This window comes from Spinacia oleracea, chromosome 4 (genome assembly GCF_020520425.1).
Source record: "Spinacia oleracea cultivar Varoflay chromosome 4, BTI_SOV_V1, whole genome shotgun sequence".
In the NCBI taxonomy this organism is placed as follows: domain Eukaryota; kingdom Viridiplantae; phylum Streptophyta; class Magnoliopsida; order Caryophyllales; family Amaranthaceae; genus Spinacia; species Spinacia oleracea.
Window position 1 is genome coordinate 167,409,779 of NC_079490.1, and position 56,085 is coordinate 167,465,863.

General features: G+C 35.3%; 3 protein-coding genes and 1 long non-coding RNA gene across 6 annotated transcripts; 3 read left to right on the forward strand and 1 right to left on the reverse strand.

Moving 5' to 3' along the window:
* The first annotated feature begins 269 nt into the window (after positions 1-269).
* On the forward strand, positions 270-12,393 carry LOC130459453 (replication protein A 70 kDa DNA-binding subunit B-like). Its single transcript, XM_056826828.1, has 12 exons — positions 270-1,347; positions 1,535-1,610; positions 1,806-1,881; positions 10,092-10,251; positions 10,331-10,604; positions 10,684-10,771; positions 10,867-10,988; positions 11,095-11,173; positions 11,247-11,376; positions 11,471-11,628; positions 11,718-11,838; positions 11,933-12,393. Exons 4-12 carry the CDS (start codon positions 10,093-10,095, stop codon positions 12,125-12,127), a joined length of 1,326 nt encoding a protein of 441 aa, XP_056682806.1. The 5' UTR covers positions 270-1,347; positions 1,535-1,610; positions 1,806-1,881; position 10,092; the 3' UTR covers positions 12,128-12,393.
* On the forward strand, positions 4,821-9,836 carry LOC130472140 (uncharacterized). Its single transcript, XM_056842591.1, has 4 exons — positions 4,821-5,124; positions 5,213-6,414; positions 6,505-6,688; positions 6,775-9,836. The coding sequence occupies exons 1-4, from the start codon at positions 4,821-4,823 to the stop codon at positions 9,834-9,836; spliced, it is 4,752 nt and encodes a 1,583-aa protein (XP_056698569.1).
* A 2,702-nt stretch (positions 12,394-15,095) lies between the features above and the next one.
* On the reverse strand, positions 15,096-22,631 carry LOC110778320 (probable LRR receptor-like serine/threonine-protein kinase At5g59680). The gene is made up of 9 exons (XM_056826829.1): positions 22,474-22,631; positions 20,471-21,059; positions 18,366-18,829; positions 17,540-17,678; positions 17,351-17,422; positions 16,345-16,413; positions 16,152-16,223; positions 15,801-15,872; positions 15,096-15,690 (listed from the first exon to the last, which is right to left on the reverse strand). Exons 1-9 carry the CDS (start codon positions 22,553-22,555, stop codon positions 15,684-15,686), a joined length of 1,566 nt encoding a protein of 521 aa, XP_056682807.1. The 5' UTR covers positions 22,556-22,631; the 3' UTR covers positions 15,096-15,683.
* A 791-nt stretch (positions 22,632-23,422) lies between these two features.
* On the forward strand, positions 23,423-45,128 carry LOC130472072 (uncharacterized). Of its 3 annotated transcripts, none has more exons than XR_008932241.1 (5): positions 23,423-23,688; positions 24,148-24,207; positions 24,472-24,583; positions 42,795-42,837; positions 43,379-45,128. It is a non-coding gene; the product is annotated as an uncharacterized lncRNA (long non-coding RNA). The 3 variants fall into 3 exon arrangements; XR_008932240.1 differs by having other exon boundaries at positions 24,498-24,583; XR_008932239.1 differs by lacking the exon at positions 24,148-24,207.
* Positions 45,129-56,085: the final 10,957 nt, after the last annotated feature.

Sequence of the window (56,085 nt, forward strand, 5' to 3'; positions counted from 1 at the left end):
CGAAAAAAAAAAGAAGTATACTCCATATGGATTTCATACAATTTTTTATATTGTTTTTTTTTTTTTTTTGTTTTTTGTTATGGGTATTAGAGGGAAGACAAGAAGATAAAAAGATTGAAATACGTGTGTATCATTTCTTCCAATAATGATACTACTTAATGCTCCTTAAAAGATAAAAACAAATTCTAGATAAAAATAATATAATTGGATAACTTATCACAATTAATATCTTTTTACAAACTGCTTTACAAAATTTATCTAATTAATGAATCTCTATTCTATAAAGGAACAGTTGAGGTCTATTTTGTAATTTGGCTTTTCGTGTCCCCCAGTTAAAAGACTAAAATACCCCAACGCAGTTCTACAGTTTAATTGCACCCCAGACCTTAAGTGACGCCCAAAATCAATCCTTTTTATCTCAATTACCAAAGCTGATGTTGATTGATTGATTAAATCAGGAAATAAATGAAAATAAGGAAAATAAAATATTACAACTACTGCAGTTACCAAATGAAACGAAAAACAAATAAGGAAAATAAAATATTACACTTTATGCAGTTACCAAATGAAACGAAAAATATTACAAATCTAAAAGAATAAAAATTTCTAATTAACTGCAGAAGCCCTGAAAACAAAAAACCTCCATAAACCAGATCCTAAACCAGAAATCAGAAGAAAAATTCCAGAAACCATAAAACAAGAAACCTCTCCCATAATGCAAATCTAATGCCGCGCTGATTCCCAGAAGAAATCCGTTCTCAAAAGAACCACATCACCATTGTTTCTTCTTGAAGTCGCTCCCACATGTAAGTACACTTTTCGTATGAATCCTCTGTAAAAAAAATACAAACAAAATTCAACCATTTTTCTATAATAATAAATCATAAACTTTAATTGTATGGGCATATTTAAATCTGTGTATATCATAAAAATACAAGGAATGTTGTACGCATAACAGTATCATTTTTATTTATACAAGACTATAAAAAATAAGAACAGAAATTAAATTTGTGACTGTATGCACAAAACAAATGTTCTTTTCTAATATTGTGGTGCTTATTTATTTTGCAGATTTCAAAATATAAGGTAGGTTATATTCTTGCTTCTATAGATTTTAATTAATTATTTTATATCTTAATTTATGCATTTGGTTAAATAATCTCTCATAATCTTTTTAATTTTTAATTGCAGATTTCAACAACGAAGGTTTGTGATAATATAATTTTTTGTTATTAGAATTATGATTTTAAATATAATTGACTTACATTTGTTTTAATGCAGAATTTAGTAGGGGTTTGAAGTTCATAACGAGGTGCAACGACCAACGAAGGATCGGCAGTACATACGGTAAATTCTTAATCTTTAAAATCTGGAAGGAAAACTAAACAAATCACATCTTTCAGATCTTTGTTTTCGATATCTAAGATTTTTTTCATTTTTTTGATAAATTTAAGGAAGTCTTGCCAGATGGGTTTGCATTTTTTTTTTGTTCATTAAGTAAATCAAAAATATGAAATCAATTGTTCTTTTGCAGGTTATAATTTCGGTTTTAAGTTTGATTCTGAGTTGGGTGTTAAGTTCATCAAGGCATACTATAACAACGGCATAAGGTATGTGGCGAACCAATCTCTTAAACATAATATTTATATGCATGCTTTTTATTGATTTTAATTACTTATTACAGATTACTTTTCATGCTTTTAATTTAATTGAATAAGTTGTTATACCCTTCTCATTTTTAATTATCAAGTAACTCAATTAAACATGTGTTCTATAAAAATCTGAAATAAATTGTTCTTTTGCAGGTTATAATTTCGGTTTTAAGTTTGATTTTGAGTTGGGTGTTAAGTTCATCAAGGCATACTATAACAACGGCATAAGGTATGTGGCCAACCAATCTCTTAAACATAATATTTGTATGCATGCTTTTTATTGATTTTAATTACTTACTACAGATTACTTTTCATGCTTTTATTTTAATTGAATAAGTTATTACAAATTTTAATTGAATAAGTTATTACAGATTTTAATTGAATAAGTTGTATACATGCGTTTACAAATTTTAATTAACTATTACAGATTTAAGATCATGCTTTTAATTACATGGAACGAAAAGAAAATCATCAAATTTCATTCTAACTAAATCAACAAATCTCACCATAACAACATACAGTCACATTTGATCCAATAAACACCCAATAGTCTCATGAAAAACAGCAAAATCAGATGAACAAATAAAACATCAATAAAATTCAAATTCAAATCAGAATATAACCCCATGCACTCAAGCTATGTTATTAAGTCCGTTAAAACATGTCTTAAACCCTAACTAACCCTAATATATTTCAAAACTAAATGAAACAAAAAAAACATCAGAATTCAAGCAGAAATCGGCATCAATTGTAAATCAAGAACAAAAAAGATAAGGCTGAAATAACCGAACCCTTCTGCAACGCCTTAGTTTTAAGGAGTTCATTCCTCTGTGTAGCGAGCATCCGTAAATGCAGCTCCATAAATGCACGTACGCGATGCGGATTCCATTGACTCGGCATTGTGAGCTATCAAAAAATAAGGAAATATCATTTTAAAAACTGATTCGTCATTGTGAGATATATCAAAATATGACGCCAAGGAAACAAATCAACTGAAAACAAAATCCACATAAAGAGCCACGTATATCCAAAAATACCCAAGTTCTTTTTTACTCAAATCTAACGCTAAACGCATTCACCTAAATCCAAACATTTGGTTAACTTATAAAATCAAAACACAGATAATACATCATCATCATAGAATTAATTAATACACGGCCATCCTAAGTACTTCAAATGTGTTCTGTAAGAAACCTAACAAACAAACAAACGAACAATCACACCACTGTTCTATGATCAACACTAAGAAAATTCGCATTTCATCAAACAGTGCAATTTTTAAATTCCTAAAATGAAATTCAGTCCAAACCTAACAATTTGATCATATCTGTCAACCATTTCAATAAATATTGAGTCAAATCTGATCTTAAATATTTAGTAAAATTTGATCATAAATAATTACTTAGAAAACTCGCAATTCACCAAATTAGCCGTATTTTTAAATTCCTAAAATGAAATTCAGTCCAAATCTATCAATGTGAAAATAATTGTCAAACACTTTCAATAAAGATCAGAGTTTCTATCCAAACACTTGGATTTCATCACAACACAAATAGTAAATAATAAGCCATGAATAGATGTGTGTCTGACCATACAAATAATTGACAAACATGTCACCAAATTAAAGACCCCAATACTTAACCTCACCAAATTAAAACATGTCAACAATCACATCACTATTCTATGATCAATACTTAGAAAATTCGCATTTCATCAAACAGTGCAATTTTTAAATTCCTAACATGAAAATTCAGTCCAAATCTAACAGAGACCTTATAACTAAAAATGACAAACATTCATCAAACAGTGCAATATGATTATGAGGTAAAATATGCCAAATTAAGACAAACGCAACATAACTAAAAAGGACAATGTTGGTTCCAATCAAAACATACAGATAATTGACCATACAAATAATTGACAAACATGCAAATCTCACCAAATTAAAGCAACGTCAAATTCAAGAAACATACAAATAATTGACAAACCCAGAATATTAACAACAAACCTCACTAAATTAAAGCAAATTTAAATTAAAAAGAATTTAAATCAAACAGAACCGGACCTTCGCATCGCATCGCCCAGCGCCTTGCGCGCCTCGCGCGCCTCGCCACCGCCTCGACACCGCCTCGACACCGCCTCGCCACCAGCACCTTCCTCTCCACATTAATAAGACATGCAACCAAAAATGCAAAAAAAAAAAAAAAAATATGTCAAGCAACAATTAATCAAACGAACACAAGCTTCAATTAGTTAAGCCTAATTTAAACCCTAAACACCCTATCTACAAGAAAATTTGCGCTTATATTACATAAAACCCTTAATCTGAGTTGAATTTGTTAGATTACATAAAACCCTATCTGAATTAGAGAAGAGGGGAGAGGGAAAGGGGAGAGATTTACCTTATATTTCTTGATCTGAATATCTTCGCAATATTTTGATCGGAATTTGAAAGGATAGGCACTTTGAGCGCCGTATTTTCGCCATATTTGAGGTTTATCGCCGCTTCTTTAAGGAGAGAGAGGAAGGTGATCCGGCGGATGCGCTCAACATAGAGAGAGAAAGGAGGAAACAAAATAAAAATAGGTTCCTAAATGAAATAAGCGGCGGATAGGCTACAAAATGAGATAGGGTTTAAGACATATTGAGTATAAAATGGCTTGGGCCTTGGGAATTAAATTGGCCAGCTTTCTTAACTTTACTAAAAACGAAAACGAAAATGAGAGTTTACTAATATAATGGAGTAACGTCGTGGTTTATAAAATACAGTGGTATAGAAAATAAACGGAACAAAATTATATGGAGTATCATCTAAAGTTCTTATAAGAATATTAATATGAAAATAAAAAATTAAAAATTAAAAATTGATAAGTTATGTTTGATTAAGGAAATAGACTTTCGTTTTAGTAGAAAAACATAGAATAAAAAATATTATAAAGTATTTAATTTAGTTTAAATTAAAACTTTCGTTTAAGTAGAAAAGAAAAGCGAAAAGAAACAAAATAAAATATTTAATTTATTTAACAATCTAAACGTTCGTTTTAGCAAAAAAGGAAAAAAAAAGGCATCAAAATAAAATATTTAATTTATCACTATATATATTGCAACAAAAAGACAATACAAACAACTTATAATAACCAAATTAATGTGTAGTTTTAGAGTTTCATAATGGACGAGAACGGAGATCAATGTATGCAAGATCAAAGGTCGGTATGGAGGGATAAAAAAAGACAACAGAGAAAATCACTCACTCCAGAACAAAGAGATCGTCAAAATGCCAAAAGACGACTCAGCTATGCATGTGAAAACCAATCAGATGTTATAGCTACTCCTGAAAGCCAACCTCAAACACCATGTTCGGAAGGGCCTATGATTGTTACCAATACTCCCAACATTTTGGGAGTTAGAAGGGCTATGGTAGACATCACTAATCGTGCCCATAATGTCACAACTGGATGTGAAAGGCGTGAACGTAAGAAATCTGAACATAATCAATTCATTTTAAGTATGTAAACATGACAACTTACCTAACCAATCAAAAACATGATTTGATAATGCAGTGCAACCTATTGATGAACTTCGTTTACTCGATACTCGGGCAAATCTAGAAAATCGGTTTTTTAGTGTCGGTGAAAGTAGTGCACCCACTGTGACCATCCCAGACCCAACATCAAACTCAAGCGGCATGCCCAATAGATTCTTTTGTGTTGGCGAGAGCAGTACAACCAATGCACGTATAACATACCCTACTTCAGACGATGGGGAATTGCCGCGTTTTGTTGAGGCGGAAAATGAAATACGCATGCCTGGCATATTATTCAATGTCGGTGAAAGTCGTGCAATCGACACCAACAACATATCAAACCCCATTTCTGATGATATAAGGGTCTGGAAAGTAGGGAGAACTGGTTATAGAAATTGTGCAAGAAATTACCAAGAGAGTCAAGGGGTTCCTATATTCAGTTTGCCACCCATGAAAACATGTCCGCATTGCCAAGCACGACTTTTCCATTGTGAATCTCCTGAACTATGTTGCTTAAGTGGGAAGGTCAACTTACCTGATTTTCCATTATCCTCTGATATGCTTGATTTATATTCTGATCAATCGGAATATGGGGCTCATTTTAGGCAAAACATTCGTAAGTACAACCATGTCTTTTCATTCACTTCAATGGGAGTTCATTTAGATGACGAACTAGCAAATGCACGTCAAGGCGTTTACACATTCCGTGCACAAGGTTCAATTTACCATCGTATTGGAGGTTTTTTACCTTTGAACGAAGGAGATCGTCCTCGATTTCTTCAACTCTACATTTATGATACTGAGCATGAAAATGAAAATCGTGCAGCAGAGAATTCATCATTACGCCTCGATGTCATCGACAGAATCAAGAATATTTTGAATGCTCACAATCCTTTTGTCCACAATCTCCGTCATCTTGCTCAGCGTAGTGACTTAAGTGATTGTAAATTTGTCATCAAAGAGCAACCTACAAATAAACATCAATACTCGATGCCGACAGCTTCACAAGTAGCAGCAGTTGTCGTTGGAGGTGATGACATTTCCAACTTGAAGGATAGGGACATCATGGTAGAGTCAGTAACTGGGCAACTAAGTTATATCAAAGACACTGCCGGTTATTATGACCCACTGCAGTATCCTCTATTGTTCCCTTATGGTTCTTACGGTTGGGATTTAAACAGTCGAAGTTCCACTGGTAAGAAGTTGACATGCCGGGAATTCTATGCATACATGTTTCAGGTGCATATTTCTAATAACTCTTTTTTAAGCCTTATCCTAAAAATCATATACTTAGACCTTTATGACCAAAACAAGTATTTTGTGTTATAGATGCGACAACATCTTGATTCTCTAATCTTAAGAGGCGGTCGTCTACTGCAACAATTTGTTGTCGATAACTGTGTCAAAATGCAAGCCAATAACTTGAGGTGGATTGCACTCAACCAAGATAAGATACGTGCTGATTTGTACAAGGGTTTAGAGGATTCTTTACATGCTGGAGAGCATAACACAGGTCCATATTGATTTAAGTTAATCAATTATATTACACTCAATAATTCATACATTGTTTCACATAATTCATATAATGTCTATTTGCAGAAAATGTTGGACGACGGACCATACTACCATCTTCATTCGTTGGAAGTCCAAGAGATATGCACCAGAGGTATCAAGATGCCATGGCATTGGTTCATAAGTTCGGCAAGCCCGATATATTTCTTACAATGACATGCAATCCATCTTGGCCAGAGATACAATCAGAATTGTTGGCCGGACAAGTTCCAAACGATCGTCCAGATCTGCTGACACGAGTTTTTCATGCTAAACTTGAAGAGTTGAAAAAGGATGTTCTCGAAAGGGGCGTCCTCGGAACGGTTGTTGCTTATGTATATGTGATTGAATTCCAAAAGAGGGGTCTTCCACATGTTCATATGTTATTAATTCTTGATCAAAATGACAAGCTAACCACTCCGGATGACTTTGATAAGATTGTGAGAGCAGTGATTCCTGATGAACAACAAGAACCAAAATTGTATAAGGCAGTTCTTAAACACATGATTCATGGCCCATGTGGTTTTCTCAACCACAAATCCCCGTGTATGAAACAAGGAAGTTGTAAGAAAGGATTCCCTAAGGAATTCTCCAATGATACAAAGCAAGGCAATGACTCATATCCTCTTTACCGTCGTCCACAAGATCGTCCAGTAGTACCGTTGCGTGAGAATTCACGAGTTCGTGTAGATAATCGGTGGGTAGTCCCATATAATCCTTTTTTGCTCTTAAAGTACGATTGTCACATCAATATTGAGATATGCAGCAGCATCAAGTGTGTCAAATATCTGTATAAGTACATCCATAAGGGTTCAGATAGAGTTTCAATGGAAGTTCATAACGGAGATGAGATTGCACAATATGTTGATGCACGGTGGATTTGTGCACCCGAAGCTATGTGGAAACTTTACAAATTCCCCATGACTAGAATATGTCCTGCCGTAGATCGTTTGCAGGTTCATTTGCCAAACATGCATCAAGTGAGGTTCGAAGGGAACCAGCAAATCTCAAGCGTGTTAGCGAACCCAAGAAACTCTAAGACGATGCTCACTGAATTTTTCAAGATGAATTCAGTCGATCCAAATGCAAGGAAATATCTTTATCGAGAATTTCCTGAGCATTACAGATGGTTAACGAGTTCACGTGAATGGCAGAAGAGAAAAAGTACACAACGAGTTATGGGTCGATTGTATGTAGCTTCACCATTGGAAGGAGAACGATTTTATTTGAGAATGTTACTCAATCATGTGAGGGAGCGTACATCGTTCGAACATTTAAGAACGATCAATGGCGTCACACACCCTACATTCAGGGCTGCAGCTGAAGCCCTCGGTCTAATCGAGAATGACGAAAGCATTCGTCAATGTCTTTTAGAAGCATGTTCAGTACGAATGCCATCTGCATTACGTCGGTTATTTGCAACCATATTGGTATATTGTCAACCAACTGGATTACGAGCACTCTGGGATGAGTTTTTCCCTTACATGGTTGAGGATTATCCAGCCTCAAACACAACAAGTAATTATGTTTTCCTCACTAACAAACTTTTGCAAGACATAGATAGGTTATTAAGACCACTTAGAAAAAGGATTTCTGACTACACAGAGTTGCCAAGCTTACCCGAATGTACTGATGACATTGACGAGCTTCCTTCTATCATGGAAGAGTACTTTTCTGTTCCAGTTCCAGATGAGGATTTGGCATGCGTTGGCACTCTCAATAGTGACCAACAAGTTGCATACGACACAATAATGAATGCTGTCATTTCAAAGGCTGGCTGTTCTTTCTTCGTCGATGGTCCTGGGGGCACCGGAAAAACATTTTTATACAAAGCCCTTCTTGCTACTGTAAAAAGTAGAGGCGAAATAGCTATCCCCACTGCAACATCTGGAATTGCAGCAACGTTGTTGCACCAGGGAAGAACATCACATTCGACTTTTCAGCTCCCACTTAATCCAGACAGCTCATCAACTTGCTCATTTACCAAACGTTCTAAAACTGCAATTCTCCTAAAAAATTCTGCTATTATCGTATGGGATGAGGCCCCAATGACACACAGATATCAATTTGAAGCTGTTGATCGATCACTCAAGGATTTAATGGGGAATGACTTGCCGTTTGGGGGGAAAATTATTGTGTTCGGTGGTGATTTCAGACAGGTTTTACCGGTGGTTCGAAATGGAACTAGAGCTCAAATGATTGACGCATCTTTTGTCAGGTCCCCTATGTGGAGACACATTCGTATTTTGCGTTTGAGAGAAAATATGAGATCAATTGATGATAACGGCTTTGCTAATTTCTTACTCTCTGTTGGGAACGGTAATGAACCTACTGTTTCAGATCAGATGATAAGGTTACCCACTGCCATGATTATACCAACAGTGGCAGATAGTTCGATCGAGGCTTTGATCGACCAGGTCTTTCCAAATTTAAGTGAGCACGTTGGTGATGGAAATTTTATAGTTGAAAGGGCGATCATCACACCCCTGAACGAAGACGCTGATAGAATAAATAATAAGGTTGTCGAAAAGTTTCTCGGAGAAGGAAAAACGTATTATTCGTTTGATTCTGTTCCTGAAGATAAGAGAAATTTGTATCAACAAGAGTTTTTGAATTCGATTTCTGCGTCGGGATTGCCTCCCCATGCTCTCACCCTGAAACCTGGGGTACCCTTAATGCTTTTGAGAAATATTGATCCTAAACATGGTCTTTGCAATGGAACACGGTTGCTTTGCCATTCATTAAAGGACAATTTCATTGATGCTGAGATTTTAACCGGACATTCTAGGGGGAACAGAGTGTTTTTGCCAAGAATTCCCTTGAAAACTGCTGAAGATATTAAATTGCCATTCGAGATGGTCAGAAAGCAATTTCCTGTGAAGTTGAGTTTTGCCTTGACTATCAACAAGTCTCAGGGACAAACTATTCCACATGTTGGGATATTCCTCCCTGATCATGTATTTAGCCACGGCCAGCTATATGTGGCATTATCACGAGGAATTTCAGAGAACACGACAAAGATCGTGGTAGAAAAGGGAAAGGTTCAAGGTTGTGAAGGCATATTCACTAAAAATATTGTGTACAAAGAAGTTTTGTTGTCTTATGATTAGAGATACGGAATTAAAGTATTATTTTTTATTTCCCATTTTTGTAATAAACGTTATTGTATTCTTGATATTGAGTAGTTTTTGTAATAATAATTGATTTACCATATAGCTACGGACGAATTGAGAGATGTGAATTTTATATATCGGAGTAATTAAATGTATTCATGTACATAACTTTCTTTTCATGTGATATACCTATTCATACGTTGTGAATTTCGGTTTATGTAATTCTAATTTTATTCTGAACTAACTTTACAGGATGACAGAGTACCATTATCCAACTTTTGAGCATTTATATCCTAGCGGGGTACAACGATATGATGTACGAGCCCGACTGATTCGCAATTATGATATTTTCAACTACAACCATAAAGGAACAACCAAGCAAACATGGAAAATGATTTTTGTCGATGTTGAGGTAAATGACCTTACGCTTCATTCAAATTTTCATTGAATCTGAACTATATCATAACTTTTTCATGTGTTTCCTTTTGTAGGGTCAGGCCATACAGTGCAATATTTTCGGCCCCGCGATTGAAAAGTTTATAGGACGGTTTCAAGAGGGATTCATTTATATACTCCTTGCTGTACAAGTGATATTTGCTGAAGGGAAAAACAAAATTGTCCCCAATTGGAAACAGATGATCATCAAAGAAGAAACAAATGTGATACGTGAAGAGGAGGATGACATTTCCATACCTTCATTCCACTATAATTTGGTTCAGTTGAACCGATTAAGTTGTCACATCGACTGTACTGATAGAGTTTATGGTACTTTTGTTTGCCTTTTTTCAATATTTAGTTATCATGCATATGTCGTTTATTAATTGAAACATTGATGATGTTTTAGATGCAATGGGATTGGTCCTATACGTTTCACCGGTTGAGAATATTGGTGTGGATTCATTTAAGCGAGACGTGGCAATAATGGATACAACGTAAGTCCTCTAAATTATTAAAATGTTAATTACAAATCGAATTTACCTTTATTTCGATAAATTTGTCTTAATATTGTTTTAATTTCTACTTGCAGCTGGACTGTTATTAAATTAACACTTTGGAATGATTTTGTGCACGTTCTTGATGAAAATCTTAATCATGTTGACGTGGCACCAATCATTGTAGCATGTGGTCTGCATGTCAAGAGCTTCTATGGTACATCATCCAAATTAAATTATATAGTAAATGCTGTCTTTTTAATATGTAGTTTAAAGTATAATATCCAGCTGTGATAATATTTCTAATTGATAAATACAAACAGGTACATATCTTTCCACGGGATACCACACTAGGGTTTATGTTAACCCGGTTAATGAAAAAACAACATCCTTATCTACATGGTACGCACAATCTCGCCAAATACATGTACAACATAACCTTAAGTATTATGCTCACAACTTTTTTCACGTATAGGTATAAATCGGAAAAATTGGCAAAGATAAGGAGAGATTGGTTTCGTTCGTCGACTTTTTCGTTAAAGTCGTCGATTGATATTTCTAACACTCCCCGTATCCGATTATCTCAATTTCCCAGCGCGAGAAAGGTATCGTTTTTAACCTTGAAGTTTGAGTGTTGTCAACAAATTAAATACGGTATTATGTACTTAATTGTCGGACTTTGCGTCTTTTTTTTGGTAGGTTCAATACTGTCGAGTTGTTGCATATGCATGTCGCGTTGATAGTGTTGATAACATCATATATGAGGCATGCAATCGTTGCCTAAAAAAGGTTGTCATTTTTCAAGGACTACAAAAATGTCAATCTTGCAATCTCACCAACACTGTAACTATCCCAAGGTAACTATCTAAATTTTTTTTATACTTAAACACACATTATATATTGGTAAATATCTATATTAATAAATTGATTTAATTTCGTTTTATAGGTTGCTTCTTCGACTTACCATATTTGATAAAAGTGGTAATTTGAAAGTCACAATATTACACGATCTTGCACAACACCTTTTAGGTTGTTTAGCTACTGAAATAAAATCAGTACTTCAACAGGTTTCAATCTAATACTCTAACAACATAATTGTTTTAAAAATATTAACTCATGTTGATTTTACATTTGAATATATATTTTTTAACGTTCATGCAGCCTAATGGACGTAATCGAGTGATGGAAAAAGTATTTGCATGTTTCGGAAACAGAGCTTTTTCATGGGTGCTACATCCACCAATTGGAGATTTTAATCCTGAACATTCGTATACGGTTGGATATGTGTTGCATGTCGATTGGGCGGAGGAGTGCATGTGGTTAAACAAATATATTGCGAGCAAAAAAAGAAAATGATATTTACTATTTTGTATGTACTTCAATTTTGATTTTTCAATAGGATATGTTAGTTGTATCAAAATAATGTTAATTTTTTTTAATAGCTTTAAATTCGTCATGTAAGGCTACGAGTATTGTATGACCTCAATGTCGCAAAATATGGACTTTGCGAATGATTATTAGTGTCTAAAATTTGTAAAATTTCGCAAGCATCGCGTGCATGAAATAATAGGCACAATAAAGTTTCTAAAATTCACGCACGCATCGCGTGCATAAAATACTAGTAAGTTATAGTGTAACAGAACCACCTCAAATATTTCATTCTTATATATTATTGTACCTATGAAACCATCCATAACAAACGTCGTTCACATTCACGCATATTGTGGTCTTTTTTTTCATGTCGATCAACATAGATTACGGTTAAATGACATCACTATTTCATGGGTAAATATAGTCTTCTCCAAACTATTTTACCTACAAATGATAAATATCAAATATATTTTGTTTATCACCATGTCTTATAACTTCTTATGGACGACGTTGTTATTTCTCTATCCTCCATTGCTTCTTCTTTGTTGTAGGTTTGTTTTGCAAATTGGTTATTTTTTTTTTTGCTCACCACCATATTTTCTTCCCCCAAATTCAAAGGGCCTGTAATAAGCTAAAGCTCTCTTAGATTGAATTCCCCAACCCATTTATCCTCCCAAACACTGATTTTCGAGTCACTCCCTATACCCACAAAATATTAGCTTGAAACAAGTCCCAAACTTTACCCATTGATTTCCAAAGATGAGAACCATAGGAGAAAGAACGAAAGAGATTATTAGACTTGGTGTATTTATCCTTAATAACTTTAACAGCCAGGTTCTGTTCTTGATGGATAATTCTCCACCACAACTTAAGGATATACAATAAGCTCTATTAAGGGATTTCACACACCTAAGACCCCAAACCCCCTTCTTTAGAAAGCGAGATATTATTCCAACTAAGAAGGTGGATTCCTCCTTGATCTACATCTTTGCCCCACAAAAACTTCGCAATCTTATTATTCCAACGAGATATTGGTTGTTTAAGACCTCAAAATGTTTACTTTCGATTAGTGTTGTTGATGGTACTTCGAACTAATTTGGTTAACTTCCCTCAAAAAAAAAAAACTAATTTGGTTAACTATATCGAGCGCATCTATTTTAAGTCATAAATCTATTTAATTTGAATAGATTAGTTATTGATTAGTGAACCAAACTTAAATTTCAAAAAGTATAATTATATTGAGTACTTCGTATGTTTCTAATTGTTAATTTTGCAAACGTATAATTAAATTGAATATGTTTTTACTTCATGTATGAGTATCTATCAAAACAGATTAATCAACAGATGTGAGTATGTGACTACAGTCACTAGAAGACAAGTGCAGTTCTTTTTTCGTTACTTTGGTTTAATTTGATTGTAAATTCATCCTTGCATTACTGAATTTATTGTAAATAGATGATTATCTTCCTGTTTGAATTTATAACTTCCTGTTTTCATTTATGCATTTAACTTTTTTCCATATAGGATTGAGTTTATCCTTTAAGTGTTTTATTGGATTTAATCTTCCATATCATTTTTATTTTTATTTGAGATGCATAATATTTCTTCATGAAAGGATTTACAATTTAAGAAATAAAATTTACATATTTAATCAATATTTTAATAAAATAGAAGAACATATATAGGTTATGTCATTTTCTTATAGTTGAAAGAAACCCGTGCATTGCACGGGCTTCAAATCTAGTACGAAATACTTTATAGTTCAAAATATTTAAATATGGAAAAGGTTCTTGCAATAATAATCTACAGTGAGGCATGGATTTGATTGTTTGGTTCTAGCAAAATCCATAATACAGCGAAATTCGAAAGCCATCCAAAAAACAAAATGGGTATATAACTTTATAGATGATGAGTTACCTTTAATGCTGCTTGTTATCTACGAAGAGTGAAAAAGTATGCCAGAGGTTTGCATCGGGCCGTCAATGTCAATGATAGAATAAGTTTACTCTCCCCTTTTATAAGGTGGGGTGGGAGATGGATTTTTTTTTTTTAAAAAAAACCCTAATACAACTAGTATTCTTGGATGTCAAAGGCTCTTGCATACGCAATTAAACAGCACAATAGTAGGAGCATTTTGGTCGACTGTCAGGCAGAAAACAAGTGAGAAATTTAAGGGAGACGGTCAAGTCAAGCTTAAGCAAAAAAATCGTGAGAGACTGTCAAGTCAAACTCAAGTGGTTCGAGACCTCGTCACGCTCAAACATATCGTGTATGTGACTTGGTCTCGAGGGGGCAATTTGTAGACGCTGAAAATTTGTAGTGTATTATAAATTAATTAAATTAATTAATTTGGACCGATATCATATTATTAATCCATTTTAATTATTTTGGCCCACCTACATTAAACACCCAAATTAAATATCCGAAATACTCAAATACAATTTGGATCATATATTTTTTTGGGCTAGGTCGTATTGTAAGCCCAGAATAAACAAATCGCGGACCAGGTTAAAAGACTCTCAAGTCACAAAATGGGCCCGAGCACAAACCTATCAAGTCCGGTAAAGGAGTCTTCATCTCCTATAAATACTACTCTTCTACTTTAGTAGCGGAGATCAGAAATTCATTATTCTCAATAGTCCATAAATTCTCTAGGAATTCTCTCTGAAAGTAGTCAATAAACACATCAAATTTGTGTCAACTGCTTAGCCAAACTCAAACTCAGGTTAACATCATCAGACGACTGTCACCCTAAACTCAAACTCAGGTTGACGTCATCAGACAACTGTCACCCTAAACCCAAACTCAGGTTGACGTCATCAGACGACTGTCACCCTAAAACCAAATCCAGGTGTCACACACGTGTCATCGTCAGCTGCGGGACAGAATCAGATGACTTAGTTTATTTTTTGTAAACTATCAAATACAAAGATTGTACCCAAACATTCAAATATCAATAAAAATACTTTGTTGCATTATTTTCTATCTTATTTGCCTAGACTAGAAAATTTGTGTAAACAAACCAATCCAAGTATTTCGCAGCATGAGGCTCGACCCTCTGACCTCCAAATCATAAGGTGAGTTCTACACCAACTCTACCAACTTGTGTTGGTTAAAAGTTTATAATATTGAAGAACAACTTTATTGTGATTGTTTTGTGGTTAATGCGATATGTACGCAGAAGATATGTATGTCATATAACCCCTCAAACAAAAAATAACCTCAAGTGCAAACTAAACTAAATACAATTACAAATTGCATGATATTGAGAGTGATGGATAGCTCAGTTGGTTAGACCTTCCATCCCGGTTCCAGGTGATTCTGTGATAGATTCTCATCCCCGCCCTTGTGGCTCATTTGCACCAAAAAAAACAAATTGCATGATATATACATTATACATACTTTGTATAAATGCTTGTTAAGATTAAAAAAAAAAACTAGAAAAATAAGTATATGGTACAAAGTAATTTGTCAAGTCAAGATTGAAGCTTTTACACCTCCTTCGTGACCAATATTAATCTCATACTGTGCTAATCATAAGTCATAACCTGCACAAAGAGGCACCAATCATTTACTCTTAACATTAAATTTAAAATTGATATTATTTCAATTAATAAATATGGCGATCTTTAAAAATATTGTCACAATTTATACATACCGAATCGTAAGACCCTGTCGAGTTTTTAGGCTATCAGGAATACCACCCTTAAACTTGTTGTTCTGAAGATATCTGTCATCAAAATTAGAACGATTTTGTTAGAAAAATGGTAGGGGACATGGGTTAAAGATTCTTAGGGGTACCAAGTGTATTGTTATAAAAATGGTAAGGGGACATGGGTTAAAGATTCTTAGGGGTACCAAGTGTATTTTTATGTCCGTTTATGGTCCATTTCACATTTTCTCATCACATATAACTATGAAGTGGATAATATGATAGTGTACATGGTGCATTCAGGTGCACCACAGATGGGTAGGGATATAGGTTTTCAAAGTTGTAATAGGGACATACATTTCACGGATACGTGGAAGACTGCCTAATGATTCCGGGATAGATCCTTCGAATTGATTGTTCTCCAAATGCCTGAACATTCATTATTAAGCAAGTTTATATAAATTATATTAACACAAAATTATTTGTAACATTAGTTCAAAATTAAAAAGGTTAGCTCGTAAATGAAATGAAGTTGATTAAGAAAGCTTACAAGGTCTCTAGCATCTTCATCGTGCTCATATTCGGCAGTGTACCGGATAGTTTGTTGTGCCCAAGCCAACTACAACAACAAGTTACTTATAATGAACAATCATTTTTATAGAAGTATATGAGAATCCAAAGATTAATGTAAGACATTTCTCTGGGAGGGAACATATAATAACACCCCTCAAAAAAAACATATAATAACTAGGGGTGGCAATTCGGGTCAATGTATTAGGTTCGGGTTTGGTTTCGAGTCGATTTCGGGTTGTGTTAAAAAATATCTAAAATATTGTTCTCCCTCCCTATTTATTTAAGGATGCACTTGCCTTTTTCGGCCGTATTTATTTAAGAGATACACTTGTAATTTTTAGTAACTTATCAACCATACCATCTAATTAAATAATACATCTAATTTATCCTATGATCCACCATCCTATTAAACAAATAATTTCATAAAACCACCCCACCTTCCACCCCAAAATGACATGATCCCCACTTGTTTACTTATTAAAATATCTACCCAACCCCATTTGCTTTATTATTTTATTTCATTCAACTCTTTTTCTTAATACTCGTGTCCGACCAAGTGTATCCCTTAAATAGATACGGAGGTAGTAAAACTTAATATTACTACAAAATATGATAAATTGGTCAAATCGGTCGGTTTCAGGTCATTCAGATTCGGTTCAGGTCAGGTTCGGGTTTCTCTCTGTAATTTCAGGTCGGATTATCAGGTCGGATCAGGGATTGTCAGCCCTAATAATAACACGCCAAAAATAAAAGTGTACTCGTTTCTCTAGAATTGTCGGACTCGGGTTAGATTCGGATTAGGAGTCTCTGCGGACTCCATATCCATTTGGATTCGAATGTTTTTAACCGGATTCGGTTCCGGATTTTTTTTTCTCGAATTCGGATTGGATTTTTTTCTTTCTATTCGGATTAGGATGTGATTGTCATCCCACACGGCACACGGTCGACTAATAGACTAGTTTAGGTAAGTTTGTCATACTTACAGATGCACAACTGCGGTTAGGTCTCTTATGCTTGTCGATAAAGATCCGGTGAGCCCCAAACCCGTCAAGTTCCTATAATAACAACAACAAAAGGAAAGGGGGTTAATTTCATTCTACAACTAAACTTCATTCCCATAAGATGTATAGATTATTCACTAATATATTTCTTATTTTAAGAACTGTACTGACATAGTTTCGACGCGAGCAAAGCCGTTCAATTGAGTGCATGTAACTCCACTCCATGAATTTTTTTGAGGTAAGCAAGGATCTCCATTCCAATCGCTTGGTGGGTTATTCAAGCTTCTATCTAAATCATCCATAGCCATCACTGTTAAATTTTACAAAAAACAAATGTTAATTTGTATTGTCTTTGTAGGCGTAGTAGAAAAAACTGGACGTTTGTGTATGATAGCCAATAGGGGTGAGCAAAAAGTCATGGAACCCTGAATCAGAACCGAAACAATGTTGTTCAGTCTCCGATTCTGGGTAATGAAATTGTGAACATGTTCTAACAGGTTTCGATTTCGATTTCAATTCTCAATATTTTGGAATGGGTATCATGTAAACGCTCATTCCAATACACTGTACCCGAAATTCGGAGACGAAACCAAATAAAAATGCTACATGAGCACAAAACATAACACAATTTAAGCTCATTTATAAAACTATAAATATAGAATTATAAGCCCAAACTATAAAACAATCAAAGCAAATTAAAACCATGAAAATATTTTTTAATAAATTAGAAACAATTTATTTAAATCTTTAAATGACAGGGTACCCTGAACCAAAACTTGTTGCAACATTTTCCGATTCCGATTTTGCTTTTTAAGAGCTTGTTACAACATGTTTCGGTTCCTAAAATTATAACAGGGCGCCTGTTATGCTCACCCCAAGTCACGATTATGATTTTTAACTTGTAATATTTAATGCCCTTACTGTAATAATTAATTAATTCTCTTAATTATAGTTTATAAATGAGAAATAGAAAGAAAAATTGGTACCATAGTATTACCATCCTTGTCACTTGTCCTCCCACCGAGGGGAAGGAGCTGAAACATCTCGGCGGCGTTCAAGATAGGGCCAACGGGGTCGCGGTCGTCGGGGACGAGTGTGATCTGAGTTTGACCAGAAAGAGGCCATTGTGGTGCATATACATTCACCCCATTAGTAGTAACATTGAGCTTGTTATAAAAAGTGTCACCATTAATCAAGATTTTAAACATTCTCCAACTATAAGAGCTAGGGGTTCGGTTATCCTGAAAGTAAAGAGAAATGTGATAATTACTTTCCGGCAACGGCAACGGCGGCCACTTGATTAGGAGGGTCTTCCCTCGGCTGGTTGTGATTGCTGAACTTAACGCCTGAACTGGTGGCGCGTTCCAAAAATCTGAAGGTGTTATTTTAGACTGACATTTCACTGTGGGATTTGAATCTTTGAATTGTTGCCACATTCTGTTGTACTCGTCATCTGGATAACTAATCTCCAAATAATCAGTCAACTATATACTATAAATTACTTATGATGCATTTATCATATTAATTAAAAAACTCTTTTTATACGTTCGGTATAATTGTTAATTAACAGTAGAAAAAAAGTAATTTGTAACATACCATTAGCAACATATCTAATAAGTGAACGTTACAAAAAAATCTTTAGTCAACACATGCAAGGATTTAACGACTATTTAGGGTTAGTTTATCCCCACTTCCCCAGTGTGAATGGAGTTATACTAAGGATAATATGGTAAAAGACTACAACAAATCTGAATGTGGGTTTACTTTTTTTCCAACTAAATTAAATCAAATCAAATTACGTCAAACCATCACACTTAATTATCTTTTTATTTATTTAGAAAATATAACAAAAAATAGATATATACATAAAACATTATTTTTAGTAGTTTAGGTATGTCTGAGTTGAGTAGGGGGATAATGTGTAAGAATAGAAATAGTTTCACGTGAGTCTGAAATATGAATAATAAAAAAATTAGTTAAAAAAAGTTAGTGGAAAGCTTGTCACTACAAGAATTTGTATCTTTAACGACAATCTAATTACGACGAGTCAAAAATTCCGTCGCAAAAGCCTTTTGCGACGGGGCAACAACCAAACAAAGACGGGAATAACTGTCGCAAATGTCTTTTACGACGGGTTTACGACAGCCCCCTTTTATGACGGGTTCGCGACAGGAAATCCCGTCGTTAATCAACAATTATTGGCCTTTCACGACAGGATTTCCCGTCGTTAATAGTACAATTTTTTGTAGTGTATGTGATATAGTCTGGAGTTTGAATTTTACTTGAAGGATAAACTCACAAGAAGGAGTATTTTGGCTACAAACCCTGCCAAAAGACTGTAAAAAGTTCAAAAATGTATTTGTAGTTCACTTAATAAGTGTCGCAAAAAATTAAGTAGTTTGGATCCCCCCGCCTATATGCATATACAAAACACTTTATAAATAAGCGATATTTTTGTAGCACACATATATAAATAAAAAGTGTTTTGAGAATCAAGGTAGGCCTAGTGGTTGGAGTATACATAGATCCTCCTTCCACTCTTGTTAGAAGGGTATGATTCTCATTTCTTGCAAGAGATGTCTTATATTTCCCCCTACTTTCAAAGACTCTATCTTACCCGGAAAAAAAAAACCATAACGCAGATAATATTTTAGGGATCGTTCAGTATCTTTTTTTTGTTTTCAGTTTTTTGTTTTTTACAAAACTAAAGACCAAAATAAGAAGAAAAAATACATAGTTTCCAGTTCTTTGTTGTTAATTTTCATTAACATGATTACAATAGGTATGATCGACTATCTTTTAGTTCATAATTCAATCTAAATTGTACGGAGTATTACTTATAAAACCAAAAAACCAAAAACTGGAAATTGACAGTTACTTTTGCGTTTTTTTTGCGTTAATTAAAGTCCATTATTTGTAGCACCAAATTTGTCACGCATAAAAACGCTACAAAGGGCCTCTTGAGCGCGCATTGTAATTGATGTTTTCTCAACTACTCTGTAGTGATTAGTGACAATATCCACTAATTAGCCCTGGTTTACAAAATGGAAAACAAAACCAAAACATAAAATCTTGCAATGATAAAATTGGCAATATATGTACCTGATAAAATCGGCTTCATCACCATTTTTGTCATCATTACCAAAGGTATGCCGAGCAACAGTGCTAAGCACATACTTATGAAGATCAACAGACTTATAAAGAGTATTATCAAGGAACATCACTTCAATGGCAGAAATAAAAGGGTTAGAAGAACCATCAGTACGTTCATTTCGAGCGAGACAAACCGAAAGAACCTTGCCATGTGAAATAACTACAAGCTCATAATAAGATGCAAGACCCTTGCCGTACTCCGCCGCGGTGTCCACCACGCTCCACCGGGTTCCGTCGATGATTTGATCGAATACGGGAGGGTCTTGTCGCCCGTCGAAATTACCATAGTAGTAAGTGGTTCTAACTAGGTATTTTGCTCCTTGAATCACCTGGAAAGTGTAACAGTATTTGCGAGCTGATTTGTCTGGGAAATACCTTAGTTTTGACAATATGGGGAAGAGTTGATGATCGTTGTTATTATTTGTGTTGTTGGTTTTCACGGTTGTTGAATTTCCAACTGAGATGAAACTTTGATCTGGTATGTATTTTAGACCACTGATGTCTGTTCTTTCTGTAGATCCACAACTTACTAGGAATCCTGAAAATCAAAAATAAAATTAACTTCTTTCTTGGAAATTGATATAAAAAAATTGCAAGTAGTATTGTTTGGGTGTCTAATAGGCTGGTAAACATATTGCACACTTCTTCAAAGGTTTTAAAAACCTCTGAAGAAGCCGCATTTATTATGCAACACTATAAATATGTCGCCTTTGTGCACATACTAAGGTACGTACGCTCATTTATTACCTTCACGCACTTTAACCTAGAGAACTATCTCTACTTCCCGAACCTATTCTAGTATTCTTATTTAGGCATCGAAAAGACTTTTCTATAACACCCCCGAGGTCAGTTAATCTCACTTGTGTGCAGGTACATAAGAACATTAAAGAACAAGCTAGATTTTCTCCATCACCGAATAGGCTTCATTCGAAATCCATTATTTCATACCCGGAACATATATAATAATGACAACTTTAACCATTGAGGTTTTTGACTAGTGATTAAGACTGAAGTCTGTATATTATAGATTTCAGGTTCGAATCCCTCCCCATTTATATTTTGTATTGCCCGTATGACTCATTCACGAAAAAAAATATAATGACACCTTTAGGGTCGGGGAGAAGGCAAAGTCTTATACGGTTATGCGACTTATGCCTAACACGATTCGAACTCAAAGCAACAAGTGCTTTGATCGATTTTGGCCCAACACTTCCTATCACCGAGCCAAAGTATTATTTCCAACTCCGTAGTTTTTTTTTGGTGATGATAAAGGTCGCAAGTTGCGACAACATTTAGTTGTCGCAATCTCACGTGTCGAAATTTAATTGGTACATATAGGCGCCACGTATGCTATGAGTCATCATAATATTTTTACTATAAATGCAAAATTTTTACTATGAAAACATGTAAATAAGGTAATTGATATAAAGAAAGAAACAAATTAGAATTTTAAGATTTTCCTACCTTTATTTTAAACATGTATAATAGAATATATAAGTTAAATATTTTAGATTCCAATTTAAATCATGACACATAAGCATGCCATGTCACCATTGTGACACGGCTTAAAGATCGCATGTTACGACCTTTATCATTTTCGTATTTTTTTTACATCATATCGACTTTTTCTTTGTTATTGCAAACAATAAATGTATACTTCGTATATGATTTGTGCCTTTAAATTTCAGGGCCGCAATCGCCCACCTCGGCACCTTAGAGCACCTATCACACTAATTGGAAGGGTGCACTAGCTTCACTTTCACCCGCCCCTCTATGAACACGCAAGTTGTACACATGCATGCGCTCGATTATAAGGGAGGTTTTGTGTAATCTGGGTGCACCATATATGCGCAATTACGCATTGACATAAAACTTTATTTAACATTTGAAATAAAATGGTTTCATAATTTGATGTATATATAAAGATGATCAAGAATTTCAATATTACGTACCTCTAGGAGCTCGAAGATCATCTGCATGGATTAATGATGATGGGATGATACATACCCATATGATGAAGATAAAGATTGACATTACTACAATTTTGCATCAAACAATTTCTTCAAAGGAGGAGAAAGTGGAAGAAAATAGGCCTAAAATAAAGGAGTTAATGGTGGAAATGCAATGGTGAGCTAAGAATTGATGTGGTTTTGATGGAAGCATTATATTGACACGTGTGAAGATTTTTTTTTTTTTTTTTTTGACAAGAGGACTAGAAACGAATATTTTTGAAGATTGATTGTTTTCTAAGGAAGATTGTCAAATTACATACAAAATGCTTATCAAACTCTTACAAAGTTACAATTGATGATAAAAAAACCCAAATTCTTATATGAGACTGTCCTCACCATCAACTGATGGTGAAATCAGTTCACACTTGCGAATTTAGGTATGTTACTTCTATAGTTTAGACATGTTACTTTTTTTTTATAATTTTAGAGGAGGTACTTTTTTTACTTTAGGTATGTTACTTCTATAGTTTATACATGTTACTTTTTTTATACGGAGTAGTTTTAGGGGAGATACCTTCTTAGTTTAGGTATGTTATTTCTATAGTTTAGACATGTTATTTTTTTTTTATATAATTTTAGAGGAAGTACTTTTTTTAGTTTAGGTATGTTACTTCTATAATTTATACATGTTACTTTTTTTATACGAAGTAGTTTTAGGGGAGATACCTTCTTAGTTTAGATATGTTACTTCTATAGTTTAGACATGTTATTTTTTTTTTTTAATAATTTTAGAGGAGGTATATTTTTTAGTTTAGATATGTTACTTCTATAGTTTAGGGAAAATTCTTGTGTGGACCTGGTCCACGGTATTTTAATGTGGACCCAAAGTCCACACGTGCCAAATAAATGTTCCTGTCTTCAGTCTCTCACACTCTCTCTGTCTCTCTCCTTACCTTGCCTCTCCATTGTCACACTCTGGCTTTCTGTATCCCCTTTTTCATGAACAACAAATTTCTAAGCAAATCCAAGGAAAAGAAAATCCGATCTAAAATATTGAATCGAACTCATCAAATCGAAGGGATGCACCTCGTTTAGGTCTTGCAAAAAAATTGGAAAATAGCGAACGATCGACATTCAAGATATCACAAATTCATGGTAGAATTCTCATAAATCGTCTTCCATCTAAAACCCTATTTTCGATATTTCGATCTCCAGGTATAATATCTTCCCTCCTTTCTCTCTCTCGTGGTTAATTTGATTTCATTATTTGTTCTTCAGTTGTCAGGATTCCTCAATTCAATTTAATTTAGTTTTTTTTATTCATTTCGTTGAAATCAGTTATATCAATATTTTGTGATTGATCTTTTTGTCGATTATGGTGATATTTTACTTAAATTTTGATGAATTAAACTAATTTTGTTAGATCTTGTGATATTTAATTCTTTTGGGCATCTTTGTTTTTGGTTTACTTTTTGTTCAATTTTTGATGCACTATGCAACAAATAAAGGTAACTGTAACTTTGTAAACAAAAACACTATAGAAAAATTGAATGGGCTCTATAGTGTCATTGACGCAACATTGGTAATACCTCATGCAGTCCTGCTTTGATGCTTCTATGAATTGTCGATTTGATTTTATCTTCCAACTTATTCCTTAATTTGATACTTTAACAGATGGTGGGGGAAAAGATGAATCTCTTAATGACAATATTCTTGAAATGGAACATGGAAAAGGTATATTATACAAATGCAATTTTGGCTTTGATGCACTATGAAACAAATAAAGGTAGTTGTGCAATATCTGATTGTATCAGTAAAGTAGTACACATGTTGTTTGTAAGCCTATTAGCTCAAATGGTCGAGCATTGTGTACTTTGTTTGGCACAGAGGATGTAGGTTCAAGTCCTACATAGGCTAACTTATAGTGACCTATCTTTTACATATTATGTATTAAGTCCTATGGGCTATTAATAGACTCTAACTCCCAATCATTTGAAGGTAAAATCTCTAGTCTTCCATTGTAGTGGCATTTAGAGAGGCTAGGAGCAAGCACTCTCACTGATAGTGGAAAAGGGAATAACCAAGGCAGCAAGAAGCGGAAAATAGGCAAGTTTATACTTTCCCCTCATTGCTTTTGTACATTTGTTTGATATTTGGTGTTGTCAGTAAAAGTGGCTACCTTTTGAGTTGACAAGGAGAGTAACAAAGCTTGGAGCTTTTTTGTTTGTTGTCTTCTAAGTGTTATTGTTCTGTACTGAACCTGGAATACTCTGAATTAGTACTCGTAAGATTTTGAAGATTGAACCCAAAACAAATTACACTAAAGCTGTAAATCGGGAAGTTGTTTTGTTCAATGGCATCACTTGCTGCATGTGAAGTATATTGTTGACTATCATTGTTATTGTTTTCATGGAATAACATTCATCAGTGTTATGGTTTCCTTGCGTAGGGGGCACATGCTCAGGGAGTACTTGTGCCTTCCAATATTAAAGTAGTATATTCATTGGAACAAGAAGGTCTGATGTGACTGACACTGAAGTAGATTTGAAGCAATGTTCAGACAGTTTGCAAGAAATAAAATCTTAACTTTTTTTTTTGGTTTCTTCTCCTATCTGTCTGTAGCATTTTTTTTAGTAGTAGGCCAGCAACCCTCTAATTTACTCTATACCTTTTTTTTAAAACTATAGTGACATATGTTTATTAATATATAGTCACCTTTCTCTTTAACATATACAAGTAGTTACTCTTTTAAAGTATGTGACCCTCTTTAACATATAGTGACCCTTTTAAACGCATAGTGTCCCCTTTTTGAAAGATATCCTTATTTTATCTTTAGTTACCTTTATCAAACATATAGTGACCCTTTTAAACATACAATGTCCTATTTTGAAATATATCCAGCTCTTTTATTTCAGTCACCATTTTTTAACATATAGTGACCTCTTTTCCATTTAATTTCAACGTGAAGGTATTCTAGATAAAACCACACCAAATGTTGTGCTGGTTGAGCGTATTGTAAGTATAGTGACCCTTTTTTAACGAATCGTGACCTGATAATATATAGTGACTTTATTTGAAACATAGTTATGAAGGAAATAATGCCCTTGATCCAAGTATGCATATAATGTTAAGTCTAATAAATGCGGTTCAGTATTAATTGACAAGTTAATAAATTCAGTGAGATCAAATGAGCTGAATGTCTTGCTAGAGGCCGCTTCCGTTCAAGTGGAATTAATGATATTAATCCACAGCTTACTCTTGACTGAACCCGTAGGGTCACACAAATAGTACGTAAACGGATCAAGTATTTAATAGCATTAAATACTCCATCTATGGATATTCGGAATCGATGGATCTTGGTTTCAGTGGAGTTGAGATCGTCAAAGGCAAGCAAGTGAATACTCCGGAAACGATGATATTGCCGGAAACGGAAATATGGATCGTATCGGAAATATAAATATTATCCAAGTCGTAGATGTTGCCGGAAATGGAAACATGGTACGTATCGGAAAATATTATTGGAAATGGAAATATTGCCGGGATCGGAAATATTGCCGGAAACGGAAAGATTGTCAGAATCGGAAATATTATCGAAATCGGAAAATAATTCCGGAAACGGAAATATTAAATATTTGTTCGAAACGGAAATTAATTCCGGAATCGGAAATATTAAATATTGTTCGTATCGGAAATGAATTCCGGAATCGAGAATTTAATCGAAAGCGTATCGTACGAATTAGCATCGGACGACGCCTGCCAGACGAAGGACCAGCACGAAGCCGGGCCATCGCCCAGCAAGCCAAAGCGCAAACACACGCCAAAGCCAAGACCAGGCCCAGCGCAAAGGCCAGGCCCATCCAAGGCCTTGAGCGCGCGCGCATCAAAGGCAGCGGCGAGCTGGGCCGTGCGCTGTGCGTGGGCCGTAAGGCCTGCGTGCGGTGCATTGTGCCACTCGTGTGTGTTACTCGGAATCCTAAGGCTACCGGGATTCGTAATGTGATTAAATCTAATCCTAATAGATAAAGTTTGTTTAATTAGAGTCCTTGTAGGATTATAATTAAATAGATTTGTATTCTAATAGGATTATAATTCCTTTCCATAAACTCTATAAATAGGTGTCTAGGGTCACATATTTAGACAGACAATTGAAGTATTCAAAGGTAAGATTTTGGAACAAAATCAGCCAAACACTTGTAGCCTATTAGCCGAAATTCTTAGAACCTTAAGGGCGATTCTAGTTGGTCAAGCTTAAGGCGGATCCGGACGTGCTGGAGACTGTCTACGGAGGGACGACACTTGGAGTCCTAAAGACTTATTCTTGTTCGGTTCGGGCGCAGCTAGGGAGGGAACGCTACAAAGTGTATGCATCTGAATTATGCTAAATGATTATGTGTAAATAATATGTTTCCTGGCATTAAGGTTTTCCGCATGATTTATGTTTTGTCATATGTATCATAACCTAACAGTAGTATCACGAGCCTCTTATTATTTTCATAATTTAAATTGCATGATAATGGTTAAATTTTACAAATTTGCAAGGAATTAAAGGGGTGATTAGTTTTCGTAATTAATTGCAAATTGCGTTTATTTAATTATATGTACGCAGTTTTTCGGCAGAATATTCGTTACTCAACCAAATCGAGTGATTTTTGTGTCAATTTCGTATGTAAAAGACATTCTAAAAGTTTGACAAACATAGTAATTTTCGGCCGAACCCAGAATTCCCAAATTCGAAGCCTAACTATGACTTTTCGGAGGTTTAAGTTTTTCGAACGCAAAAGTTTGTAAATTTAAGATGTTAAATTGAATATTTGCGATTCTTGTTGATAAATATTGAGTTTTTGATTGACCTACAGTATATGTTTAACAATTATGAATGCCTAGACTTGTTAATTATACAACCTAATTTGTAATTATGATTAATTTGTTGAAATTCGAATAATTTAGAATTGATTTGTTTTTCATAATTAATTAATAATTTAATTAGGTATCCATGATTAAAATCCACCATAAAAATTGTTAATTTATGTTAAATTTTAATTTTTATGACCTAGATTTGAATCCATGTTAATCGGAAATTAATTAATTAACAAATTTTCGATTTTTCGCCCTAAAATTATGAAATTAATATGATTTATTAATTTGTCGTTAATTTTAAATTAAAAATTTAAAATTTTTATGAAAACGCTCATAAATGTTGCACGCACAAAGCAAAGGAAGCTACATGTTACCCTTAAGGGGTGTTGTATAGTGCGGGCATGCGACGACGAGCAAGGGAGCTCATCGCCCATGCGGTACGAATGCAACGAGCAATAAGCAAGAGGCGCGCACGCAAAGCAAGGGAGCTGAGCGTGTGTGACTCAATGGTTAATGGGCGATGGGCGATGGGCGATGGGCGATGGGCGTGGCGTGTGCTAGGTGAGCAGTCGCGTGTTGGCAGCAAGCGAGCTGCGCCACAACGCGCGCTGCCTCGCCCAACGAGCAAAGCAGTAGCGTCGTGCTATGCGGGCTGCGCGCAGAGTGGCCTGGCATGGCTGCGATGCGTGTGGCCTGCTCGTGCGCGCCTAGCGATCAGTCGATGGGGCGCAGCTGCCTCATGACTCGATAGGGCTTGGGTGCAAGCCCAAGTGCCTCGTCATGTTACAATTGACGCGTTTTGAATTTAATTTGAGATTTTCAGTTCGGAAATAATTTTAATTAATTTTAAAATTAATAATTTAAATTGTTTTCTCGAATTTTAATTTTGAATATTATAATCACTACTACAAAATAGGCTTATAGCAACGCCCTTTTATGCAACAGTTTTACTGGCGTTGCTATATCATAGCTATTGCAACAGTTAAATAATTATTAATTTGAGTAGACTTTCACTTTGAAAAAGTGTTGCTATAGAAAAACTATGGCAACAATTGTATATCATCACTATTTTATTGCAACAGTTTTTACTTTTTTTTTTATATTTAGATGAAATATTGCAACGGTTTTTGTCAAGTATCTAAAATAAGTTAAAAATAAAAAAAATAATTAATAAAAATATTGGATTAGGTTATTGAATTTTTCCATGGACCGCAGTTTTTTTAGGATTCCCTCCTTTCCCACTTTTCACTAATTTGTTTATCCCCAAACCCTCTTCGTTCTTCTTATCTTCCATCCACATCGTGGCTCTTGATCCTTTCATAATCATTTCTTCAAGCAAGCCAAAATGGAGATTGGCGTTTCTGAATTTGCAATTGGGTCACTGAATCGGAGATAACGACAAAATCGCGAATTACATTTCTGATGTGGCGAGAAGAACAGGTTAGACGGTATATATCTCTTCAAATTCGGTCTTAATTTTCACAATTTTACTGTTCAAGTTATCAAGTGATTTTAATTGATTTTTGTTTTTGTGTGGTTTTGAGACCTAAATTAGGGTTCTATAAGGGAGTTAGGCTAATTGGGGAATTGGAGGTTTCTGAATTGGAGATTGGGACTCTGAGAGTGAGAGTTGGAGATACAGACAAATTAGAAAATTGAGTTTCTGAATTAACGAGAAGAACAAGGTTAGTTGGTATGGATCTTTTCGAATTTGGTCTTAAAATTCACGATTTAGCTGTTTAAGTTATTAAGTGATTATAATTGAATATTTTTTTGTGTGGTTTTTAGAGCTAAATTAGGGTTCTATTAGGGAATTAGGTTAATTGGGGAATTTGTTTGATTTTTATTCATGCATGTATTTTTTTGATTCAATGGTTTATTTTGGATGAAAATCTATAATATGTAATTATTTGTGGAGGGAGTCGGAGTAGATTGTTCATCATGATTTGTAGATAATTAAGATTGATCAATACAACTAATTTAGATTCAAGTTTGTTTCAAAGGGTGTATAAAGATGCAAAGTCAATTAGTCATTACATTCATTTTTGTTGTTGAGTTCCCATGTTTAGCGTTTCTCCAGCTTGTACTTTTTCCCCATCAGTGTGTCTCTAAATAGTTTATAACAGGGGTCTGCAAATTGTCTTGGAACTTCCCATATTAATCCCCGAGCTCCTTGTACTTTCTCCTTGTAAATTTCCGATATTAGCCCGTGCTTTGCGTTTTAAGCACATCACAATTATTGGGGCAGGCCTAATCTGCCTCTGGTTTGAACGGAGTATTGCAGAAGTTCAACTACTCTTTGAGTCTACATAGAAAATGAAAACGAGAAAAATTACTTGAAAATAATGCTAAACAAACGATTGTCTGATCCAGGCAGAAATAATAGTGTACCTGTAATTGGTTTGTGATTTAATGGTCACAGACTCACATACTCAATGCGTTGCTTAGTAAATATTCAGTTGTTTTGCTGCAGTTCTGTTTATTTCTTTTGTTGTCTTGATCAGTTGGTTGTTTGATGATGATGTTGAGTTGCAATTTGTTGTACTCTAGTCTTTACTACTGCTATAGTGATTTTGGTGTTTTTGACGATTGGAGTTGGTTGCTTTCTTGTTTAGTTGGTATTGTTGAGCTGCAGGTAACCTTATTGCCTTTTGTACCTCCTGATCTCACTATCAAATACCATGCCAACAACATGTACAAACCCATAGATACATAAGTTGCACGAGCTTAGCTTGATTTTGTTAATTTAGAGGAGATGGGGACTGGCCTAGGCTATGTAACTTAGAGTCTTCCATCCCCTGGTGTAAATGTATTAAGACATAAAATTTATGCAATTGAACCTAATATTTTCTGTTGTTGGTTGGTCCACTGGTGGATGCCAGTTTGAACTTTCCATGTCTTAAGCAAGTAAACCAAAGGACACATTCTTGACAGGATATGTATTGACTTAAATCCAAAAAAGGCATGAAATGAGTACAACAAACTAATAGCCAACTATTCTGATCTGGTTTTCTTTTTAGTTATGCTCTGATCTGTTGCTTGCTATTCAGTTCTATTATGCTGCTTGTTGTTCAGTTCAGTTCTGATCTGCTTTACTGTTCAGTTCTGTTCTGATTTACTTTGTTGTTCACTTTCGTTTTGATCTTCTTTGTTGTTCAGTTCTGTTCTGATCTTCTTTGTTTTTCAGTTTTAGGTGATTAATAGGCTAGTGAAACAATGTTCATCAGTAATTAGGTATTTATAGGTTAGAAAAAATCAACTTGATCTCCTGAATGATAATTTACTATGATTCTTGTCGAGTTTGGGTTTACAGCTTGACACTATGGCACCGACTTATTCTTGTTATGTTTTTCTCACTTGTTACATTTGATGTTGCCATCTATGTACTTTAAGCTTTTGTGTGCCACAAATCCATCCATTGTTTATGTGAAGGTTGCAAAATAGATTCTGCGCGTCTCATGGCATCATTGTCCCTCCTCAATTGGTCAAGGTGGTTCAATCCCATTAATGTTAACCTGGCTTCTATTATACAAAAAGATCTTTCACTCGAGTGTTTTCCTAGAGGCTAGCCTAGTTTTCTCTCGTGACAATTTCAGAAAATAATTTTGGACACCATTGTATTTTCTTGTATTGTACTCGCATGTTAACATGTTCTACCATGCCAACCATGGTCCATGTATTCGTTGTTTCACCATGACACCATGCTATTCTCTTGTAGCAGTTGATTCAGTCTGGTTCTTTAGCTTTAAGTTGAACTTGATGGTTTTGGTTCTTTAGCTTTTGTGTCTGATCTGGTTCTTTAGCTTTTGTGTGCCTATGCTATTCTTCTGTGCCTAGTCTGGTTATGGTTTAAGTATTGATTCTCTGGCACACACATATCCAATAAGTACTTAGCCTTTAGAGACTTGTTGTCATTAGTTAGAAGTATTAGATTGGTTGTGTTTAGCCTTTCGAGACTCGTTGTTCAGTTCAGTTGTGATCTGTGTTGCTGCTCAGTTCAGTTCTAATCTTCTTTGCCGCTCAGTTCTGTTCTAATCGGTTGCTTGTTCAGTTCGGTGCTGATCTTCTTTGCCGTTCAGTTCTGTTCTGATCGGTTGCTTGTTCGGTTCAGTTCTAATCTTCTTTGCCATTCAGTTCTGTTCTGGTCGGTTGCTTGTTCAATTCCGTTTTGATCTGCTATGTATGTTAAATAATATGCTTCAAGTAGTGGATAGTACTATGTGTTTCCTGTTTTTCCTAATTATGATGCTTTATTATAGCTAAGAGAGTAAGTCGGTGTTGGTTATTACTTAGTAAAAGTAGTGGATTTTATTACATGTGTTAGTGGCTGTTTGATGTACTTTTGTGTTTACTATCCCCAACAAGGTGAATTATATAATAGCTTAGTGATGGAAGATTCGGGTCATAGTTTAGCTAACAATAGCTTATATGGCGATGTCACCTTTATAGCTTAGTGAATACAAAATATTGCTATGAACTTATGATATACCTTGCATTGCCCTAGACTAATTTACACAGATTAAAGTGGGAGCTTTAATGACAAAACATGTACATAATGAAAATAAAATAAAGGAACTAAAATAAAAAAAAAGTATATATAGTAAGAAGATTTGAACTCATGGCAGGTGATTAATTGAATAGGAACGAAACCAACAGATCCACTGGTTGGTGTAGTTAAATATGATACAAATTGGAGGAAAAGGTCTCAAACCCAAGACTTGTGCGTAGCGACACCTTATACCTTAACTACCAACTAGCTTAACCAAGTAATTAATGATATTATTGGAACAAATTAAATCTAATAAATCTTAAAACATAGAGGAAAATTAATGAATAAAGTGTTAGGTTATGATACATATGACATTACATAGATCATGCGGAAACAACCATTAACCCAGGACAACATATTATTTACACATAATCATATAGCATAATTTAGATGCATACTCTTTGTTGCGTGCCCTCCCTAGCTGCGCCCGAACCGAACAAGAACAAGTCTTTAGGACTCCAAGTGTCGTCCCTCCGTAGATAGTCCACAGCACGTCCGGATCCGCCTTAAGATTGACCAACTAGAATCGCCCTTAAGGTACTAGAAAATTTCGGCACTTTTATGAGCAAGATGTGTGTTTTAATTTTCTCTCAAAAACTCACTTTTGAATACTTTGAAACTTGTTATAAATTGTGAGCCCTAGCCTCATATTTATAGGGGTATGGAAAGGGAATCGAAATCCTATTCAGATACAAATTAATTAAACCTAGAATCCTACAAGAACTCTAATTTAATCAATTTATCAAATAGAATTAGGAATTTAATCATTAACCGAACTCTGCATGTTTTAGGAAACGTGCACGAACACAAACACTTGCACACACACGCACGGCTGCCACGATGGGCCCCATGCGTGCGCGCGAGCAGCAGCCCACACAGCGCCCGCGCGCGCTGCGCAGCCTGCTGGGCCTGGCCTTGCGCTGGGCCTGGCGTGGCTGTTTGTGCGGCGCGCTTGGCTTGCTGGGCGATGGCCTGGCTTCGTGCTGGGCCTCGTCCGGCAGGCCTCGTCCGATGCTTATTCGTACGATGCGCTTCCGATTAAATTTTCCGATTCCGGAATTCATTTCCGATACGAACAATATTTAATATTTCCGATTCCGGAATTAATTTCCGTTTCGAACAAATATTTAATATTTCCGTTTCCGGAATTATTTTCCGATTCCGGTAATATTTCCGATTCTGACAATATTTCCGTTTCCGGCAATATTTCCGATTCTGGCAATATTTCCATTTCCGATAATATTTTCCGATACGTACCATGTTTCCGTTTCCGGCAACATCTACGACTTGGATAATATTTATATTTCCGATACGATCCATATTTCCGTTTCCGGCAATATCATCGTTTCCGGAGTATTCATTTCTTGCCTGTGACGATCTTAGCTCCCACTGAAACCAAGATCCGTCGGTTCCGAATATTCATAGATGGAGTATTTAATGCCATTAAATACTTGATCCGTTTACGTACTATTTGTGTGACCCTACGGGTTCAGTCAAGAGTAAGCTGTGGATTAATATCATTAATTCCACTTGAACTGAAGCGGCCTCTAGCTAGGCATTCAGCTCACTTGATCTCACTGAATTATTAACTTGTTAATTAATACTGAACCGCATTTATTAGACTTAACATAGAATGCATACTTGGACCAAGGGCATTATTTCCTTCAGTCTCCCACTTGTCCTTAGGGACAAGTGTGCATTTCCTAATTCCTTTGTCGCTCGATGCTTGCTCTTGAACATAAGGTAAGAGTTGTCATCCTTATTATGTCCAGAGGTGTTTCTCGGTTTCAGAGTTCAACTGATCAAATAAACAGATAATCATAGCCTATGATTCATCCGAGCACGGCCATGCATTTCACAGTTTCTAGCTCTCCGAGTGGCCTTGTACAACTTTTAAGCATCTCATCCCGATTTATGGGAGGACAATCCCAATCTTGCGATCTTGAGATTAGACTTCGTTTGATAGGTGATTACCTGAGCGTTGCCTTTATAGCCTCCTTTTACGGTGCGACGGTTGGTCAACGTCAAAGCAACCAGTTCTCAAACAAGTAATCTCAAATCACTCAGGTATTGAGGATTTAGTGTCTAATAATTTTAATGAAATTTACTTATGACAGATTTTCATCTCTTACAGTAAAGTTTCATAGGTCTTGTCCGATACTAGTCTTCCCAAAGTAAGTATCTATGCAAATGATTATGACATTGCCATGTCCACATAGTTCAAGAAACAGAACTACTAGTCATCTTGCATTCTAGTCGTCTAACGTTTTCTATGCGTCCAATTTTATAGAAAACTCCGACTAGGGACCATTTTCAACTTTTGACATTCAAGTTCACTTGATAGACATTTCTTAGTCACAGGACTGGTCCTGACAGTCTATCTTGAATATATCGTCAAATTGAAGGGACTCATCATTTAATACTAAACCAAGATTAAATGGAATATGAAAATACATTTCATATATGATAAATGTTCAACCCAAATGTTTTATAACCATGGGCCTCAAACCCATCTTCTAAAACAATTCATGGAATTCAAAGCTATGCTTGATTTCCAGTGCTACAACGTGAGTGTTGATTCTCACTTGTTGCATAGGTTTAGTTATCATGCTTTGCCAATCTTAATATCCTTTTCATCGAATGTTCTTTGAGATATGATGATAAGATCTTTTCGAGTTTGTTTATTATGTGATCTAGTCTTTCTTACTTCGATGGTGGTTTTACTCATTTTGCAATGAAGAACCATCAAGTTAGCAGACGTTTTTCTTGCTTCAAGAGTGGTTCTACGCATTTTTCAATGAAGAACCATCAAGCCAGCAGATAGGTGATCTACCCAAGTTCAGTGAAGAACTTTAAACAACCCTGTTTTATTGCTTCTTAGGCAATAATTACTTTTACTTCAACTGTATAGGTTGCTAGTGATGCTTTGTTTGGATTTACCTATCCAGGCAGTTCATAGATATGTGGAAGATTCTCCAACTATATCTTAGAACATAGAAATTATTATTTTAATTTCCCACGCAACAACTCATGGTCTCCAACCCATGTTGCCATTTTCTAAACACGATGCTCTATAGCTCGTCCTTATCAATGGTTAACTCCAAAGGGTCTTTCTTGATCCTTTGCCAGTGTTTATGCGTGTAGCATCAATATTTAGCATATCTTTATTTCCTTGAATCAAGAACTATTCCTATGTACCTTTTCAAGTACCATAAGTATTCTTGATCTCAATCTAGTTGATCTTTACTTAGATCAATAGAGATTGGTATATGTTCGTCATGGCTAAAGTCATACGATACGTTTTTGGCGATCCTCATATTATATCATACATGATAAATTCTTTTGCAGAATAATTCCCAATTGAATTCTATTCATGTAACTTTAGCTCATTTAGTTTCAGTAGATACTAAATCCAGCTAAATTCTTTGACATATAATATAGGTTTAAGAATCTTACTTAGATTCTTTGATGTTTAACTTAGTAAATGCTTATACATAGTTCAAACATCCTTTACTTAGATTTATTCATATGGGTCGAATATCTCCAATGGAGTCTTTCGTGTTTGATTTAGTAAATGTCATTACTTAATCCAAAACAATATCATAAGATCTTTGTAAATAGATCTTAATATCCAGTATGTACTAAGTTTCGCCATGGTCCATCATTGATGAATAATTTCAAATCTAAGTCATTAGCATTTGAATGTTGTTTCACAATAGAGAGATATGTGTGTGATACACATAGGACCAAATAAGTTTTTATGTACTCCCACTAAACTTCTTATACATCTATAAGAATCATGTATATTTTACGAAACTAAAATGCTTATTAGCTTCACTTAAAATACAGTTCCAATTCCCAATTGCTTGCTTAAATCTGTACTTAGATTTTATAAGCTAGCTTTTCTTTTCAAGCATTTATTTGGATCCACAAATTCTATGACATACCATGTACATATTATATTCCAACATTTGATTGAGGAATACGTTTTGTCATCCAATTGCCATATGTACCAATATGCAATCATTGCTTGAATTATAGACTTAAGCATGAGGTTTCAACACAATCCATGCCATGAATTTGCTTGTAACCTTTAGCAACTAATCTAGCTTTGTGTGTGAACACAATTCCATGTTTGATGGTTTTTATCCTTAAAACAAACTTGCAACCAATAGGTGTGAAACTATTCTTGCAAATCAACAAAATTTCAATTTTGTCATCAAAACATTGAGTATGTTTTATGGCCTTTAGCCATTTAAAACATTTGAGTCTATATATGGCCTCTAACCATTTTAGGTAATCTGGGTTTCGTCATAGCTTTCTTACAGGTCACAAACTCATTAATCTACATGATAATAGTTTGACTGTAAGTTGTAGGTTTCTTCACTATCTAATAGAAGAATCGCATAGCTTTAGTGACCTGAACTCCATGTTTCTTCACTTTCCAATAGAAGAATATCATAGTTCCAGTGACTTGAACTCTATGCCTATTTTGGGTATAGAACATCAAACAAATAGAATATCAGTAGCCACTTGAAAGTCCTTTGAATATTCTGTTCTCCTTGAAGCACTTGTAAAGTCTTCTAAGAGATGTCTATTCTTTAAAAGCCACTTCTAAAGTCCTTAAAGAATACGTTCGGGTTTTCTGAAGCACTTCGAAAAGCCTCCGGAATGTCCGTTTATGTTTGTTGTTCGCCTCGAAGACTTTCGAGGTCTATTTTCTCCCACTTGTCATTTTGGAAACGAATCTCCAAAAGGACATCATTTCGAGCAAACAAACATTATGTTCTCAAAATTTCGTGGTAGAAACAATACCCTTGTGTCTCATTTGAATAAATCACAATGAAACATATATCTATACTTGGGCCTTAGTTTGTCGAATGACAAACACTAAGCTCCCACTGAGTTTAGGAACTCTCTAGATATATTTTATGAAAAGTTATTCTGAAATTACTTTTCAATAGCTTTGACGAATTTGGTTTAGTTTGGTGGTAGTTGAGCATTTTGTTTTAGAAATTATAGGAAAAGTCTTTTTGATTCATCATTGATCGAATCAAGTACTAATTGACTTCGATCATTCCAACGTAGATATGCCATATCTTATGGACCTAGATTGTGAAATTATGACACACAATCATTGATGATCATATTTGGTCTCAAGTAATCATCAACATGATCTAACCTAGATTTTTATGATTTCTTGCCAAGTGGATTTTATACTTCTGAATCTTGGAACTACCCAAACAGATTCAACTTATATCACATTTGAGTCAATAAACCTATATTCACTCAAATCCATGTGAAATAATAAAGTCATAAAATCTTTCTTTAGCTTTGAACTCTATTGTCTAGGCGTTCTAACAATAGTTCATATCTTTTGTTACTTTCAACAAGTAAGACTAGTCGTCTTAAATTGATCTAGAAATCAATTAACTTTCAAAAGTCCATCAAAATAGAGCTTTTGAATGTTAACTTGTTGATATGGTCTAAGTAACAATGCCAAAGATTAGTGGAACTCAAATCAAGGGGTTGATTTGAACCTAGTAAAGTTCTTTAAAGAGTTGTTTGTTTTAATCAAGCATATTGACTCAACCTGTAATTGACCATTTCATTCAAATAAACAAACAAACATTGTTTTTGTTTTTCTTGAATATGAGTCTTTCTGTGTTTGAAGCAGAAATTTAGGTATGCTGATTATGGAACAAAAATAGCCATTAAGTTCCAGCCTTTGAAAGGACTTAAAACAAACTAGATGACCCTACAACTAATGTAGCATTGCCATGCTTCATTTCCCACTTGTAGGTCATTAGTGTAGCCTAGCTTCCATTGTTTGAGTTTTTACCGAAGTAAGAACCTCAAGCGGTATATGATACCAAGGAAGTTTGATTGCTAGGTCACTTCTCTTTAAACATAAACTTATAGGTAGAAACGGAATCGTAAATTCCTTTCATTTGTTCATCGTTTTCCTATTTCTTGTACCCTTTCTTATAGTCTTAAGAATTGAATTCTTTAGTGTTGACTTTTATACTTTGTTAGACATGTCCAATGTCACCAACAAGGTTCTTTACCATTTTATGTTGAATATTCTGTTTCAACTAGATGATCTTACCAGAAGCTTCTAAAGTTCTCTAAGCATCGATCTATTCGAATGTCTAGGGACTAGACTCATTCGAGAATTAAATGGACAAAGATATTAGGTTGTTAACCATTGGTAAAGCTGAGCGTATTAAACTCAATGCTTTATGATCTCAAAACTACATTGTATTTTGAATTCACAAGCACCAATTGGTTTGCCATTCGATTTTGATGTTCGAAAACCACCATGAAAGTCGCTAAAAGAAACGTACATTTTAAATTGCTCACTTTCTCTCATTTCCGTGAATCGTTCTTGGATTCACTACCAATTGAGGAAATTTACTGTTACCTTTCTAAAAGGATTTATTGCAGTGCAAGATATTTAATTATAAACAATAATTAAAACATACTTTGAAGCATGCAAAGTCTAAACATTTATCATGAATAATAACTTGAAATTAAAGCAATCATGCAATTCAAACAAGTTATTAGCATTTTATTCGATTTTATTGTTCCGGCAGGTGTGAATAAAATGATTCCAAGATCCTAAAATCATTGAAGAACTAAGCACAGTTTGTCGACTTAATCCTAAAACATCTTAGGTAAGCAAAAGCCTTTTGCTAATAGTCTAGAAACTATTCTTGGTTGATAGGTACGTCTAAGAACTTATTAGGTAAACCTATCGATTTTGCCACGACATAAAAGGACTCCTTACTTATATCGTTGAGTTTCACCAAAACTAACGTGTACTCACAATTATTTGTGTACCTTGCCCCTTTAGGACCAATAAGTAACACCTCGCTGAGCGAAAACTATTACTAGATTGATGTAAAGGATATCCAAGCAAGTGTATATTTTGGCATGGCACCTTTTAACTCAATTTTTAAGTTTGGAACTTAAGGCTCTTACTATGTTGGTTAGATTTTAAGTGAACTAAAATCCTTAATCATGCAACATAATCAAGCTTTTGATCTCATGCATTTTAAGACATATTTAAAACAATAAATAACTTAAAGCATGCATAAGATAAATGTGATCTAGTATGGCCCGACTTCATCTTGAAGCTTTGACTTCAAAGTCCGTCTTGAAAATCTCCGTGGGAGGCACCATTTTCTTCAAATAGGATAAGCTATAACTAATTACAACTATTTGATGGTTCGCAGACCATATTTGAATTGAAAAACAACTTTGGTACTTTAGACCAATTACATTCAAATTAATGGTACGCAGACCATATTTTCTATCCTATTTGGGCCATACTAGTCACTTCATAACCTGCAAAACAGTGCATATACAATATATACCATTCACCCATTCATTATCATGAATGGCCCACATAGCTGGTTAGTAAAACACATTATGCATCACGTAAACATTTGCAGCAATTAATCAAGGGCACCAATAATCTACCAATTATCCAGTCCTTATTAATTCTAATCAAGTTGTTTTAACCTTAAGGATTTGTAGACCTAATCAAGAGTTTATGACTAAAAAAACGCTCCCACTTAAACCAATAAATTTATATGCTTTACTAATTTTAAACATAAAAATGTATTTCTAGTCCAACCGGAAACATACAAATTTAATTAAAATTTAAAGCTCATATCAATTTATAATTGAATCCAAAAGTTTAATTTAATTCAGTCGTATTTAAATTAATTCATGATTTTAATTTTAGTAAAATAATTAGAATAAATAAAATTTATTATAATTACAATATTCAAAATTAAAATCCAAGAAAATAATTTAAATTATTAATTTTAAAATTAATTAAAATTACGTGAACTGAAATTTTCAAATTAAACATTCAAAACGATCTTTAATCGTAACGCAAACACCCTACGCGTTGCACGCCCATGGGCCGCACGCACACAGCCATTGCTGGCCATGTGCGCGCAGCCCATGCGCTCGTCGCATAGTGCTGCATCCCCATCGCAAGCCTCCGCACGCAGCAGTGCGCGCGCGACATCGCTCGCTGGGCGCGCGAGCCATCGCTCGCTGGGCGCGCGAGCCATCGCTCGCTGGGCGCGCGACATCGCTCGCTGGGCGGGCGACATCGCTCGCTGTGCGCGCGAGCAATGCTGGCTGTGCGAGCGAGTCCTCGCTCGTTGTGCGCGCGAGCAATGCTGGGCGCGGCGCTCGTGGCACGCGAGCTTGCGCTCGCTGCGCGCGAGGCTGCGCGCTCTTGTGCGAGGCAGCGCGCGTTGTGGCGCAGCTCGCTTGCTGCCCACACGCGACTGCCTTGGCTCGCCCTTCGCCCATGCCCATTCGTCCATTGCTCGTGGCACACGACACAAAGCAGGGCTGCTGCCTTGTGCTCGTGCACTACGCCCTTGCTCATTGCATTCGTGCCGCACGGGCGACGAGCTCCCTTGCTCGTCGTCGCATGCCCGCATTATACAACACCCCTTAAGGGTAACATGAAGCGTCCATTGCTTCGTGCGTGCAAGTTTTATGAACGAATCGCATAAAAATTTAAAATTTATATTTAAAATTAATGACAAATTAATAAATAATATTAATTTCATAATTTTAGGGCGAAAAGTCGAAAATTTATTATCCAATTGATTTCCGATTGTTATGGATTCAAGTCTAGGTCATAAAAATTTAAAATTTATCATAAATTTACAATTTTTATGGTGGTTTTTAATCATAGGTTTCTAATTAAATTACAATTAATTATGAAAATCAAATTAATTCTAAATTATTCTAATTTTCAACAAATTAATCATAATTACAAATTAGATTGCATAATTAACAAGACTAGGCATTCAAACTTGTTAAACATATGCAGTAGGTCAATCAAAAATTCAAGATTTATCAACAAGAATCGCAAATATTTAATTTAACATCTTAAATTTACGAAATTTTGCATTCGAAAAACTAAAACCTTCGAAAAGTCATAGTTAGGCTTCGAATTTGAGAATTCTGGGTTCGGCAGAAAAATACTCTTTTTGTCAAAATTTTAGAATGCCTTTTACATGCGGAATTGACACAAAAATCACTCAATTCGGATGAGTAAGGAAGAAACTGCCGAAAAACTGCGTACGTATAATTAAATAAACGCAATTTGCAATTAATTAACAATTACGAAAATTAATCACCCCTTTTAATTCTTGCAAATTTGTAATATTTAACCATGTTCATGCAATTTAGATTATGAAAATAATAAGGGGCTCGTGATACCACTGTTAGGTTATGATACATATGACATTACATAGATCATGCGGAAACAACCATTAACCCAGGACAACATATTATTTACACATAATCATATAGCATAATTTAGATGCATACTCTTTGTTGCGTGCCCTCCCTAGCTGCGCCCGAACCGAGCAAGAACAAGTCTTTAGGACTCCAAGTGTCGTCCCTCCGTAGATAGTCCACAGCACGTCCGGATCCGCCTTAAGATTGACCAACTAGAATCGCCCTTAAGGTACTAGAAAATTTCGGCACTTTTATGAGCAAGATGTGTGTTTTAATTTTCTCTCAAAAACTCACTTTTGAATACTTTGAAACTTGTTATAAATTGTGAGCCCTAGCCTCATATTTATAGGGGTATGGAAAGGGAATCGAAATCCTATTCAGATACAAATTAATTAAACCTAGAATCCTACAAGAACTCTAATTTAATCAATTTATCAAATAGAATTAGGAATTTAATCATTAACCGAACTCTGCATGTTTTAGGAAACGTGCACGAACACAAACACTTGCACACACACGCACGGCTGCCACGATGGGCCCCATGCGTGCGCGCGAGCAGCAGCCCACACAGCGCCCGCGCGCGCTGCGCAGCCTGCTGGGCCTGGCCTTGCGCTGGGCCTGGCGTGGCTGTTTGTGCGGCGCGCTTGGCTTGCTGGGCGATGGCCTGGCTTCGTGCTGGGCCTCGTCCGGCAGGCCTCGTCCGATGCTTATTCGTACGATGCGCTTCCGATTAAATTTTCCGATTCCGGAATTCATTTCCGATACGAACAATATTTAATATTTCCGATTCCGGAATTAATTTCCGTTTCGAACAAATATTTAATATTTCCGTTTCCGGAATTATTTTCCGATTCCGGTAATATTTCCGATTCTGACAATATTTCCGTTTCCGGCAATATTTCCGATTCTGGCAATATTTCCATTTCCGATAATATTTTCCGATACGTACCATGTTTCCGTTTCCGGCAACATCTACGACTTGGATAATATTTATATTTCCGATACGATCCATATTTCCGTTTCCGGCAATATCATCGTTTCCGGAGTATTCATTTCTTGCCTGTGACGATCTTAGCTCCCACTGAAACCAAGATCCGTCGGTTCCGAATATTCATAGATGGAGTATTTAATGCCATTAAATACTTGATCCGTTTACGTACTATTTGTGTGACCCTACGGGTTCAGTCAAGAGTAAGCTGTGGATTAATATCATTAATTCCACTTGAACTGAAGCGGCCTCTAGCTAGGCATTCAGCTCACTTGATCTCACTGAATTATTAACTTGTTAATTAATACTGAACCGCATTTATTAGACTTAACATAGAATGCATACTTGGACCAAGGGCATTATTTCCTTCATAAAGGTTATTCCATGTGGACTCGAACCGAAACCCAAACCAGGGTGTAACAACGCCTTATAAAATAACTGTCAACCATCTTGGCCAAGTAAATAATGATATTCTTTGGAACAAATAAAATGTAATAAATCCTAAAATTGTGCGTTCTATTGGGTAGTAACGGTTTCCTACGCATACTACAGGCCAAAAAAGAATGCAGTCATCATTAGACCAACTCAGGTTTAATTTTCTAACAGGATAAAACTAACAGTTGGTATGGTTTGATGGACAGGTAGGGTACTGGTGCGTTTTGAGTAGTTGGTTGGGGTTATACTGCAGGTCTGTTTTGCTGCTTCTACTACTTCTGCTCCGTATATGTTTACCTTTCGTTGTTGGTTTTGGCTAACTTGATTGCTATTTCTCTACCAGTAGTGCTCTAGTGTTTGAGTTATATTTTGAAAATGTTGTCTCATAGAGCATATACGGCATGGTCCCGGACCAATGCCGCGTAAGTTCACAATTTGTGTATTGTCTCAAAATTGCTTGCATTGGATTGAAATTATTTATCATATAGATTTGGAACAGGTTTTAATTAGTTTCATTTTTGTGGATAGTCCAATTTTAAACGAAATTCTGCCGAATTTTTCATTTTAACTATCATTTTTGTTACATACTACTTTTGTAATAGATCCTTAAATGAAAGTCTTGATTAATTTACATGAATTATTAGATATTATAAAAAGTTGTCCTTTACCCATTATGCTTAAGGTTTAGCTTTTGTCATTCATGTTCAGCTTCTTTTTTTCTTACGTATTTTGATTTTATTCAGTGATAATAAGTTTTTTATGAAAATGTTACACTTGATTTGTTTGTTGTGCAGGATAGTGCATATATTCAAGAATTACAAGCTACTTTAAATATGGGAAGATTTATAGGGTTTCTCCGTTTATGGCACATAAATATTATGTACATTTTAAAAACGGTTTTTTCATGAAATACCCTCGAGGTTTCATATAATGCACCAAATACACATGCGCGTTTCAAAATACATAATATACCCCTATTTAAACTTATTTGCACCAAATTCCCCTGAACTTAACGGAAGTCTAACGCCGTTAGTAATTAACCTCTAATTAATCTAATTAACCCCTTAATTAACCTAATTAAACCTAATTAACTCTAAACTATCCTAAACTAATCCTAATAACTACCTAACTACAACAAACACCAATCCACCATTGTCGTCCTAATACCATAACCACCGTACCTCCAAACACCTTCGATGGCCCTTGCGTCACGTCGGCATACTCCGGCTCCCTCGCTTGACATGTCAGAGCCGCCGACGCACCTCACCGTCCCCTATTCTTGCTCCCTATTCATGAACCCATGCCTCCACAACCCAACCCAATTCTGTTAACTCTCCACGAAGTCTCTCATTTTTCATCTCTCCACCTTTACCCCATCACCATTAACACTAAATTACGTGTGGGCTTCGTCGAAGTCGAACGCCGTTGCTGCTAGTAGTGGAGGGAGTTGTGAGCTTTACTACGACAATGGTGGAGGATCTGGGCTTCGATTAAAGGACATCCATGGTTAACTACCATGGAATTGGCTTGAACGAATGAGAGGGGAAGGGATACATTACAAGAAATCAGATAACAAATCAAACCCAATTCTAATATGAAACCACACAACACCAATTTACAAGAACAAACCAAAATAAAATTAGAACATCCCAAATTCAACCGCCTACAAAGTACCGCCGGGAACACAAATTTTGTTTTTCCATAATCCCATTATTTGTGCTTAATCATCGCAAATCATCACAAATCATCCCAAACACCAATTTTGTTTTTCCATAATCCCATTAATAGTATGGGGAAAGAGAAGAGAAGATGAAGGTTAGGGTTTGATCAATTAGGGGTTAGGGTTTCTGGGTCTTCAGATTGGGTGTTGAGGGTAGAAATGAGCGAGCCGATCCACCATGGTTGGGCCCACATGAAGTAGCGTAGGTTGGTTTGCCGGCGGGGTTTACGGGGGACTTTTGATTAAGGGTGGTGGCGGTTGTGGGTAGAAATGAGCGAGTCGAACCACCACCGTAGCTGCCTCTGCTGCGGTTCCCCAGGTAGGTGGAGATGGGCGTGGAAGTTCGGTAGTGGTGGTGGTGGGAGGTCGGTAGTGGTGCCGCCGGTTGGGGTAGTGGTGTCGGGTTGGGATGCTGGAGAATGGTGGTGTTGAATTGAGTGATGGTGGGAAGGAGGAGGAAGAGAAGCAAGGAGATGAAGTTAATTAGTTAATTGGGGGCTAATTAGTTAATTAGGAGTTAATTTTTTAATTAATTAGGTTTAATTAACAGATTTGGGGTTAATCACTAACGGCGTTAGACTTCCGTTAAGTTCAGGGGTATTTGGTGCAAATAAGTTTAAATAGGGGTATATTATGTATTTTGAAACACGCGGGTGTATTTGGTGCATTACGCGAAACCTCGAGGGTATTTCATGAAAAAACCGTTTTAAAAAATAGAGCTATTTTTTCAATTAATGGATGTAGTTTTAGGAACAATATTTTTTTTACTACTTAGTGAATTGTAATATATATATTATGCTTATGAAATTAAGCTACTTGAAATGTGCACATAATTTTGAAATTAGTTTTTATGAAAATCTTATTTTACGCAGGTCATATGTATTGCATGTATATGGATAACTAAATCGATTTGAGAATGTAGCTTTAGCTCAATTGAAAGCGTTGTTATAAGCTCAATTGAAAGCGTTGTTATAAGCACAATTGAAAGCGTTGTTATAAGCTCAATTGAAAGTCTTGCCACAAACTCAATAGCAAGTGTTGCCATAAACTCAATAGCAAGTGTTGCCATAAACTCAAATGAAACAGTTGACATAAATTAGTTGCAAGTGTTGTCATAATCGAAACCGAAAGTGTTTCCATAGTCGAAACCAAAAGCGTTGCCATAAACTCAATAGAAAGTGTTGTTATAGATACAATTGGATGTGTTACCATAAGTATAAGAAAGCGTTGCCTTAGTTTAAAACTTAAGCAACAACAAGCTAATAAGTGTTGTCTTAAGTTGACGAAAATTGTTGCCTTAAGTGTGAAACTGTTGACTTAAGTTGTTGAATAACTGCTGCCACAAGTTAAAACTGTTGCCTATAAAAAGCGTTGTCATAGTTAATTATGGCAACAGTTTATCATAATTGTTGCCTAAATCAAGAAAACTGTTGCCATAGACTTATAGCAACGCCCCCTATTGGTAACGGTTTTTAAACTGTTGCTATAGGCCTATTACAACAGATAATTGGTCTATGATAACGGTTTATTGCCGTTGCTATAAGCCTATTTTGTAGTAGTGAATTATTATAAATTTTTATTTATACTAATTATTTTACTAAAATTAAACCTTGAATTAATTTAAATTCATTTAATTCAACTGAAAAATAAATTAAATAAATGGATTCGATTATAATTTTATATGAGCTTTAAATTTTAATTAAAGTTGTATGTTTCCGGTTAGACTAGAAATACATTTTTATGTTTAAAATTAGTAAAGCATATAAAGTTATTGGTTTAAGTGGGAGCAATTTTAGTCATAAACTCTTGATTAGGTCTACAAACCCTTTAAGGTTAAACAACTTGATTAGAATTAATAAGGACTGAATAATTGGTAGATTATTGGTGCCCTTGATTAATTGCTGCAAATATTTATGTGATGCATACAATGTGTTTTTACTAACAAAGTCTATGTGGGCCATTCATGATAATGAATGGGTGAATGGTATATATTGTATATGTACTGTTTTGCAGGTTATGACACTAGTAGAAAAAACCCCTATTGCAGCGGGCTTTTAGACCCCTGTTGCAGCGTACATCGTATGCTGCAACTGGGGGGCCTGCAACAAGTCTGAACTTGTTGCAGCGTACAATGTTCGCTGCAAAAAGTACTTTTTTGCAGCATACATTCAAATGTACGCTGCAACAAGTGTCAAAATTTTGGCAAAAATATTGACTTGTTGCAGCGTACAAAGTCGTGTACGCTTCAAAAGACTCCACTTGTTGCAGGGTACATCTATTTGTACGCTGCAACAAGTCTGGAATTTTGCCAAATTTTTTACCCTTGTTGCAGCGTACACATATATATGTACGCTGCAACAAAGCACTTTTGGCGGGAAAATTCTAATTTTTTTAGGGATACCTAGAGTGCCTTGCACCAAATATAGAAACCTGTCAAAACAATAATAGAATATCGCAACCGGTATAACAAATATAAAAATAATAACTGGTGTTTTGTATACCAAATATCCCAAAACAAAGTGCATGTAGTACATTTAAATATATGTACGTTCCAATTTCAACGTACGCATACATTTTAATATAAAAGATTGTTCTATAACATCTAAGCCAACTCAATCAAACGCGCTTAGGCCGATAATAAATACTTGCTGGTAAAAAACTTAGCCCATTGCTCAAGAACCACATCAATTTCCTCACTAGCATAACGCGCATTCCTCGTAGTATAGACCTTCAAAAACAAAAATTTAATGGGAGCATTAGATTAAATGTCATATTAGTCTAAATATGACCTATAACGACCCAATAAGCCTTAAATGTGCATAAATAGATTGGAATGAGTATTGAAAACTTTAAAACTAAGTATATTAATAATGTAATAAGTTTGAAATAAGTCATTAGTTTCTTTAGTTCAAAGCTGGGAACGAAAATGTTATTTTAGTCTAAATATGACCTATAACGGCCAAAGAAGTCTCGAATGTGCATAATAGATAGGATTGAGTCTTGAAAATTTAAAAATAATCATATGAATCATGTTATAAGTTTGAAATTAGTTTTTAAGTTCGTTAATTCAAAGTTGGGAGCGAAAATGTCATTTTAGCCTAAATATGACCTATAACGGCCAAAGAAGTCTCGAATGTGCATAAATAGATTGGATTAAGTCTTGGAAAATTAAAACAAATCATATGAATCATGTATTAAAGTTTAACATGAGTTTTTAGGTTCGTTAGTTCAAAGTTGGGAACGAAAATGTCATTTTAGCCTAAATATTACCTATAACGGCCTAATGAGCCATAAAAGTGCATAGATAGATTGGAATGAGTGTTGGAAACTTAAAACTAATCATATTAATCATGTAAAATGTTTAAAATGAGTCCTTATGTTCTTTAGTTCAAAGATGGGAGCGAAAATGCCTTATTTTAGCCTAAATATGACCTATAACGATCAAACAAGTCTCAAATGTGCATAAATAGATTGGATTGAGTCTTGGAAACTTAAAACTAATCATATGAATCATGTAGTAAGTTTGAAATAAGTTCTTAAGTTCGTTAGTTCAAAGTTGTGAGGGAAAATGTAATTTTAGCCTAAATTAATATGAACTATAACGGCCAAACAAGTCTCAAATGTACATAAATAGATTGGATTGAGTCTTAAAAAGTTCAAAATAATCATATGAATCATGTAGTAAGTTTGAAATGAGTTTTTAGGCTCGTTAGTTTAAAGTTGGGAGCAAAAATGTCATTTTATTCTAAATATGACCTATAATGGCCAAACAAGTCTCAAATGTGCATAAATAGATTGGAAAGAGCCTTGGAAACTTAAAACTAAGCAAATTAATCATGTAAAGGGTTTAAAATGAGTCTTTAGGTTCTTCATTTCAAAGTTAGGAGCGAAAATGTCTCATTTTAGCCTAAATATGACCTATAATGGCCAAACAAGTCTCAAATGTGCATAAATAGATTGGATTGAGTCTTGGAAAGTTAAAACTAATCATATGAATCTTGCAGTAAGTTTGAAATGAGTTCTTAGGTTCGTTAGTTCAAAGTTGGGAGCGAAAATGCCTCATTTTAGCCTAAGTATGATATATTACGACCAAACAAGTCTCAAATGTGCATAAATAGATTGGATTGAGTCTTGAAAAATTAAAAATAATCATATGAATCATGTAGTAAGTTTGAAATGAGTTTTTAGGTACGTTAGTTCAAAGTTGGGAGCGAAAATGTCATATTAGACTAAATATGACCAATAACGGCCAAACAAGTCTCAAATGTGCATAAATAGATGGATTAAGTCTTGAAAAATTAAAAATAATCATATGAATCATGTAGTAAGTTTGAGATGAGTTTTTAGGTACGTTAGTTCGAAGTTGGGAGCGAAAATGTCATATTAGCTTAAATATGACCTATAATGGCCAAACAAGTCTCAAATGTGCATAAATAGATTGGATTGAGTCTTCGAAAGTTAAAACTAATCATATGAATCATGTAGTAAGTTTGAAATAAGTTCTTAAGTTCGTTAGTTCAAAGTTGGGAGCGAAAATGCCTCATTTTAGCCTAAAAAAGACCTATAACGACCAAACAAGTCTCAAACGTGCATAAATTCATTGGATTGAGTCTTGAAAAATTAAAAATAATCATATGAATCAGGTATTAAGTTTGAAATGAGTTTTTAGGTACGTTGTATTAGGTATTTGAGAAAAAAAAGCTAGAATGTTCTTGAATCAGAAACTCTGAAAAGAAATATAATAATGCCTTGAAGTGGTATAGTTAAGAAGTAAAACCTTTATTTAGCAGTGCGTCATTTCAGAAACATAGATGATTTGTTCAACTCCGAAATAAAGCAGTACTTGAGCAGCCTCCATAATTGCCCGATTATTGTAGCTAGAAATCAAAATCCAAAGTAAATTAGAAACAATTAACAAACCACATAATATACACACTGGATGTAATAGAGAAGGTTATTATTAAGAGTAGTATACCGCATAAGTTAGTACTCCGTATTTTCATTGTATTCTGTTTCAGATGTTATATTCCGCTTACATAAACAGAATTAACCTTTCAAGTAGTTCAGATGAACTTCGATGAATGAGGAAGGAGGTTCAACGAGAAATCAATGGAGGGAACAGACAACCACAAACCCCACAGAGAAAAAAAAACATGAGCCTACAAGAACAATGTTAAACACAAGAATATAATACCTGAGATGCATTCAACTCTGGAAGACCTGGAGCGCCAAATCGATGAGGCAAAGTATTTCAAACCACCTGCATCTCGACTTCATGTCCCAACAAATGGTGATAAATATACCTGTACCAATTTACAGACTTAAAATATCAAGCAACAAAGTGAAAAGGAATACAATGCTTATAATTGCATGGAAATGCTGACATAAAGAGATGTAAAAGAATAACTAGTATTTTACAAATTACGACAACTATCAATACATCTTGTTCTCAAAGATCAACTGTAGTTGACAATAAAATCATGTAAATATGGGATAATCAAACTATAAAAGCAAACAATTAAACAGGAGGGGCAAAAATTGCGTAAAAATCTAATCACATGGCGATTTAAGGTCTACTTGAAATCTAAATGTCACATCATATATGAAGTATATATGTTTTAGAATCCCTCAAGTTCATCTCATATAATTGTTCCACTGTGAGTGGGGTAAAATTTCAGCATCTCTAGAGTATACGACGCCTATACTCGGCGAAGGTAGCACACAAGTCATGTATGACTAGTTTAGTTTAGTCCTAGCATTGTTGAGGCCACTGTTGGCTTTGTGTCTCAACTCGTGCTCGTTCCTTATTGAACCATTTGGACTCCATGAATCATCGTGCCATCTACCATGCCAAAGGATCGGAAAACAGAAATCAATCATTGAATAAAAGGAGAAAGTGGAAGTTTTGAACATTAACAAAATAGTTAACGAGGAAAAGATGAATTTGATCAGGATTGAGAGATTACGCTAAGCGAAGCATGATAGGAGCACATTGCTTGGTAAAGATGAGAACACGGAGATGTCTTCGAGTTCTCTCAATTTCCTTCAAATATTCTGCATTCACCAACCTGTATAAACTTTGTAGCGAAAATATAAGTTTAGCCTTGATTATTTTGCTAAAAGTAAGAGGGCCTATTTAATTGATTGTCTATTTTACATATTCAGTAAATGTGACAAGAAAGCTCAACATGTACAAGTTATCCTCAACAGTTACATTTCAGTCTAGCCCTAAGCTGACATGCCTGCATGTATCTTTCATTTTTCAGGCTTTCGTAGCAGAGCAGGGTGGGTGAACATCATCTTGTGTGACTCCGCATAGTGAGCGAAGAACACCTTTTCATCCTGACAATTTAATACGGAGTAGACAACTACTCTTTGGTCAGTTCATTACTTGACAAACAAATTAAATGTTTGATAATTAAGTAGTTTATTCAAAGATTGTTAGTATTCACTTTTCCCTTTAATTAAGCACTATTAGTGGTTTTCTATTTTTTCAGTAGCAGTGTGTTTTGTACGTGGGATATTTCTTGCCCACTTTCCTTCCCTTTATCTTAAGAGTATTGCATCAAGAAAGAAGTAACCTAAGCTCGTGAAAATTTTCAGTGCTAATAGCCAAATATTGTAATATGAATTGACACACAACAACGCAAATTCGATGGAATCCCTTTTTCACAACATTTTACTATCAACACAAGCAACACTCAGCTTCATAATTAGTTCTATTTGACTTATCAAGTTACATCCAGCCAGATGTTCTTAAGGCCTCATGAAATTAATGTCTTACAAAATAATCAACATCTTAACTATCCACATTCTTCAATCACCGTGTGGAACTTCTCCAAAGATTCACATACAAAACTGACAAGTTACTCTTGGAAAACAAAGGCAGAAATAGTGAACATATGAGTATATATCCTAGCTTGTAATAGCACCCAACACACCCACAATAGGATGAGCCATCCACCTCAATGACAAAAGGGTACACCATTCGATTACAATCAGAAACTCTTGATGTTGTTGATTTCTAGCTACTTGGGAAACTACTACAAGTCTACAGATCAAGCATGCACCTTTGCAACCTAATCATGTGAATTGCTAAAATCTTATTGAACAACAACCAAAAAAAATCAAAAAAATATAAATTGAACAAAACCCTAATCCGAAAACGGAAATACAGCTGGGAAGATAATTACTTACTGGTTGTGGCGAGGAGAGTAACGACCGAGCAAGCACCGGAACAAGGACGTGACGGGGGGACGCTGAACCCCTGGCCGACCAAGCTGACCGAGTTTTCAGCGACTGAAACGTCACCCACCAGAGAGGACAGCGACGGGGGAGATGAGGCGAGAACAGACACCACCGGAGAGGACATCGACGCAGAGCCGAGCAAGGGCGGAATTCGACGGCGACGCAGGGCCGAACAAGGGCTGCAGTTCGACGGCTTGTTCTAAAAAATATGGAGATGTTTGGAGAGTTGGAGTTGAGAGGGGAAATGAGTTCTAAAATTTTGAGATATTTTGGAGTATTTTTAATTGCAGGGTATTTTGAAACACGGAGCCCGCAACAAATTTTGAGAAATGGGCTAACTTATTTTGAAACACGGATCAGGACCTGTTGCAGGGTACAATAGCATGTACGCTGCAACAGAGTATGATTTTTGCTGCGGGCTTTAATTTTGTACGCTGCAATAAACTATTTCGCAGCGAACAATAAAAATGTACGCTGCGATAACCCTTTAAAGGGTTTGACCCGCGTTGACCGATTGGTTGTTGAAGCGTATTAATACTTGTACGCTGCAACTAGGGGGTTGCAATAGGGGTTTTTTCTACTAGTGTGAAGTGACTAGTATGGCCCAAATAGGATAGAAAATATGGTATGCGTACCATTAATTTGAATGTAATTGGTCTAATGCACCAAATTTGTTTTTCAATTCAAATACGGTCTGCATACCATCAAATAGTTGTAATTAGTTTAATTATAGCTGATCCTATTTGAAGAAAATGGCGCCTCCCACGGTGAAATTCAAGACGAAGTTTCCAACCATTTTCAAGACGAACTTTGAAGTTGAAGCTTCAAGATGAAGTCGGGCCATACTAGATCACATTTATCTTATGCATGCTTTAAGTTATTTATTGCTTTTAAATATGTCTTAAATATGCATGAGATTTTGGCTTGATTATGTTGCATGATTAAGGATTTTAGTTCACTTAAAATCTAACCAACATAGTAAGAGCCTTAAGTTCCAAACTTTAAAAAATTGAGTTAAAAGGTGCCATGCCAAAATAACACTTACTTGGATAACCTTTACATCAATCTAGTAATAGTTTTACGCTCAGCGAGGTGTTACTTATTGATCCTAAAGGGGTAAGGTACACAAATAATTGTGAGTACATGTTAGTTTTGGTGAAACTCAACGATATAAGTAAGGAGTCCTTTTATATCGTGACAAAATCGATAGGTTTACCTAATAAGTTCTTAGACGTACCTATCAACCAAGAGTAGTTTCTAGACTATTAGCAAAAGGCTTTTCCTTACCTAAAATATTTTAGAATTGAGTCAAAATACATAATGTGCTTAATTCTTCAATGGTTTTAGGGTCTTGGAATCATTTTATTCACACCTGCCGGAACAATAAATTCGAATAAAATGCCAATGACTTGTTTAAATTGCATGATTGCTTTAATTTCAAGTTATTATTCATGATAAATGTTTAGACTTTGCATGCTTCAATGTATGTTTTAATTATTGTTTATAATTAAATATCTTTTACTGCAATAAATCCTTTTAGAAAGGTAACAGTAAATTTCCTCGATTGGTAGTGAATCCAAGAACGATTCACGGAAATGAGAGAAAATGAGCAATTTAAAATGTACGTTTCTTATAGCGACTTTTATGGTTGTTTTCGAATATCAAAGTCGAATGGCAAACCGATTGGTGCTTGTGAATTCAAAATACAATGTAGTTTTGAGACCATAAAGCATTGAGTTTAAACGCTCAGCTTTACCAATGGTTAACAACCTAAAATCTTTTTCCATTTAATTCTCGAATGAGTCTAGTCCCTAGACATTCAAATAGATCGATGCTTAGAGAACTTTAGAAGCTTCTGGTAAGATCATCTAGTTGAAACAGAATATTCAACATAAACAAAATGGTAAGAACTTTGTTGGATGTGACATTGGACATGTCTAACAAAGTATAAAAGTCAACACTAAAGAATTCAATTCTTAAGACTAGAAGAAAGGGTACAAGAAATAAAAAAAAACAAGGAACAAACGAAAGGAATTTACGATTCCGTTTCTACCTATAAGTTTATGTTTAAAGAGAAGTAACCTAGCAATCAAACTTCCTTGGTATCATATACCGCTTGAGGTTCTTACTTCGATAATAACTCAAACAATGGAAGCTAGGCTACACTAATGGACTACAAGTGGGAAATGAAGCATGGCAATGCTTCATTAGTTGTAGGGTCATCTAGTTTGTTTTAAGTCCTTTCAAAGGCTGGAACTTAATGGCTATTTCGTTCCATAATCAGCATACCTAAATTTCTGTCTCAAACACAGAAAGACTCGCATTCAAGAAAAACAAAAACAATGTTTGTTTGTTTATTTGAATGAAATGGTCATTTACGGGTTGAGTCAATATGCTTGATTAAAACAAACAACTCTTTAACAATAAGAACTTTACTAGGTTCAAATCAATCTCTTGATTTGAGTTCCACTAATCTTTGGCATTGTTGCTTAGACCATGTCAACAAGTTAACATTCTAAAGCTCTATTTTGATGGACTTTTGAAAGTTGATTGATTTCTAGATCATTCAAGACAAGCTAGTCTTACTTGTTGAAAGTAACAAAGGATATGAACTATTGTTAGAACACCTAGACAATAGAGTAAAAAGCTAAAGAAAGATTTTATGACTTTATTATTCCACATAGATTTGAGTGAATATAGGTTTATTTACTCAAAGTGATATAAGTTTGAATCTGTTTGGCTAGTTCAAAAATTCAGAAGTATAAAATCCACTTGGGAAGAAATCATAAAGATCTAGGTAAGATTATGTTGATGATTACTTAAGTCAAGAATGATCAACATGTTAGGTTATGATACATATGATATTACATAAATCATGCGGAAACAACCATTAACCCAGGATTACATATTATTTACACATAATCATATAGCATAATTTAGATGCATACTCTTTGTTGCGTGCCCTCCCTAGCTGCGCCCGAACCGAGCAAGAACAAGTCTTTAGGACTCCAAGTGTCGTCCCTCCGTAGATAGTCCACAGCACGTCCGAATCCGCCTTAAGATTGACCAACTAGAATCGCCCTTAAGGTACTAGAATTTTCGGCACTTTTGAGCAAGATGTGTGGCTGAATTTTTCTCTCAAAAACTCACTTTGAATACTTTTAAAACTCGTTATAAATTGTGAACCCAGGCCACATATTTATAGGGGTATGGAAAGGGAATTGGAATCCTATTCAGATACAAATTGATTAAACCTAGAATCCTACAAGAACTCTAACTTAATTAATTTATCAAATAGAATTAGGAATTTAATCATTAACCGAACTCTGCACGAACGTGCACGAACACAAACACTTACACACGCACACACGGCAGCCACGATGGGCCGCCCATGCGTGCGCACGAGCAGCAGCCCACGCAGCGAGGCCTGCGCGAGCTGCAAGCCCACGCAGCTCCCGCGCGCGCTGCGCGCGCTGTGCGCGCTGCCACGGCCTGCTGGGCCTGGCCTTGCGCTGGGCCTGGCGTGGCTGTTTGTGCGGCGCGCTTGGCTTGCTGGGCGATGGCCTGGCTTCGTGCTGGGCCCTCGTCCGGCAGGCCTCGTCCGATGCTTATTCGTACGATACGCTTCCGATTAAATTTCCGATTCCGGAATTCATTTCCGATACGAACAATATTTAACATTTCCGATTCCGGAATTAATTTCCGTTTCGAACAAATATTTAATATTTCCGTTTCCGGAATTATTTTCCGATTCCGGTAATATTTCCGATTATGACAATATTTCCGTTTCCGGCAATATTTCCGATTCTGGTAATATTTCCATTTCCGATAATATTTTCCGATACGTACCATGTTTCCGTTTCCGGCAACATCTACGACTTGGATAATATTTATATTTCCGATACGATCCATATTTCCGTTTCCGGTAATATCATCGTTTCCGGAGTATTCATTTCTTGCCTGTGACGATCTCAGCTCCCACTGAAACCAAGATCCGTCGATTCCGAATATCCATAGATAGAGTATTTAATGCCATTAAATACTTGATCCGTTTACGTACTATTTGTGTGACCCTACGGGTTCAGTCAAGAGTAAGCTGTGGATTAATATCATTAATTCCACTTGAACTGAAGCGGCCTGTAGCTAGGCATTCAGCTCACTTGATCTCACTGAATTATTAACTTGTTAATTAATACTGAACCGCATTTATTAGACTTAACATAGAATGCATACTTGGACCAAGGGCATTATTTCCTTCAGTCTCCCACTTGTCCTTAGGGACAAGTGTGCATTTCCTAATTCCTTTGTCGCTCGATGCTTGCTCTTGAACATAAGGTAAGAGTTGTCATCCTTATTATGTCCAGAGGTGTTTCTCGGTTTCAGAGTTCAACTGATCAAATAAACAGATAATCATAGCCTATGATTCATCCGAGCACGGCCATGCATTTCACAGTTTCTAGCTCTCCGAGTGGCCTTGTACAACTTTTAAGCATCTCATCCCGATTTATGGGAGGACAATCCCAATCTTGCGAT

Excerpts from the sequence above, each read along its gene's own strand:
- LOC130472140 (XM_056842591.1), top strand. The coding sequence starts at position 4,821 with ATGGACGAGAACGGAGATCAATGTATGCAAGATCAAAGGTCGGTATGG. Across the intron at positions 5,125-5,212 it reads TGGATGTGAAAGGCGTGAAC|TGCAACCTATTGATGAACTT; the intron begins GTAAGAAATCTG and ends TTGATAATGCAG. Across the intron at positions 6,415-6,504 it reads TCTATGCATACATGTTTCAG|ATGCGACAACATCTTGATTC; the intron begins GTGCATATTTCT and ends TTTGTGTTATAG.
- LOC130459453 (XM_056826828.1), top strand. The coding sequence starts at position 10,093 with ATGACAGAGTACCATTATCCAACTTTTGAGCATTTATATCCTAGCGGG. Across the intron at positions 10,605-10,683 it reads CTGTACTGATAGAGTTTATG|ATGCAATGGGATTGGTCCTA; the intron begins GTACTTTTGTTT and ends ATGATGTTTTAG. Across the intron at positions 11,839-11,932 it reads TAAAATCAGTACTTCAACAG|CCTAATGGACGTAATCGAGT; the intron begins GTTTCAATCTAA and ends ACGTTCATGCAG.
- LOC110778320 (XM_056826829.1), bottom strand. The coding sequence starts at position 22,555 with ATGTCAATCTTTATCTTCATCATATGGGTATGTATCATCCCATCATCA. Across the intron at positions 17,423-17,539 it reads TTTGCTCGCGTCGAAACTAT|GAACTTGACGGGTTTGGGGC; the intron begins GTCAGTACAGTT and ends TTGTTATTATAG. Across the intron at positions 16,224-16,344 it reads ATGAAGATGCTAGAGACCTT|GCATTTGGAGAACAATCAAT; the intron begins GTAAGCTTTCTT and ends ATGAATGTTCAG.